We start from the raw sequence: 72089 nt of genomic DNA on the forward strand, positions 1-72089 counted from the left end.
CAAGCCAGTGTTCTTTCTGTAGTATTACAAAACATTTTATCCTGTCACCTGAAGCAATCATCTTAATAAATATAAAGATACCACCTACACAAAAAAAAAGACATTGTGTTTTAATTTTTGTAAAACACACAGTTCTATCATGTATGTAGATGCCTCCTTAAAGCAGAACATGTTCCCTCTGATTGCAACACACGTCATCCTTTTCTACTCAAAGAATTAGGAGTCTTATCTTGGACTTCAGCTCAAATTTTGCTCCTTCTTCTGACTCTTGACAATAGAACAGATTCATCTGTTATATTGTACACTGTACTGTGCAACAGCTATGTACAGATGGGCATGTCTTCCTACTAGAATGTGAGGTCTTTATTCATTGTAGAGATTTCTCTCTCCAGTTAGCAATACAAGCCAGTGCGTGGAATACAGTAAGCTCTGTACATTTATTACCTATTAATAATAATATCTTGGCTTAAAGCTCAACATTCAGAAAACTAAGATGATGGCATCTGGTCCCATCACTTCATGGGAAATAGATGGGGAAACAGTGGAAACAGTGTCAGACTTTATTTTTGGGGGCTCCAAAATCACTGCAGATGTTGATTGCAGCCATGAAATTAAAAGACGCTTACTCCTTGGAAGGAAAGTTATGACCAACCTAGATAGCATATTAAAAAGCAGAGACATTACTTTGCCAACAAAGGTCTGTCTAGTCAAGGCTATGGTTTTTCCAGTGGTCATGTATGGATGTGAGAGTTGGACTGTGAGGAAAGCTGAGCACCGAAAAATTGATGCTTTTGAACTGTGGTGTTGGAGAAGACTCTTGAGAGTCCCTTGGACTGCAAGGAGATCCAACCAGTCCATCCTAAAGGACATCAGTCCTGGGTGTTCATTGGAAGGCGTGATGCTGAAGCTGAAACTCCAATACTTTGGCCACCTCCGGTGAAGAGTTGACTCGTTGGAAAAGACCCTGATGCTGGGAGGGATTGGGGGCAGGAGGAGAAGGGGACGACAGAGGATGAGATGGCTGGATGGCATCACCGACTCAATGGACATGAGTTTGAGTAAACTCTGGGAGTTGGTGATGGACAGGGAGGCCTGGTGTGCTGCGATTCATGGGGTCGCAAAGAGCCGGACACGACTGAGCGACTGAACTGAACTGAATAATAATATGATATACTTACTATATGTTAGGAACTATTCTAAACAAATATAAACACATAGTAAGTTACCTCTAATCTTCATTATGGGAACTTTATCAACATCACCATTTTATAAGCATGAAAGCTGACACAAAGATTACAGAGCTAGTAAGAGGCAGAGCTGATTTTAAGCCCAAAAGATACTGCTGTAATACAGTTTCAATGCATACTTTTTAGTGTATCACATGCTACCCAGTTTGAGATAATGAAATTTAATGTACACAGTACAGATAATGAATTCATTGCCAAAAGAAGTTGATCTGTGTAGGGAACCACCTGCACTTTCTCTGAGAATTTTGAATGTTCAGTTAGCATGTGTTTATTCATATTAATTGACCAGTCACTGTTTGTCAGTTGATGGATTCATGGATAAACAAAGGAAACCCACAAAAGCTATATAAGTTGAAAGAGAATGCTAAAAAGTCATTTAAAATCACTCCAGAAAAATAATTGTTACATTATCAGAATTTCAAAATTCCTCGCTTTTATACTTGCTGTGCATTATTTGTATAGCAAAATGAGATCACAAAGTATCAGGCTACAAAATTGTAAATCCCAAGGATAATTCTTTGCATCATGAGGTTAGAAAAGTACCTTATTTCCTTGCACTTTAAATATTTAATCTTCTCCTTAAAAATATCCCATTGGTCTAGCACAAATTCATGTTGAGATGGTACACTAAAACATATGTCAACATGGTATTAAGTGTTCATGTCATTTCTTTAGATATCAACAAACTTCTTCTAGACATAATTTTCTGATTAAAGTGAAGCTGATTAAATAAAACTAAAAGTAAACATGCAGAGACTGCTTTCTGTTATGGTCTTGATTCAGAGGTAGAAATGGGAATGCCTTATTTTGTCAACCTGATGCTTTCCAAGATTTCTGGTGGAACCTTGATAATTAGATGCAGTAATTGGGAGTTTTTGGTTCATTGAATCGCAGACAGGAGGACCACTAGTGGTTATTTCAATGAGATAACATTTTGTAACACCCAGATGTGGACTTTTCACAGTTGTGACCAAACAGCTGACATCTTCATGTCTGCAAGTTTCTAGGTAGACATGCTACTCAATGATTTCAGGAACCGACGTAAAGTTTCTGGTTATAACTGGAGTTAAAGCAAGGATTTTATTTTAAAGTCATGGAAAAAACTTTAAAGTTTTATATACAGTCTTGCCCTTGGATACACACAGACGCACTCTCACAGACATTATAATTTAAAACTCTGTATGTACTTCTATGACAATGATGACCAGATCACTGTCAATATTACAAAGACTGCAACACCAGGAACAATATATCCAATGTCAAAAATAATTGTTCTTTGGATGGTCACTGGGAGTTAGAAACTTGCCTGCTATAGCAAGTTACATTTATCTCTGAAGTATGACTGGGAATACTTCCCAGATACTGGGAAGGTCAATTTGACACAATAAAACAAGTTGTTTCTAGAAGTGTACAAATATATCAAATTATGGCAAATCAGCTTGAATGCATACACCTCAAATCATTTTTCCCCAGAGGCTGATTTATTTTCCAAAGTAATTTCTTTCTACTCATTCACTGACACAAATGTAGCATGTATTTTTCATGGTTCTTGTTATTGTCGTGGATGTTTCATCCCAAGTGATGTATCTTAACATTAGAATTTTTAAAAAACAATGGAAGTTACTGGCAGAATTTAAAATCATAAGGAACTTCATTGATTATGAAGTTCAACCTCTATACTCCTGTTTGGTTTTGCAAAGTCTCTGTAATCACCAAACTTTAAAAAACATGAGTGAGCATGTTCTTTGGAGGTTAAAGTACTGTGTCAAGAATTCATAAGCCTCCCCCTTCTTCTCTGAAGTTAAATAATATTCAGCATTAAGATGGACTGGATGAATGCCCTCTCAGCAGAGCAATTAGGATGACAAATACCCTCCTCTTTCCTGACGACAATGATGGCCTCAAGTTTCAACAGTTCCTGTGTCCTAATTGCTGCCAAGAAAAGGTCAATATCCACTCTGCCAAGATTAATACTGCGGTATGGGGCAGACACTCTCCACAACCTGAGCAGGCATTCTTAGTTGCCTCATCTGGCCTGTCAATCAATGCAGTCATAGGCGGACCCCAGTCTGCTATGCAACTTAGAGAAAAAAGGATGTGTTCATATATTAGTGACACTTAGTGACTGTGCATGTTAATGTTTAACAATGAGCTCTCCAGAAAGAAGTGGGCTGGTGAAGTGGAAAACCTGGGAAGGAGAAAAGATTTTGTAGTGTTCACCATTTCTATGTTCTATATATACTTCCACCAACCTATTGCAAGCTACCAACATGACATCAACGGGTTTGCAGAACAAGTGGCTCTTGTGAGCCAATGTGAGCTGAATATACATCAAGTAATTCCATCAATAAATGAAATTTGGCCAACGTAGTAAGTGCTACAAATAAAATTGTTAGAATGTTAGTTCAAGGAACTATATAATAAAAAATATTTTTCTTTGACAGGGGAGTCAGTGGAGCAGTGGCAGATGCTACTATTCTTTCCCACCTCTTCCCAACCCCCCAACACACATCCCATCACATGGGCATTCACCACTTCATTATATGCTAACAGCATGCCACTGCAAACACCTGCGACTTTCCATCTAAAGGATTTCTCTCAGCCTGCATGTGGGGGCACACATGAAGTGCCAGGGACTTAATGCTCTTGACAGCAGACTTCAGACCATGACAGTTGTGAGCAGGAGGGTAAACAGTCCACCTTCATCATCCTCAGATGGGACCACTGTGAGATGAGTTCCACACCATCTCCCAGGAGGGCCCACAGGCTTAAGCCGCAGGTGCCCTTGCAAGTAACCTGCTCATGAATGCACCTTCCCTTCATGAGGTGCCTTGCACCCACTCCTAATATTTCTTCCTAGAATAACCTTCCAATTGAACTACTTGCACTCCAAAATTTGTCTCCAAGTCTGCCCTATGGACAATGAGCCAAAGACTGTAATCTCTTCTGAACAAATAGAGTTCAACCTGAAGAAAGAGTAGGAGTCAAGTAATAGAAAGGGGGAGAAGCATTTTCCAGGCACAGGGAAGGACACCCACACATGTACTCCTGTAACATGCTGTACGCATTCCTGAAACTCACCACGCTGTGCAGAAGGCACAACAAACACTGTGGGGTGTGTGTGCGTGTGTGAGTCACTTAGTTATGACTGACTCTTTGCGACCCCACGGACTGTAGCCTACCAGGCTCCTCTGGCTGTGGGATTCTCCAGGCAAGAATATGGGATTGGGTTGCCATGACCTTCTACAGGGGATCTTCCTGGCCTAGGAATCAAACCCGGGTCTCCTGCATTGTGAGCAGATTCTTAACCTTTTGTGCCACCAGAGAAATTATGCAAAAAAAATGATTCAGGACAAAACCCTCAAAACCTTCACGAAAGCCACACAAACATTATAGGAACCTCATAAACGTGGTAGCAGGGTTCTAGACATGTTAAATGGTTAAAATAGATAAACTATTTGTGAACATAGCCATGATAAAGATTATAGTTGGTGACTTATTCCAAGCAGTGGAGGTTTATCAAAAGCTGCAATCTTTAGCAGATTTAAATTCTGGAGCATGTGATGTGGCTTTATTTTATTTTTGTTTTTTTGTTTTGTTTTGTTTTTTGTGGGTTTTTTCTCTTATGTGCCTTTAAAATATATGTTCTTGGAGAGAGAGTTGGGGGGGGTAGGCAGGCAAAACAGGTGAAGGGAATTAAGAACTAAAAATTTCCATCTATAAAATAAATCATGGAGATGTGGTGTACAAAATAGGGAACATACTCAATAACATTTTAATAATTCTATATAATGACAGATGGTAACTAGACTTATCATGGTGATCATTTAATAATGTATAAAAATATCAAGTTACTATGTTGTATACCCAGAACTAATATCACATTGTATGTCAATTATAATCTAAAGAAAGAAGATATACGTCTTTTGAGGCATGCATTTGTGATAGATATCTATTTCTTCAAAATCAGTAATTCAATCCAATGAATACCTTCTTCAATTAAGCTGAGTAAACTCTTCTGGGGCCCTTCTCACCTATGAGTATAGCTTCACCTAACAGCTGAAGGCTTTGAAAGTTGTTGTGATGTTTGAAGCCACCAAACCAGCCACTTCGAGGACTAAAAGGAGCCACGTCTTCAGGATTAGATGACTTCATTTCTGCTCTTCACATGTAGACAGTGCTTTCTCTTTGATGCTGAGAAAGGCTGTTTCTGATTTTTTTTGTTCTGTCTTTGGTCTGAAATCCATATGCTTAACAGTCTGTCCATTTCTTTTATCCCTTTAGGCCGTGTTCTTATTGACTTCACAGGACTTGAAGTCATACACCTTTCTTTTATTTTCATGGCATTATCTCTGATAGTCCTCAACGTGGATTCCTTTATGCCTGTTGCTCAGAAATTTTCACAAGTTCTCTCACTTCTTTCAATACTTAAAGCATCCCTGTTGCACACAATGCTTAGTGGTTTTGACCCAGGACACTAAAACAACTTTGGGATGTTGGATGAGTGTTATAGTTTTAATGTAGAAAAGTTTCACAAATATAAAAGAAGAGCAAAATACATAGCAGGCTGTCATAGGCAGTAAACCAAGATAGACAGTAGATGTTTGAGGTGTGCCTGCATGTGTGAGCATGTTTTTTTTGTACCAAGATAGACAGTAGATGTTTGAGGTGTGCATGCATGTGTGAGCATGTTTTTTGTGCCAAGATAGACAGTAGATGTTTGAGGTGTGCCTGCATGTGTGAGCACGTTTTTTTGTACCAAGATAGACAGTAGATGTTTGAGGTGTGCATGCATGTGTGAGCATGTTTTTTGTGCCAAGATAGACAGTAGATGTTTGAGGTGTGCATGCATGTGTGAGCACGTTTTTTGTGCCAAGATAGACAGTAGATGTTTGAGGTGTGCGTGCATGTGTGAGCACGTTTTTTGTGCCAAAATAGACAGTAGATGTTTGAGGTGTGCATGCATGTGTGAGCACGTTTTTTGTGCCAAGATAGACAGTAAATGTTTGAGGTGTGCATGCATGTGTGAGCGTTTTTTGTACCCTTGCACAGCTCAGGTCAAGTCAGTGTACTTTTCTGCATTCACCTAGTGTTTCTCACAGATGTAATAGCACATAAGTAAATGCAAAATTCACATCATGCTCAAACTATTCCCTAATATATCAATCATGTTGGAACAAATTCACATTTTCAAAACAGGCATTTAAGCAGAACTAACTGACTCTGTATGTATGTTTGTGTGTGTGTGAGTGTGTGCGTAATATAAAATAAAATGCTATTAACAGATGTGAGTCAACAACATAAAGAAAACAATATGCCACCTGAATTCTCTGCTGAAATGCTCTGACCTCTTTCAATTTGTTATATTAGGGAAATGTGTCTTGTTTCAAATGATGACAAAAACAAATATACCTATCATTTGCAATACTTTGAAACTGTAAAGAAAGATTAAAGATTATATACAAATGGAAATCAGAGTATCAATATCTCTGGTAAAGCTGAACACTGCTCAATTTGTACAATATAAGGACCAATGTTTGAATAGCATCTTAGTGCAAATTCCTTGCAAGCAGAACATGAGGTAGGGATTTATGTTCAAGAGATTTATTAAGGGAGTCTTCTCAAGGAGAGACACGTAAGGAAGGGAAGGTAGCATAAAGGGAGTAGCGAAGAAACTACGTAAAGACCTGATGCTGGGAAAGATAGAAGGCAGGAGAAGGGGACAGCAGAGAATGAAATGGTTGGATGGCATCACCAACTCAAAAGACATGAGTTTGAGCAAGCTCCGGGAGACACTGAAGGAAGGGGAAGCCTGGTGTGCTATAGTCCATGGGGTTGCAAAGAGTCAGACATGGACATGAATGAGCTACTGAACTAATCCCTCCGAAAGTTCTAGAGTACACACTGCAGCGTCTGTCCCATGTGTAGCAGTCGCCACTGGCCTTGTGAGAGGGGACATAACGCCAAGAAACTACTAGGAAAACTGTGTAATGACCAAAGTTCAGTTCAGTTCAGTCGCTCAGTCGGGTGCGACTCTGTGTCACCCCATGGACTGCAGCACGCCAGGCTTCCCTGTCCATCACCAACTCCTGAAGCTTGCTCAAACTCATGTCCAGCAAATCGGTGATGCCATCCAACCATCACATCCTCTATTTTCCCCTTCTTCTCCTGCTTTCAACCTTTCCCAGCATCAGGGCCTTTTCCAATGAGTCAGTTCTTCACATCAAGTGGCCAAAGTTTAGAGCTTCAGCTTCAGCATCAGTCCTTCCAATGAGTATTCAGGACTGATTTCCTTTAGGATGGACTGGTTGGATCTCCTTGCAGTTCAAGGGACACTCAAGAGTCTTCTCCAACACCACAGTTCAAAAGCATCAATTCTTCAGTGCTCGGCTTTCTTTATAGCCTAACTCTCACATCCATACATGACAACTGGAAAAACCATAGCTTTGACTAGATGGGCTTTTGTTGGCAAAGTAACATCTCTGCTTTTTAATACACTGTCTAGATTGGTCATAGCTTTTCTTCCAAGGAGCATCTTTTAATTTTATGGCTGCATTCACCATCTGCAGTAATTTTGGAGCCCAAGAAAATAAAGCCTGTCACTACTTCCATTTTTACCCCATCTTTTTGCCATGAAGTGTTGAGACCAGATGCTATGATGTTAGTTTATTGAATGTTGAGTTTTAAGCCATAATTTCAGTCTCTGCTTTCACTTTCATCAAGAGTTTCTTTAGTTCCCTTTTGCTTTCTGCCATAAGGGTGGTATGTTCTGCATATCTGATGTTACTGATATTTCTCCTGGCAATCTTGATTCCAACTTGTGCTTCATCCAGTCCAGCATTTCTCATGATGTACTCTGCATATAAATTAAATAAGCAGGGTGACAGTACATAGCCTTGATGTACTCCTTTCCCAATTTTGAACCAGTCAATTGTTCCATGTCCAGTTATAGCTGTTGCTTCTTGTCCAGTTATAACTGTTGCTTCTTGGCATGAATACAGATTTCTCAGGAGGCAGGTCAAGTGGTCTGGTATTCCCATGTCTTGAAGAATTTTCCACAGTTTGTTGTGATCCACAAACTCAAAGGCTTCAGTGTAGTCGGTGAAGCAAAAGTAGATGTTTTTCTGGAATTCTACATTTTCTATAATCCAACAGATGTTGGCAATTTGATCTCTGGTTCCTCTGCCTTTCCTAAATCCAGCTAGAATATCTGGAAATTCTCAGTTCATGTACTGTTGAAGCCTAGCTTGGAGAATGCTGAACATTACTTTGCTAGCGTGAGATGAGTGCAATTGTGTGGTAGTTTGAACATTCTTTGGCATTGCCTCTCTTTGGGATTGGAATGAAAACTGACCTTTTCCAGTCCTGAGAAAAGTCCCCTGCTGAGTTTTCCAAATTTGCTGGCATATTGAGTCCAGCATTTCACAGCATACTCTTTTAGGATTTGAAATAGCTCTACTGGAATCCCATCACCTCCACTAGCTCTGTTCACAGTGAAGCTTCCTAAGGCCGACTTGATTTCACCTTCCAGGATGTCTGGCTCTAGGTGAATGATCACACCATTGTGGTTATCTGAATCGTCAAGATCTTTTTTATATAGTTCTTCAGTGTATTCTTGCAACCTCTTCTTAATATCTTCTGCTTATGTTAGGTCCATACCACTTCTGTCCTTTATTGTGCCCATCATTGCATGAAATATTCCCTTGGTATCTCTAGTTTTCCTGAAGAGATCTCTAGTCTTTCCATTCTATTGTCTTCCTCTATTTCTTTGCATTGATCATGAAGGAAGGCTTTCTTATCTCTCCTCTCTATTCTCTGCATTCAGTTGGATACATCTTCCCTTTTCTCTTTTGCCTTTAGCTTCTCTTCTTTTCTCAGCTATTTGTAAGGCCTCCTCAGACAACCATTTTGCCTGTTGCATTTCTTCTTCTTGGGATAGTTTTGATCACTGCCTTCTGTATAATGTTATCAAATTCCATCCATAGTTCTTCAGGCATTCTATCAGATCTAATCTTTTGAATCTATTTGTCACTTCCACTGTATAATTGTAAGGGATTTGATTTAGGTCATACCTGAATGGTCTAGTGGTTTTCCCTATGCTCTTCAATTTAAGTCTGAATTTGGCAATTAAGGAGTTCATGTTCTGAGCCACAGTCAGCTCCCAGTCTTGCTTTTGCTGACTGTATAGAGTTTCTCCATCTTCGGCTGCAAAGAGTATCATCAACCTGATTTTGGTATTGATCATCTGGTGCTGTTCATATGTAGAGTCATCTCTTGTTTTTTTGGAAGAGGGTGCTTGCTATGACCAGTGTGTTCTCTTGGCGAAACTCTACTAGCCTTTGCCTTGCTTCATTCTGTACTCCAAGGCCAAACTTGCCTCCACTCCAGGTATCTCTTGACTTCCTACTTTTGCATTCCAGTCCCCTATAATGAAAAGGACATATTTTGTTGGTGTTACTTCTAGAAGTTCTTGTAGGTCATCACAGAACTGTTCAACTTGAGCTTCTTCAGCATTAGTGGTTGGGGCATAGACTTGGATTACTGTGATATTGAATGGTCTGCCTTGGAAATGAACAGAGATCATTCTATCATTTTTGAGATTGCACCCAAGTACTGAAATTTGGACTCTTTTGTTGACTATAGGGGCTACTCCATTTCTTTTCATGGATTCATTGCCCACAATGACCCAAGTGCAGTCCTCCAAAGAAGGTTGTGGTGATGAGCCATTATTACTAGCACCTACAGCAGCTTGCATCAAATAGATAAAAGGGATCCCAGAATATCTGAGCAGGATACCAACAGTATCTCCTATATACATCTGCTATATACTTACCCTATATAGAAGGGAAGAACTATTGTTGAGGGCTATATGAATCAAGATCTGACATATTATCTTATTCAAGCTTCTCAATTATCTTGTATGATAGGTATTATTTTCACCATTGTACAAATAAATTTGAGAGTACTGGTGTCTAAGCAATTTATTCCCTGCCACACATAAGTTAATGTGAGAGTCTATTACATGATCTTTTTAACCTATGACTCATTTTTCTTTCTCTGTTGTAATGCTATATTAGATATTTGTTTTGTTTTGAGATTTTATTTGCGAGGTTAGTTTGGTGTTAACCACAAAAATCTTCCTTTAAATGAAAGCTTATTTTAAAACCTATGCAGATGTGAAATGGAAGCTATTTTTCTTGGATCTCCATCCCACCCTGCCCACGGTGGCACAACTAAGGTGCTATCACAACCTCACCATATTATACCTTGTTGAGGGACAAATCTCCACGGGTTTCTTGTGTTTCTTCCATCTTCTGAGCAAAGGCACTGAAATCTTTTATTCTGGACTATATTTGCAAAGATATTCGTAGAGCATACAGCATGGAAAATAAAGATAGTGTCTCTCTGGGGGCAGAGGACAGCTTTCTTTTCTGAGCAGACAGATTCTGGTGGCAAATGTTCTTTATAAGACAGGATATTTTCCAAGACTAGGATTTCCTGGTTGAGAAACAGACCCACTGTGTATATAGCATGTGTGCTAAGTTGCTCTAGTCATATCCCACTCTTTGCGACCCTGTGGACTGTAGCCCAGCAGGCTCCTCTGTCCACGGGATTCTCCAGACAATAATACTGAAGTGGGTTGTCATGCCTTCTTCCAGCGGATCCGGGGATTGAAACTGCATCTCTTATGCCTCCTGCACTGGCAGGCGGGTTCTCTAATGCCACCTGGGAAGCCCCATGTATAACATACAGTTCTGCATTGCCCCATACCTTCTGGGGACAGGCGAAACCAGAAGGAACATGAAGCTCATGTTGTCTTCCATGCTGTGACCAAGTCTACTGTCTCTGACCCACAAGTCTTGTGTTTTCTGCCAACCTCTGTGAAACTGTGACAGATGAGCTTGTTGGCTTACTGGAAGGGTAAAATCTCATACCCTTCCCAGTTCCTGGCACTTTCTGTTCAAATAGGTCCCACTGAAATAATACTCATAAGCAGCCTTGCCTAATGAAGAAGCTTCTGAATTTGAACATATAATCCAGTTAGAAATTGGTTCTCATTATCCCCTAGGATATTGTGAACCAAGTTGGCAGCTGAGGAAGGACCCATGCCTTTGACAGTCAGATTCACTTCAGGCATGCCAGCAGCACACTGATGTGCCATGGATGTTTCCAAATGAAACAATTTGGAACAAAGCTGGCAGACAGAATGGCCCTCTCGAAAGCTGTGACGGGCGTTTGGCCATTTAGGCTACTTGTTGGAAGCAATGAGAGTTTGGGTTTTAACTGGACTGCCTGGTGTTTCTTCTCTGTGTGAGTTCCCTTTATAAAATCACTGCACAGTGTGCATTTGAGAATTAGGAGAAACGCAGATACTCCAGGGTCTGTTACAAGTATCAAGATGGGAGTAGAAAGTACAATATTCATGAAAGCTAGGAAAAGTTGCAGTGACTGCATATATAGAACATATACTATATCAATATTTACTATATTCAATATTTAAAGCATTGAATCCAATGTTGTATATTAATACCTATAACAATAGCTCTGCACAAAAGCTGCTATTGCTTATGAGACTTTTTGAGACAACAGTATTTTTCATATACTTTCATATATGAAATTAGACAAAATGTCATATACCATATATATAATATCTTACTTAATCTTCACAATAACCTTGTAAAAACTGCTATTTATTTAGAGTTTTTATTAGTGAACTAGTTGAAACTACAGATTTTGTACTCACCCCATGAAAAATAGTTGATAGTCTGCCAAAATGAAATTCCCTAGGGACTAAAATAAGAATTTTCTTTTCTTTTCTCTTTTTTTTGAAGTATAGTTGATTTACAACATTGTGTTACTTTTAGGTCTACAGCAAAGAGATTCAGTTATATATATGTTCTTTTCCATTATAGGTTTTATATTTCCTGTGCTATACAGTAATTCCTTGCTGTTTATTTTATATTATTATAATATATTATATTATCTTATATTATATATATATTATATTATTATCTATTTTATATATAGTAACATGTGTCTGTTTATCCCAAACTCCAAATTTACCCCCTCCTCCTCTCTTTACCTTTGGAAAAGAGAAGCTTGTTTTCTATCTCTATGAATCTGTTTCTGTTTTGTAAATAAGTGCATTTGTAGTGTTTTTTAGGTTCCACATATAAGTGATATAATATGTCTTTCTCTGTCCGACTTACTTCACTTGGTATAATGATCTCGAGGTCCACCCATATTGCTGCAAATGGCATTATTTTGTCCTTTTGTGACTGAGTAGTATTCCATTGTATATATGTGCCACACCTTCTTTAACCATTCATCTGCTGATGGACACTTAGGTAGTTTTCATGTCTTGGCTACTATAAATAGTCATGTTATGGACACTCAGCTGCAGGTATCTTTTCAAATTAGTTTTCATCTTTTCCAGATATAGACCCAGGAGTGGAATTGCTGGATCTTATGGTAACTCTATTTTTAGTTTTTTGAGGGACATCCATACTGTTTCCATAGGGGCTGCACCAATTTACAATCTAATAGTGTAGGAGGATTTCCTTTCCCCAAACCCTCTCCGACATTTATTATTTATAGACTTTTTGACGATGGCCATTCTGACCCATCGAGAAGGGCAAGACAACCCACTCCAGTACTCTCACCTAGGGAATCCCGTGGACAGGGAACTTGGTGGGCTCCAGTCCATAGGGTCACAAACAGTTGGACGTGACTGAAGTGACTTAGCACACAAGCACATCCTGACTCGCATGAGGTGATTCTTCACTGTAGTTTTGATCTGCATTTCCCTAATAATTAGCAATGCTGAGCATCTTTTCATGTGCCTGTTGGTCATCTGAATGTCTTCTTTGGAGAAGTGTCTATGTAGGTCTTCTGCCCATTTTATGATTGGTCATTTGCTTATGAGAATTTTAGATTAAGTATATGATTGTCATCCTTTTCAGTAGCATGTAGCAAATAAAATTTATATTCATATAAACATAAATATTGGAATAAGTATATAATATTGAATATTTATACAAAGATAAAAACAAGTTGATATAAGTTGATATGAAATAATATTAAGTTAATATAAAATATTAAATAATACATAAATATAATAATAATTCACTACAGTTGATATAATTAATAATATTTTGGATCATTTATCATATGCCTGGTGTCTTGCTAAATTTATTATCTACATCTTCTACTTAATTGTCAGCACAACCAGTGAGAAAGCTACTAATATTTCAAAGTTTCCAAATAAAGAAGCTGCATTTGAGAGAGGTAAATTACATAATCTAAGGTCACATATCTATAATAAGTGGTATACTTGGTATTCAAATTTGGTTCTCTTCAATTCCAGAATATAAGATTTTAAGCACTTCTTCACAGGATTTGGTACAAGAGCACAAGCTTAGCAGTAGCTAACATAATCAGTGATATAAATATTAATAATGCAAGCATAGAAACACATATAGGATGAAACTTGCGTAGGCTACTTCTCTCTTGACTTCAGTTGCCCCATCTGAAGACATAGGAATGGATTTTTTTCTTCTTTTATTATTTCTTTTAACCAGAAATGTATTTTATCACCTTTAAAGGTCATTTCTGGCTTTAATTCTCTGAGATTCTGTGCCATTTGTTTCTCCTCTTGTGTTGATCTGAGCTTGTCGGTCCTCACTTCATCAGAACCTCAGTGCTTATTCACTGCCTCCCTCAGACGGTCTTCATCAAATTCAGCCAAATCCCCTTCCCTCATTGGCAGTCGTCTGCTTCCATGCCCTTCATCTGCTCAAGCCCCACAAGATGAAAATAAAGTGCTCTTTTATAATTTTTTCCAAAGGAGCTTTCTTTTTTCCCTTATGCTTTGAAAGGAGAACTTCTTTTTGGAGCTGCTTTGGTGGATGGTGTGGAATTTTTCTGAACAGATGCTCATTGTCTTCAAGGAGAGGATTGGCTTTGTTTATTTGGAGACCACTGTGACCCTGATCACAAGGGGTTCCTGCTAAGTATACCATGGATGTTATTTCTACCCAGGGAGAGTCAGCATGGTGACCCAGAAACATGAGGGAACCCCAGGGGAGGGGCTGTGAACAACCTTCTCTTTTGTGATTTTCATTTTTCATTATGTCTGACATTTTTGAAGCTGAGCTTTTTAAGAAATACCAGTTTTAGAAAAACAGACTGCAGATATATTTCAAGGCAATGTAGAACAGTCACAAGACAAAACAAGAACAGTAGAAAACGTGCCCATTTGAGATGAGAAATGGTATATGTGCACGGCCTTTTGTCTTCTGTTAGCCAAATGAAATGTCCATGCATTTTTCTCAGAACTTTGAAAAATAAACAAATCATCAAATCATATCCACCTTTTGTTTGTGTTCAAATGTCTGTGATGTTAGCTGTCAGCCTGGTGTTTGATGTTTCCAACTGCAGAATATATCTGTACACAGTTGAGAGATTTCAAAGTACCTCTCACTTTCAGTATTAAGATAGAATCTATGCTCGCTGTATTAGTGGAGGGAAAAAAATATTGGTCTGACAATTTAGTTGTGGTAATGCTTCCCTGGGCCCTACAGCAAATTCCCACTGGCTATCTATTTTACATGGACTTCCCAAGTAGCACAGTTGGTAAAGAATCCACCTACAATGCAGGAGACACAAGAGACACAGGTTCGATCCCTAGGTTAGGAAGATCCCCAGGAGAAGGGCATGGCAAGCAACTCCAGTATTCTTGCCTGGACTTTTCCATGGACAGAGGAGCCTGGAAGGCTACAGTCCATGGGATCACAAAGAGTCAGACATGACTGAGTACACATACACACACACACACACACACACACACACACACACACACACACACAAAACTTCCATTTTTCCCTGGTTATGGATGTTCTAAAACTTAACAAATAGGAAGATGGTTATTTATTTTAAAAATTAATTTCAATTATAACCACTTCCTTTTATTGGGAGACTTTTTTAAATAATGAAAGGTTAAAACTATCATAGCATGTAAAACCTATCAATGACAATACCTACTCTTTTATAAATTTATTTAATGTCCAGTTATTGAGCACTAAGTTCCACCACATTCCTGGCAATACAGTAGCATAGGAGCTGGAGAAAAGAATCAGATAGAGAAACCATAATCTCTACACTTAAGGTAGAGTTTCCCAGCTAATGTGCAGCCAATGGGTTAATGCATGTCATGAGGTATTGATCGGCCATCTCAGCCTTCACAGACACAGGAATGGCCAGAAGTTGCTAGGCTTTCTCCTGGGTCACCTTTCTCAGTAAGCAAATTTTCTAGGGACTTTAGGCTGGGAGGCCAGCCTTAATTCAGGGATATCTGACTGTTCTCTTCCTCCAGTTCATTAAGTTGGAAGATCCGGTCTGTATCATCTGGCACTGTCCAACATGGAGGGCTGAATGTGGCCAAGGAGTTCCTCTACCACCTGGGTAATCATGTCAACAGTCAGGGACATGTGTGTACTGGGCATCTAGAAACTGTCTGTGAAGAACTGCTGAATGAGATATGGTCCAAGGTATCCAAAGAGTGTGGCTTCCCTGTATGTTCAGCAGCAAGGAATCCACCTGTCAATGCAGGAGACATGGGTTCAATCACTGGGTCAAGAATATCTCCTAGGGCTCGTTGGCGCTGAACAGAGGGACGGCCGTGCAGGACGCGCCTCCCACACGCAGCCCTGTGTCCCCAAGATGGCGGCCATGCTCCCGACAGCCAGACCCAAGGTGCCAGTATCGTTTGAGGATCTTGCCGTGTACTTCACCAAGGCAGAATGGAATCTTCTGGATCATAGACAAAAGAAGCTGTACAAGCAAGTGATGCTAGAGAATTACGACAATTTGGAGTCACTGGGATTGTCGTTCTCCAAGCCTCAGCTGGTCATCCAGCTAGAGCAAGGAGAGGAACCATGGGTAGCAGATGTCAACAGGATCACCACAGGGATGCAGGCAGGTGACAGGATGAATAGCAAGCTGACAATTTCAAAGGAGAATAATTGTCCAAAAGAACTCCTAGGGGCCAATCTTCAGGTTGGCAACATGGGCCAGGTAGCCGGGCAGTCAGAGGAAACACTTGAGCACAGGCAGAAAAGTGCCTGTTGTCCACAGACAGGTTCCAGCAGGGGTGACCCTCCTGGGGAGAAAGACCAAGGCAGCTCCCCAGGTGAGGGAAGAGAGATGCAGGGAAGAAGCTGCGGAGGTAGGCAGGATTTGGTTGTAAGGGAGCCGAGTTTCAAAGACATGGAAGAGGCAGTTCGTGTGTCAGCAGTGTGGGAAATCCTTTGCCCGGAAATCCAACCTCGTCAAACACCGAGTCATCCATAATGACGAGAAGTGCTTTAAGTGTGGTGAGTGTGGGAAACTCTTTCGACGCAACTTCTCACTCCTGGAGCACCAGTGCATCCACAGTGGTGAGAAGCCCTATGTATGTGGCGAGTGTGGAAAGGCTTTCACACGTGGCTCCAACCTCATCAAGCACCAGATTAGCCACACTGGCGAGAAGCCCTATAGGTGTGATGAGTGTGGGAAACGCTTTGGGCGCAACTTCACACTCATAGAGCACCAGCGCATCCACAGTGGCGAGCGGCCCTACTCCTGTGATGTGTGCGGCAAGGCCTTCAGCAGGAGCTGCAACCTCACTGAGCACCAAGGCACGCACAGCAGTGAGAAGCCCTTCATATTCAGCCAGTGCACAAAAGCCTTCAAGGGCATGTCCCAGCTCATTCACCACCAGCGTGTCCACAAGGGAGAGAAGCCATTCATGTGCAAGGAGTGTGGAAAGGCCTTCCAGGGGCGCTCAGGCCTCAGCCAGCACCATGGGGTGCACACCGGTGAGAAGCCCTATGAGTGCAGTGATTGTGGGAAGACCTTCAGCCGGCGAGCCAACCTCTTCAAGCACCAGATAGTGCACACTGAGGAGAGACCCTACAGGTGTCAAGAGTGCGGGAAGGCGTTCCGCCACTGCTCTGCCTTCCTGAAGCACTGGCGCACCCACATCCGCCCACGGCCCTGTGCCTGCGGCCACTGTGATGACTGCAACCAGGCCTCCAAGGAGAAACCACAGCCTGACCAGCAGCCGAGAATTCACCAGAACCTCTTGGAGGGGAACAGCTCAGAGATGGAACCGGCCTGCCTGGGCCTCCAAAGAGCCACTGCGGAGTCCCACCCAGAGAATGAGAATCACCTTCAAGACTCCAGCTGTGCCACTGCCCCCAGCACCGCCATCTGACTGGGTGCTCTGCAGGAGGGCTGGCTCTAAGATGAGCCTTCCTAGTCCCCCTCCCTTCCCTCATTGATGATGCAATTGCAGCCCAGAGACTGCACCTCAGACTGGCCCCTTTGCACATTTGTATTCCTCACTGGAGCAGATGAAAGTGCTCTTGCCCCTTGTGCCTGGGGCCTGCGTGCTGTGGGTGGGAGGGAGCGAGTGCCTTGAGTTAAGTAGTAACCCATATCATCTCATGGGGGCCTTCACTTCATCCCAAGTCTTGGTAGTGTTTTCAGGTAAGAAGACACGAAGAGCACTTTAATCCTTTAAAAGCTTAGTAGTGGGAGGGACTTGACAGCATTCAAAATTGTGGGCTCCACATCAAGGCTGTGGCTGGACTGTGACATCACCTAAAATTCATCAGAAATGGTCTGAGAAAGGACTCAGGGACTGCAACAGTGAATTGCTCGTGTCCACTTTGTGTGCCCACTCATCAGCCCATGGAGAGAGTGGCATCTCCTTGGGGGGTAAAGCACAGGACACCCTGCTTTTGTGCTGAGCAGTAGCCCATACTTTTTCCAGGCCATTTGACTTTGTGCCTGAAAGTCACAGCCTCCCACGGGCACCGCCAGCTGCTTCCAGGAGAAGCAGCACCCAGGACCCATCTTTTCGGAGCTCAGGGGATTTGGGGGGATGGCTTCCCTGGGCCCTTCGAAGAGGATGAGGCCTGGGGACTCTCGGCTTCCCCTCCCAGAGAGAAGAGCCCTTGGGCTCAGGTCCCTCCCAGCTGCCACCAGCTGCCCTGCTGCCTTTCGTCTTCTACCTGCACCCCGGCTCACCCCACCCACTGCCTTCAGATTCAGCCTGCAAGGGCCAGGCTGGCCTGTCTGCTCCTCCTCCCCACTCTCAGTGCCTAAAGCACCTAGCCTGAGTTGCTTCTCCCCCTGAAACAGCAGCCCCTCATGCCTGGTGCTGATCAGGAGGAAAGCAGGCTGGGTTAGGAATTTGCTCAGAGCAAGCCTAGTAATGGCTCTCGCTTTCACATGATGTTTGTTACAATATTAGAGGTTCAGTTGCTTTCAATGTTCCTGCATTCAGGTGTAATGTAAGTCATAGTAGAAACTTTTGCTATAGGGGAGTGTCAGGGAATCGCCCCTTAAGTAAGAATCCTTCCAACCCTCTCAGAAGACCTCAGGAAGGAGAAAGGGGCCTACCTCAGGCCTGACGGCCAGTTAGCTTGCTGGCAAGCCTGGCCCGTCTTCTCACTCCCTCCCCTATCCCTGCAGAGACAGGGTGAAGCCTTCAAATGGCACTTTACTACAGGCCACCCCCTGCCCACCTTACCCACAGAGACTCTGCAGGGAAGAGTTCATGCTTCCTGGGGGGAAGCTGCTGGCAGGTCTGGATTGTTCTGCCCACACTGTCCCCAGAGCTTGGACGAGGAGTTCTGCCCCCTTGCCCTTCTCAGCCCTGCATCCTGGTTGGCTCACCACCTGCCAGCCCCTTCAGCACCCACCAGGGTCTTCGGCTCAGTCACACAGACTGCCAGAGGTCAGGCAGGTGGTGGGTGTGCTGGAGATTTCCCCCACTGGGGCTCTGAGAAGCACACACTTCCCCTGCCAGAAACTGGGCTTGGAAGTGCAGGGCTCCTGCACATGCTGCTTGGAGCGCCCACTGCTTGGACGACTCTGGAAGTGAGAGTGAGAAGGAGATAGAGATCAAGTCGTTTCATACAGTTATATGACCATCACTTGTGCACATTTGTGACTTAGGAAAAGTTCTTTAGTTGTTGTAACTTGCTTTTATTTCAGCCTCCTTTTGCTCTGTGTGTCACGTTGTCTTTGAGCCCAGCATTTAGTAAATATTTGTGAAATGAATCTTGTCCCCTTAGCACATTGACCTCAGGTTTTAGACCACAGTTGGCTCAAACCTTACCTTTTGGCAGTGGAAAGTATTTGCAGCTTTGGGTTTTCCACTAGAAAAAGACGTTTTAAAGGAGTGTTGTCTTTGAACTCTGTGGTGAGGTCACTGGGAAGCGTGTTGTTTGTCTGAGGTTCCAGACAGTCTGTCTTAAGGCAGCAAGGCTTCAGGAAGCCCACCCCCACAAAGGGCAGGGGACAGCGGCCTGAGGCCATTTGCTCGGGCTCTGGTACCTTTTTTGTTCAGCTGAGGCAACCCAGGATTGGGGCAACAATTGCTGCATGACAGGCCCAGAAGGAGCATAAATCCATGCACAATGCTATCCATTTCCATCGCTCTAGAAAGTGAATGACTTTACTCCTATGGGTCAGTAACCAACTTTTAATAAAGAAAAGGTGTATCTCCCCAGTACAGCATCATCCTATTGGTTCCATTGGATAAGCTGACTAGATTTTGAATGTGAGCACCTTTTTATACCTTGGGACCCACCCAGAGATGACTAGATACTGGGGGTACAGGCGGTGATGCCTGATTTTTCAACAAAAAGTGGACTTGCCTGGAGAGATGCAAGCAGAGATGCCAGGCAAATGTGCTCTGGTCTCAGTGCCCTGAAAGGCTCCAGGATTTCTTAAGTGCTTACCCAGATATGTGACATGTATAAGTGATGCATCTTTGGTTTGGCATTTCTCTACCTCGTCTCACTCCTTCATTAGATTTTCACCCTTCATTAGCACATGTGGTGGTAATCAATCAGGTGTGCATCAGGAACTAAACTGGTATCACATGGAATCATCCAGAGAGTGTCCGGAGAGGATGCTTGCGATTTGCCTTCTACTGTGCCTTGAAATCGGGCTCCCCCTGGCTAGGTGGGGAACTGTGATTGTGGCCCGCACTTGCTTTCTAATGACGACTGGAGTGTAAAAGCTGAGACTGTTGGGGATGTCTTGCCTGCTTTTCACCACCTGCCCCCCAACAAAATTCACACTCCACACTTCTGGACTGGGCTTCGGCTCCAGAGACGACCCTGTCAGACGCTGGATCATGTAGCACATGATTTGATCTTTCAAACTTGGGACACTTTTCAAGAGCTGTTTAAGTGCTGCAGCAGTATCTTCTCATAACTGTTAAACTGTCCCAACTGAATTCTTTGACTTTGGGTGTAAACAAATAAAGAAGGTCTGGGTGTTGATTTGAAGTTAAAAAAAAAAAAAAATCTCCTAGATGGCAACCCACTCCAGTAGTCTTGCCTTAGAAATCCCATGGACAGAGGAGCCTGGAGGCTACAGTCCATGGTGTCACAAAGAGTCGGACACAACTTAGTGACTAAACAACACATATCCCAGGAATTACAGCCTTGACACTGTTTTTAAGTATCCAACATGAAAGAGTTTAATTAAATTCTAAACTCACTCTTATTATCATAACTTGTTTCAGCATTACATTTAGCTATGAAAGATAAGGAAAAGCAGTCCAATTCCTTAAATATAATGTCAATGACTGTAAATCTTTGAATGATTGCAAAAAAATATTAATGTGTCATCACTTATGGGAATAAAGTTTCTCTCATAATGACAGCTCCCAAGAGTTTGAAGAGGTCAAGTGGCCATTTGAAGACCAAATGCGATGGGAGAAAACAGAGTCAGGACTTTCACTTTTGAGAAGATGGGGTAGAGGTTTTTTTTTTCCCTCCTCCTTCCCTGACACCACACTAATTATAAATAAATCCCCTGGACAATGCATATAATGTAAACTCCAAAAGACTCTGAAAGGTGGTGAGAAGTCAGACTGACTAGGGACATGAGACTTAAAGAACGACATAGTAGTGAGTTCACTGGGGGGATTTTTTAGTTCATGTATTCCAGGTTTGTATCTGAAAAAAGTCAGCAATCCATAGGTGCCAAGAGGTACAGATGTGAAAAACCTCTACAAAAACCACTTTCTCTAGCCAAAGGAGTGAGAAAGGGGTAGTGCAGCAAGCCAGAAACTTTTAGACAATAATCACTCCACTCCAACCAAACACTTGTCAAAACAAAAACTGCATGTGACAGAGTTAAACAGTTTTTCACAACTATTGCAGTAGGAGAGAGAGATTAAACTGAACTCCACTTAAACAAAAAGCAGGAGGTTTTTAAGCACTGGGAATGAGCTAGTGGACAAGAACTGGAGGATGAAATTGATGAATGGGATGTGTTCAGCACATTATTATTGCTGACTCTGCAAATGTTCTTATCTATAATTAGGTCATCTGGGTTTGGTAATTGGCAACTGACCACTAAAGTTAGATTCCTACTCTGTCAACAGATTCAAAGATAGAGATACTATCTCCTTCCATATTTACATTTCCAAAAGATGGTTCCAAGGTCCTTGAGAAAGACATTAATGGGTTGTTTAAGTAGCTAGATGCTTTCAAAAAGATTTGTATCTCAGAGGCAGAGAAAGGAATTACGTTTTCTAAAGTAAATGCTATATGAAAAAGAAAGTCACAGACCTATGGGCAGAAAGAGGGGTATATATAGTTTGGACAAGCTGAGGAATTCTTAAAGCTGTCTCAGTCATACCACAGTAGGAGGGTGGGGGGCCAGGAGTGGGGGAGACTGTCTTCTGTCCACAGTCTCACTTATGCAAGCAAAGGGCAAATGAGAAGCCAAGACTTCCACCCTATCAAGGTTGTAAAATGTCACCCAACACCTTTATCTAGGTGGTGTCCACAAAGATCAAGCAAGAAACCAGGACTTCCATTCCCACCTCATAATAACAAGACACTCCTCTTCATCCTCCCCACTGGAGTACTGTCAGAGATGCTTGGTGGAAGACAAAGGCTTCCACAAGCACCCCAGCGGTAAGAGGCCACCACTACTGTGAATCCAGTAGCGACTGCAAAGAGCTGGATTCCCACTCCTCCCCATCTGTGAAAGAGCGCCACACTTCCACCCTGGGTTTCAATGAAGGACAAGGGTAGAACCCAAATTTCAGCCTTCTCCTGGCTGTGATATAAGGCAGCATCCTTCCACTTTTACTGCTCCAGGGGCATCACAGCCAGCCAACTAAAACAGAGATTTAAATAAGCTCCAGTCTCAAAAAGGAATACAAGAAAGGAAAAATCACTCATCATATTAGGAGCAAAGAAGATCTCAGACTAAAAGGGAAAGACAACCAGTAGTGCCAACACTAAAATGACAGAGATGTGGAGCCAAGACGGCAGAGGAACAGGACGGGGAGACCACTTTCCCCCCTACAAATTCATCGAAAGGACATGTGAACGCTGAGCAAACTTCACAAAACAACTTCTGATCGCTAGCAGAGGACATCAGGCGCCCAGAAAAGCAGCCCATTGTCTTCGAAGGGAGGTAGGACAAAATATAAAAGATAAAAAGGGAGTCAAAAGAGCTATGGACGGAGACCCGTCCCGGGAAGGGAGTCTTAATAGAGGAAGTTTCCAATCACCAGGAAACCCTCCCACTGGCGGGACTGGGGGAAGTTTTCAGCAATCTAACTGGGAGGAAAAATCAAACAAGGCCCACAGATTATGTCCCTAAAAGCAACTCCCAGCAGAAAAGTACCCCAGACGCCCGTACCCGCCAGCAACAAGTCGAGGCGGAACGCAGAGGAGCGGGCGGCATTGCTTAGGGTAAGGACCGGCCCGAAGACCCTGAGAGCAATCGGAGGGAGCTTTTTTAAACTGTGAGATAGCAAGGGTCAAAATTAACCGGCCGAACACACTGCCGGCGGTTCGCAAAACAAAGGGACTGAGAAACTCCAGAGAAGAGCCGGCCCATCCCCGCTGGAGGTAGGAGGCAGGGGGAAGGGGAAAAGGGCAAACTCAGCCCCTGAGAAGCCACCCCCTCCCACACTGCAAACAGGCCCCCGGTTCCTATCTAAAGACTTCCTGAGACCCGACTGGCGGCGCACGCTGGAGCCGCGGAGGGAAAAAGCGCGCCGTACCCGGGGAGAGTGCACCCAAGCCTCTGGCTGCCTGAGCCGCTCGCCGCGGAGGGAAAAGGCGCGCCACATCCAGGGAGAGTGCGCCCAAGCCTCTAGCTGCCTGGGCCACTCTACGCGGAGGGAAAAGGTGCGCTGCACCGGGGAGAGTACGCCTGAGCCCCTGGCTGCCTGAACCGCTCAGGCCGGGGAAGGCACAAAACGCAGGCACAACTGAATCCGCGCTTTTGTGGAGTACCCGAAAACTGGAACTGCACTCAACGCAGGGCCCGCTCCATATAGAGCAGCCAGGAGCCTGAGCAGTGTAGACGGCGAAAGCACTGACACCCGTGAGCGGGGCAAACCCAGTGTGGCCGGAACACGGTGAGTGTCATCCACACAGAGCGGTATCTGTCTGCAGCGCCCCGCCCTCCCCGTAGCAGGACTGAACTGAACTAGAGAACCTAAATAAGAGATCACCTCCGCCCGCCTGTGTCAGGGCAGAAATTAGACACCAAAGAGACGGCAAACAGAAGCCAAATAAACAAAGGGAACCACTTCAGAAAGGACCGGTGCAACAGATTAAAATCCCTGAAGGTAACACCAACTACACCGGAAGGGGCCTACAGATATCGAGAAGTGTAAGCTGGAAAGAGGAGCTATCTGAAACTGAACTGACACTACACTGACCGCAACAACTCCAGAGAAATTGCTAGATATATATGTATATTTTTTTTAATTAAAAAAAATTTTTTTGTTTCCTTTTTTTTATTTTTTATTTTTTCTCTTTTATTTTCTTTTAAAATTCCCTATCACTCCCCCATTACTCCTGAACTTTCATTTTCATATATTTTTACGATTTTTTTAATTAGGGGAAAAAATTTTTTCTTTTTTTTTCTTTTTCTTCTTTTTCTCTCCTATTTCCTTTAAAAGTCCTCTAATACTCCTCTATTATTCCTTAATTTTCATTTTCATTTCACTATAAACTTGCCAAAAAAAAAAAGACAGAGAAACACTATTTTTAAACGGAACTTCATATACATTTCTAAATTTTTTTGTGTGTTTTTGTTTTTAAATATTGTATTTCAAAGAGTCTAACCTCTACACTAGATTTTTAATCTTTGTTTTTCAGTATGTGATATAAATTTTGGGCATTTAAGAATCCAATATTCAGTTCCCATTTCTATTAAGGAGTGTGGTGATTACTCTCCCACTTTTGACTCTCTGTTTTCTACCTCAGAACACCTCTATTTCCTCCTTTCCCCTTCTATTCCCATTCCAACTCTGTGAATCTTTGTGGGTGTCTGGGCTACGGAGAACACTTTGGGAACAGATAACTGCATAGATCTGTCTCTCTCCTCTTGAGTCCCCTTTTTCTCCTCCTGCTCACCTCTATCTCCTTCCTCCCTCTCCTATTCTTCATGTAACTCTGTGAACCTCTCTGGTTGTCTCTCACGGTGGAGAATCTTTTCACCATTAACCTAGAAGTTTTATTATCAGTTCTCTATAGTTGGAGAAGTCTTGAGACTATTGGAAGAATAAAACTGAAATCCAGAGGCAGGAGACTAAAGCCCAAAACCTGAGAAAACCAGAAAACTCCTGACTACACGGAACATTAAGGAATAAGAGACCATCCAAAAGCCTCCATACCTACACCAAAACCAACCACCACCCAAGAACCAATAAGCTCCAGTACAAGACATACCATGCAAATTCTTTAGCAACGCAGGAACATAGACCTGAGTGTCAACATACAGGCTGTCCAAAGTCACACCTAACACATAGACCCATCGCAAAACTCATTACTGGACATTCCATTGCACTCCAGAGAGAAGAAATCCAATTCCACGCACCAGAACGCTGACACAAGCTTCCTTAACCAGGAAACCTTGACAAACCAATCGTCCAACCCCACCCACTGGGTGAAACCTCCACAATAAAAAGGAACCACAGACCACAAGAATACAGAAAGCCCACTCCAGACACAGCAATCTAAACAAAATGAAAGGCAGAGAAATACCCAACAGCTAAAGGAACATGAAAAAAGCCCACCAAGTCAAACAAAAGAGGAGGAAATAGGGAATCTACCTGAAAAAGAATTTAGAATAATGATAATAAAAATGATCCAAAATCTTGAAAACAAAATGGAGTTACAAATAAATAGCCTGGAGACAAAGATTGAGAAGATGCAAGAAATGTTTAACAAGGACCTAGAAGAAATTTTTAAAAGTCAATTAAAAATTAATAATGAAATAAATGAGATCAAAAACACTCTGGAGGGAACCATGAGTAGAATAACAGAGACAGAAGATAGGATAAGTGAGTTAGAAGATAAAATGGTGGAAATAAAGGAAGCAGAGAGGAAAAAAGAAAAAAGAATCAAAAGAAATGAGGACAACCTCAGGGACCTCCGGGACAATGTGAAACACCCCAACATTCGAATCATAGGAGTCCCAGAAGAAGAAGACAAAAAGAAAGGCCATGAAAAGTTACTCGAGGAGATAATAGCTGAAAACTTCCCTAAAATGGGGAAGGAAATAGCCACCCAAGTCCAAGAAACCCAGAGAGTCCCAAACAGGATAAACCCAAGGTGAAACACCCCAAGACACATATTAATCAAATTAACAAAGATCAAACACAAAGAACAAATATTAAAAGCAGCAAGGGAGAAACAACAAATAACACACAAAGGGATTCCCATAAGGATAACAGCTGATCTATCAATAGAAACCCTTCAGGCCAGAAGGGAACGGCAGGACATACTTAAAGTAGTGAAAGAGAATAACCTACAACCTAGATTACTCTACCCAGCAAGGATCTCATTCAGATATGAAGGAGAACTCAAAAGCTTTACAGACAAGCAAAAGCTGAGAGAATTCAGCACCACCAAACCAGCTCTTCAACAAATACTAAAGGATCTTCTCTAGACCGGAAACACAGAAAGGTGGTATAAACGTGAACCCCAAACAACAAAATAAATGGCAACGGGACCATACCTATCAATAATTAACCTTAAATGTAAATGGGTTGAATGCCCCAACCAAAAGACAAAGGCTGGCTGAATGGATACAAAAGCAAGACCCCTATATATGCTGTCTACAAGAGACCCACCTCAAAACAAGGGACACATACAGACTAAAAGTGAAGGGCTGGAAAAAAATATTCCACGCAAACAGAGACCAAAAGAAAGCAGGAGTCGCAATACTCATATCAGATAAAATAGACTTTCAAATAAAGGCTGTGAAAAGAGACAAAGATGGACACTACATAATGATCAAAGGATCAATCCAAGAAGAAGATATAACAATTATAAATATATATTCACCCAACATAGGAGCACCACAATATGTAAGGCAAACACTAAAGAGTATGAAAGAGGAAATTAATAGCAACACAATAATAGTAGGAGACTTTAATACCCCACTCACAACTATGGATAGATCAACTAAACAGAAAATGAACAAGGAAACACAAACTTTAAAGGACACAATGGACCAGCTAGACCTAATTGACATCTATAGGACGTTTCACCCCAAAACAATCAACTTCACCTTTTTCTCAAGTGCACACAGAACCTTCTCCAGAATAGATCACATCCTGGGCCATAAATCTAGTCTTGGTAAATTCAAAAAGATTGAAATCATTCCAGTCATCTTTTCTGACCACAGTGCAGTAAGATTAGATCTCAATTACAGGAAAAAAATTATTAAAAATTCAAACGTATGGAGGCTAAACAACATGCTTCTGAATAACCAACAAATCATAAAAGAAATAAAAAAAGAAATCAAAATATGCATAGAAATGAATGAAAATAAAAACACAACACCCCAAAACCTATGGGACACTGTAAAAGCAGTGCTAAGGGGAAGATTCATAGCATTACAGGCCTACCTCAAGAAACAAGAAAAAAGTCAAATAAATAACCTAACTCTACACCTAAAGCAACCAGAGGAGGAAGAAATGAAGAACCCCAGGGTTAGTAGAAGGAAAGAAATCTTAAAAATTAGGGCAGAAATAAATGCAAAAGAAACTAAAGAGATCATAGCAAAAATTAACAAAGCTAAAAGCTGGTTTTTTGAAAAAATAAACAAAATTGACAAACCATTAGCAAGACTCATTAAGAAACAAAGGGAGAAGAACCAAATTAACAAAATTAGAAATGAAAATGGAGAGATCACAACAGACAACACTGAAATACAAAGGATCATAAGAGACTACTACCAGCAGCTCTATGCCAATAAAATGGACAACTTGGAAGAAATGGACAAGTTTTTAGAGAAGTATAACTTCCCAAAACTGAACCAGGAAGAAATAGAAGATCTTAACAAACCCATCACAAGCAAGGAAATCGAAACTGTAATCAGAAATCTTCCAGCAAACAAAAGCCCAGGACCAGATGGCTTCACAGCTGAATTCTACCAAAAATTTAGAGAAGAGCTAACACCTATCTTACTCAAACTCTTCCAGAAAATTGCAGAAGAAGGTAAACTTCCAAACTCATTCTATGAGGCCACCATCACCCTAATTCCAAAACCAGATAAAGATGCCACAAAAAAAGAGACTTACAGGCCAATATCACTGATGAACATAGATGCAAAAATCCTTAACAAAATTCTAGCAAACAGAATCCAACAACATATCACAAAAATCATACACCATGACCAAGTGGGCTTTATCCCAGGAATGCAAGGATTCTTTAATATCCGCAAATCAATCAATGTAATACACCACATTAACAAATTGAAAGACAAAAACCATATGATTATCTCAATAGATGCAGAAAAAGCCTTTGACAAAATTCAACATCCATTTATGATTAAAACTCTCCAGAAAGCAGGAATAGAAGGAACATACCTCAACATAATAAAAGCTATATATGACAAACCCACAGCAAGCATCACCCTCAATGGTGAAAAATTGAAAGCATTTCCCCTGAAATCAGGAACAAGACAAGGGTGCCCACTCTCACCAATACTATTCAACATAGTTTTGGAAGTGTTGGCCACAGCAATCAGGGCAGAAAAAGAAGTAAAAGGAATCCAGATAGGAAAAGAAGAAGTGAAACTCTCTCTGTTTGCAGATGACATGATCCTCTACATACAAAACCCTAAAGACTCTACCAGAAAATTACTAGAGCTAATCAACGAATACAGTAAAGTTGCAGGATATAAAATTAACACACAGAAATCTCTTGCATTCCTATACACTAACAATGAGAAAACAGAAAGAGAAATTAAGGAAACAATACCATTCACCATTGCAACAAAAAAAATAAAATACTTAGGAGTATATCTATCTAAAGAAACAAAAGACCTATACATAGAAAACTATAAAACACTGATGAAAGAAATCAAAGAGCACACAAACAGATGGAGAAATATACCGTGTTCATGGATTGGAAGAATCAATATTGTCAAAATGGCTATACTACCCAAAGCAATCTATAGATTCAATGCAATCCCTATCAAACTACCAACGGTATTTTTCACAGAACTAGAACAAATAATTTCACAATTTGCATGGAAATACAAAAAACCTCGAATAGCCAAAGTAACCTTGAGAAAGAAGAATGGAACTGGAAGGAATCAACCTCCCTGACTTCAGACTCTACTACAAAGCCACAGTCATCAAGACAGTATGGTACTGACACAAAGACAGAAATATAGATCAATGGAACAGAATAGAAAGCCCAGAGATAAATACACGAACCTATGGTCACCTTATCTTGGACAAAGGAGGCAAGGATATACAATGGAAAAAAGACAACCTCTTTAACAAGTGGTGCTGGGAAAACTGGTCAACCACCTGTAAAAGAATGAAACTAGAACACTTTCTAACACCATACACAAAAATAAACTCAAAATGGATTAAAGATCTAAATGTAAGACCAGAAACTATAAAACTCTTGGAGGAGAACATAGGCAAAACACTCTCCGACATAAATCACAGCAGGATCCTCTATGACCCACATCCCAGAATTTTAGAAACAAAAGCAAAAATAAACAAATGGGACCTAATGAAACGTAAAAGCTTTGCACAATAAAGGAAACTATAAGCAAGGTGAAAAGACAGCCCTCAGATTGGGAGAAAATAATAGCAAACGAAGCAACAGACAAAGGATTAATCTCAAAAATATACAAGCAACTCCTCCAGCTCAACTCCAGAAAAATAAATGACCCAATCAAAAAATGGGCCAAAGAACTAAACAGACATCTCTCCAAGGAAGACATACAGATGGCAAAAAAACACATGAAAAGATGCTCAACGTCACTCATTATCAGAGAAATGCAAATCAAAACCACAATGAGGTACCATTATATGCCAGTCAGGATGGCTGCTATCCAAAAGTCTACAAGCAATAAATGCTGGAGAGGGTGTGGAGAGAAGGGAACCCTCTTAACACTGTTGGTGGGAATGCAAATTAGTACAGCCACTATGGAAAACAGTGTGGAGATTTCTTAAACAGCTGGAAATAGAACTGCCATATGACCCTGCAATCCCACTTCTGGGCATACACACTGAGGAAACCAGATCTGAAAGAGACACCTGCACCCCAGTGTTCATTGCAGCACTGTTTATAATAGCCAGGACATGGAAGCAACCTAGATGCCCATCAGCAGATGAATGGATGAGGAAGCTGTGGTACAAATACACCATGGAATATTACTCAGCCATTAAAAAGAATACATTTGAATCAGTTCTAATGAGATGGATTAAACTGGAGCCCATTATACAGAGTGAAGTAAGCCAGAAAGATGAAGACCATTAGAGTATACTAACACATATATATGGTCTTTAGAAAGATGGTAACGATAACCCTATATGCAAAACAGAAAAAGAGACTCAGATGTACAGAACAGACTTGTGGACTCTGGGAGAAGGCGAGGGTGGGATGTTTCAAGAGAACAGCATCGAAACATGTATATTATCTAGGGTGAAACGGATCACCAGCCCAGGTTGGATGCATGAGACAAGTGCTCGGGCCTGGTGCACTGGGAAGACCCAGAGGGATCGGGTGGAGAGGGAGGTGGGAGGGGGGACCAGGATGGGGAATACATGTAAATCCATGGCTAATTCATTTCAGTGTATGACAAAAACCACTGCAATGATGTAAAGTAATTAGCCTCCAACTATTAAAAATAAATGGAAAAAAAAAATGACAGAGATGTGAGAATTATCTGACAAAAAATTTTAAAATCATGAGAAACGCTTCAATGAGCAATTACAACCTAGTGTAGTGTTAGTCGCTCAGTCATGTCTGACTCTTTGCAACCCCATGGACTGTAACACACCAGGCTTCTCTATCCACAGAATTCTCCAGGCAAGCATACTGGAGTGAGTTACTATTTCCTACTCTGGAATTTTATCCTTAAACATTTTTAAAAATACAGACTTTGTAAAGATATTAAAAGTTTCAGCAGAGAAATACAAGCCATAAAGTAGATCCAATTGCAACTTTTAGAGATAAAAAATATAATAATGAAAGTAAAAAGTTCAGGGACTGGGCTCAACAGCAGAATGAAGGAGGAAGAGGAGGGGAAAGCCGATGAACTGGAAGACAGAACAAAAGAAATTATCCCAATCTGAAGAAGGAAAAGTGGATGAAAAAAATAAACAGAGTCTCAGGGGCCTATGAGACTATAAGAAAATATCTAATATTTGTGTCATTAGAATCCAAGAAGGAGTGATAAAAGAGGGTAGGGCTGAAAAAATACTCAACGAAACAATGGCTGACCATAGCCCTAAAGGGATTTGTGAAGCTCTGTGTGTGTGTGTGTGTGTGTGTGTGTGTGTGTGAGTGAGAGAGAGAGAGAGAGACAGAGAGAGAGAGAGAGAGAATCCTCAGTCCTGTTCAATTCTTTGAGACCCCATGGACTGTAGCCCTTCCAGCTCCTCTATCCATTGGATTCTCCAGGCAAGCATATTGGAGTGGGTTGTGCTCCTCCACGGGACCTTCCCAACCCAGGGGTAGAACTTGTGTCTCCTGCATTGCAAGTGGATCTTTTACCATCTGAGCAACAATGGAAGCCCCATCTGTGAAGCTAAATAAACCCCAAACAAGATAAACCCAAACCAATCCATTCCAAGACACGACATAAGTAGCTTCTGAAACTTGGAGTCAAAGAAAAAAATCTTGAAAGCAGCCAGAAAGGGATGATACAGCAATTTAAATGACTGTAGATTTCCTGTCAGAAACCAAAGACACTAGACAGAAATGGCAAAATATTTTCAAGACCTAAGAGAAAAAAAAAAACTGTCAACCAAGAATTCTAAACCCAGCAAAAAATATCCTTCAGGAATAAAGGAGAAATAAAAACAATGTGTGATGAAGGAAAACTAACAGAAATTGTCACCAATAGGCCTACCATTTAAAAAAAAAAAAAAAAGGCTGAGTAAACCACTACCAATATTGTAAAATAATTAGCCTCCAACTAATAAAAATAAATGAAAAAAAAATAATAATAATACAAAAAAAACTTTTAAAAGGCTAAAGAACATTCTTAAAACAGAAAGAAATATGTAAAAGAAAGAACCTTTACAAGGGTGCAAAATCAGTTTAATGGAGGAAAGATAGCCTTTTCAACAAACAGATGATGGAGCAATTGATATCTATGGCCAAAAAATAAAAGGAATTTTGGCTAAAACCTCATACAAAAATTAAATCCTTAATGTAACTATATGGAAAGCTATAAAACTTTTAGCTTTAGATTTTAAAAACTAGGAGAAAATCTTCAAAGTCTAAGGATAGGTGAAGAGTTCTTAGGCTTGACACCAAAATTACAATCCATAAAAAAAAATTAATAAATTGGACTTTGTGAAAACTTTAAAAACTGTTGCTACAAAAGACTCTGTTAAAAGGGTGAATAGACAAGTTACAAAATTGGAGAAATAATTTGCAAACTATATAATACAACAAAGGACTAGTATCTAAAATATTTGAAGGTCTTTCAAAATGCAATAATAAAAAAAGAAATAATCCAAAAAGAAAACGGACAAAAGACAGGAAAGTACATTTCACTGAGGAAGATATAAAGATGGCAAATAGTCTCATGAAAAGGTGTTCAACATCATAAGCCACTAAGAAAATGCAAGCTAAAATAACAATAAGGTATCACTACTCTGACTAAATGACTAAAATAAAAAATAATGACAACAATAATTGCTGGCAAGGAGATGAAGAAACAAAATATCATACACTGCTGGTGGGAATGCAAAATGGTACAGTCACTCTGAAAAACAGTTTGGCAGTCTCTTCAAAAACCACACAGTTATACACAATCCAGTATTTATGATCCTAGGCATTTATCGCACAGAAATGAAGTTTATGTTGACACAAAAATCTGTTGAGAGATGTTTATAGGTGCTTAGTTCATAATACCAAAAACTGGAAACAATTCAATGTCCTTTAATAGGTGAATGGATAAACAAACTACAGTACATCCAAACCATGGAATAATACTCAGGAATACAAAGTAATGAAATATTGATAAACACAACTTTCTGTGCTGTGCTTAGTCTCTCAGTTATGCCCGACTCTGCAACCCCATCGACTATAGCCCGCCAGATACCTCTGTCCATGAGATGTTCCAGGCAAGATACTGGAGTGCGTTGCCATGCCTGCCTTCACGGGATCTTCCCAACCCAGGGGTCGAACCCAGGTCTTCCGCCTTGCGGGCGGAGTCTTTACCATCTGAGCCACCAGGGAAGCCCAAGAATACTGGGGTGCATAGCCTACCCCTTCTCCAGGGGAGCTTCCTGACCCAGGAATCAAACCAGAGTCTCCTGCACTGCAGGTGGCTTCTTTATCAGCTGAGCTACCCGGGAAGCCCCACAGATACCTGAGTGAACTTCAAAGAACTATGCCCAGTGAAAAAAGCCATTCCCAAAAGGTTACCTATTATATTTACATAGCATTTTTTAAATGATAAAATTATAGAAATGGAGAACAATTTAGTGGTTTCTGGTGATTAAATAAGGGATAGGGTGGGAGGGAAGGGGGTTTGGCTGTAAAAGTGAAACATGATGACTTCTTGTGATGACAGAAATGTTCTGTATCTTGATTGTATCAGCATCCTGGGTTGAGATATTGTACTGTATCTTTGCAAGATGTTATTATTGAGAAAAACTGGATAAAGCATCCACAGAATCTCTCTATATCATTGCTTACATTGCATGTGAACCTACAGTTTTTATCAGATTTCTTTCTGTTTTGAGAATGTTCCTGCACCATTTTTTAAATGGTAGGCCTACTGGTGACAATTTCTGTTAAGTTTTCCTTTATCACAAATTGTTCTTATATCTTCTTTACTCCTGAAGGCCTAGGATACGAGGTACTAATTAAATGTTTGTTGAATAACCTCTATGCTGTGTTCAGGGTCCATATGTTCCACAGTGTTTGTGTCAATTACTAATATTAAGTGCAGGGGCTGTTGATCCAGTGTGAGTCATAGCAACAGAGATGATGTTTAATGGTGCTGTAGAATACCAGGGCATGCATATTTCAGGGCTGCATGATAATCAGGTGTTTGCTTATTCCCATCAGGGTGTCTCTCTTCCTATAAAACATCTACCACCACCACTTAAGGCAGAAGGCTAATGGCACAGAATGGAAGACAATTGCCCAGGACACTCAGAATACATATATTAGAGAGTGGTAAAAAGCTATTCTGAGTGTCCTGGGCAATTGTCATTGTCCTTCTTTTCTGTGACATCAAGTCATTATTTTTAACTTGCACTGTGAATTGTCCCTGTTTTCCTAGAGCACTCATCAGAAAAGGCTCACTTGGAAAGGTATGAGCAGATGCTGAGATTAAGAAACCTGAAATAATGAATGACTTCCAGACGTAGGCAGGGGTGCTTCCAGTTTCCAGGTAGTGTACATGCCCCACTGGGGCTGGGGGAAAGCGTCAAGGCTTAAACAAATTTGCAAAGGCTAGGTAAAAGATTTCAGGAACTGAAACTAAACTGAATACAAATAAACAAGGCCTTAAAGTTCTAATTTTGTTTAAATTTACAATATTGTGTTTAATTTCTGTTTAGCAGCAAAGTGATTCAGCTACACACACACATATAGATATATTTTAATATTCTTTTCCATTATGGTTTATCATAGGATATTATATACAGTTCTATGCTATACAGAAGGACCTTATTGCTTCTAATTTCTTTTTAACTCAAAGAAAAAGGATTATACTAAGAGGCTGATGTGTCTGGACACACAAAGGTCATGAAGATCATTTCAGTAAAAGGCCTTGACCCTACATCCCCCCTTCATTGGCCATATACCTCACCATAGATAACTGCAATCAATCCATTTGATTCCAGCCATCTTGTTTTTTGCTGTTTTTATTTGACAGCTTTGTTCATTTACATGTTTCTCCTCCTCTTAATCCTTTTTACTCCATCAAATTTTTATTGAATATTTGTCCTCTGTAAGAGTGAGGATATGGCAGGGAAATAAGAAAGTATATGAGAAACTTTTCTAGGTCTTTCAAACAGAGGAACTGCATTTGAGGAAACTGGTGATCTAAATACTGGAAGAAATAAAGAGCCAAAGATGATGGGGAGGTGACCTGGAGTTGAGTGAGAACAGGAAGCTGCTAATGACAGGAGGAACTGGTGACTTGGAGCCTTTGAAGCCAGGTGCATCCTGGGAATAAGAACTGTAGTAAAGTTCTACATGGAAGGGCTTTCCTGGGGAAGGTGCACCCAGAAAAGAGACTCAGTCGCTGCTGGAGATGACATCAGAAACACAGAAAGGATAGATGCCCCGTTTGTCCCCTCCCGGTGCCCTCCAGTATTCTGCCAGTGTTCACCATTGTGCAAACCTCTACCTGTGCAAAGGCCAGAAGGCAAAGAAAACACACTTGCCTGTGACAAAAACAGAGCAAAGGAAAGTCAGGCAATGAATCTGAGCACAAAGCAGAAGCTAACCTTTAACCTTTCATTGGCTTATCTTCCACCTGATCACAAACTATTGACAAATTCATTTGCTAATATTTTAACTGTGTGAATCCCTTATATCTCAGATCCCAAAGGTGTGTTTATCTATCCCAAGAGTAAGATAATGGTAATTCTCATCATCTCCTTTTATTTTCTTGTGTCTATGCTGTCATATGTCAAAAAGCTACTACATTGTTTCAAATAACTCTGGGACTGAACAAATTCCATGGAACTGCTGCAAACACCTTAAGACTTGTTCAGAAGAAGTCTAACCTGCTAATTGTTCTGGAACCTTGGTACTCTCCAGAACTTCCTAACTAGGGCTATTGATGTTCCTCTTTAGGCTAAAAGATAATCATCATCAAGAATAGGAAACCCATTAGCCTGTTGCAAACTTTGTTACCTACATCTCTGAGACCCCGCCAAACACTGCTCAGGTCACAGTCAGCTAGGCAGCAAAATACTTAAAAATACTGAAAGTTAGTCATTTTCCAAGACCCCTCATATCACCATAATCCTTCGTCATCAAACAGGGCCAAACACTGCACAGGTCACAGTCAGCTAGGCAGCAAAATACTTTAAAATACTGAAAGTTAGTCATTTTCCAAGACCCCTCGTATCACCATAATCCTTCGTCATCAAACAGGGCCATCTTTTCCATAAATTCTGCTTTTCCGATCCACTCCTTAGTAACTCACTCTCACATTCTAAATTTCTTCTCATCCTCAGATTTCACAAATTGCTTTCTCTCTCTCCTGTCTCAATAGAAGTGCAGTCCTCAAACAAGTCTTCTCTTGTGTAGACCAACCACATTCCCACAAACCGTTGGTTGGGATAGAATACACTGCTGTCTTCCAACTAGTGGATCATCATTCTTCTTCCCTGACTGACACTCATCCTAACATCTCTTAGCAACTGCTCCTCATTCCTTAACCATTTGCTTAAGGCCGTTGCCTTAGGAGCCAAATCAACACCTGTAAACTACCTCTTCTTACATTCCTAAGGGATTTCAATATCTGTGAGTATGATCTATTTCAAATCTGGTCTCATTAATAGTATTTTAATAATATTCAAATGACCTCTCTTCTTCCTTCCCCTTATAGACACGCTCCTCCATCACGTGCATTTACCATGTTGTTTGACACTTACTTTTCTGTGTATCATGCATCTGCTATTACACCTTTAGCTCCCCAAGAAAAAAGATTTGTCTTATTCATTTCTGCATCCCAACACCTCGTAGCTCTCCCAGCACATGGTAGTGACGCTATAATGAAGCGGACTGCAATCTCTCATTATGTAAACAAACAAGTCAAATAAGCAGACATAATAGCTCCTTAATGAGATAAAATTTGCTCTTTCTATGTAACATATCAAGTTACACTGAGGGAAAAATAAAAGTTTTATATTTTTTTCTTTGTAAAATAGCAGATAAATTCTCCCTTTTGGTCACAGAGGAATTGATATGACAGTTGGTAACAAAAAGAGAATATTTCAGAAACAAGAAAAAAGAAGTATTGGATTTTCTTGGTATGAACTTTCAATAAGGTCTTCTCCAGCCATCTTATTATTTTTAAAAAAACTATAATGGAAAATAATAGCAACTTCATGTGACTTGTTAGGTGTCTACATTTTTCCCTTTTAATTATTGTAAATGTCTCAGGTCACTTTTGTAAATGGTGTGTGGGTAGGCCTGACTCACAGGACAGTGTTTGGCTCTAAAGCATCTGTTGAAAACAATGCAAGCTGATGAGTTACCATGGACCCCTGCTGAACATGCTGTGCTTGCTGGAGTTTCGACTAATGGTGCTTGTCAAGGGTCACTCATGTTTTGGCAAGAATGTTGACAATAACACCTCTTCTGAATTGAAGTGTAGAGAAAAAAATAAAAGGTGGCAGTTCTAGGAATTGGAAAAGGTGATGATTTGTTAATGTGCCTTTTGATGGGATGGGAAAGGATGATGTTGTCTGACATACATTGTCTTTTATTTTCATTTCTGTTCTCAATAAATGAGATATAAAGTCACATCTAAGAAGACCTAGCAGCTTCAACTTGTTAAAGCATTAACATGCATTGTCTCATTCAAGCCTAACCAGCTATCCTGTGAAATAGGTACGATTATTATCTTACTGTCATTTTATGAAGATGCAGAAGTTAAGTATCTTGTCTGGGGTCATCCAGTTAAAAAGTGACAGAATCAGGATTTGACATCAGGTAGCCTACCTTCTCTTAATAATGAAGCTACACTGCCTCATAGAAAAGGCATCTATACCATATGCTGACAGCAACATTAGAAATTGGCTCTTCAATTCAGTCATCCAGCCCTGCACCATTCTATGGAGATGTGTGTTAAAAATTGCACTGTTGGGAAACAATTATATTTTCAGACCCTGCAGCAATGCAGGCCAGAATCTACATATGCTACACTTAGTATTCCTGACATCAAATGTGTTCTGTTGGGCGTTTCATTCAGGTAATATATTCAAACTCTCATTTCTGGTTGTCTAACCTCCCCCAGTGTGCAGTTAGACACACTCAGCTTTCCGTAGCTGGGTGCCCAGTAATGTTTCCCCACCAACCTGACTATATTCCCTGTGCCTAAGACACCCAGGCACATAATACTCACTCAGTGCATATCTACTGAATGAACAAATAAATAAATCCTCTCATCCCCAGATTAAAGAAAGAAGATTCTCAGGCCAAGTCCTAACAATATATTAATTATGCTCATATATATATTAATACTATGCTTATGGTCTACTGAGATAATTTCTAACCTCTTTCACTTGTAGGAGATCAATGGCAATTAGATATGAAAAATAGTGTTCATTGTTTTTAACTTGAGCTATCTTGAATTAAACATTATATTCACTCCTAATTCATTTAAACAAGATTATCAAATATTTTTTATTTATCCCCAAATCAATCCTAATACCTGAGCTGCAAAATAGGCCTTTCAACTTGTTTACTTTTAGTTAGAACCCTCGAGGAATCAACATACTTCCAGTGTGCTTTATCTTATATCAGTAATATTCAAAGTCCCTTTCAAATATGAGATCCTATAATCAACAATACTAACTTTCTCCTTTGAAAACGCAGAGTATGAGAATTCTAAACACACAGAATTTTTTAAATCAGTTTTCACTATTTGGGAATGGGACTCCATTAACCATTGTAGTTGAATACCTATTATACTCTCTAGACATGGTGACAGGCATTTTCAAAGCAACATCTTATTTAATCCTCATAAATATTCTACCGTCCAGATATTTACGTTGTCAGAGCCTTTACTAACTTCCTTTCTGCCTACAAATTCTCATAAAGGCTTAAATAAAACATTGTTCTCAGTTCCCACAACTGCCTGCAGCCATCTTTCTAAGATCCATCTCATGAAATAATATATTCCTGATAGGCTTTTCAGTTCTTTTGTTCTGGATCAAGATTTTACTTTTGCCTTATTACTTTAGCTTAATGTTTTATCTGACTTTACATACTCAAAAACTCCCTAATCATTCATTCATTCGCATAATATTTGATTTCATACTCTGCATCAGGCACTCTGCTAGTTTACTTGATATGCAATGGTACATAAAACACACATAGGCACTTCCATCTTGGAATTCACGGTCTACTGAGAGAGAGGTATACTAATATAAATTATCATAAAAATAAATTTAAAATTGCTAGTCTGATTAATACTAAAAAAGGTAAGTTTGTGGTGAAGTGAGATACAGAAGAATATCTGAAATTTCAAACTCCAGTAATGGTGGACTAAACTGTAGCATATAGAACTCACTGAATATCTTCTTGAAGGCATGAGAACTATCAAGGCACCAAGGCTTGAAGGGGCTAGATACTACAGAGAAGAAAAATTCAATGAGGTGAGCTGAAATTCTTATTTTCCACCCTTGAGGTTTCCACTTATTTGTATGTGCACAGGTCAAGAAAAGTTTAGCAGAAATCGGAAGCCAGGAGGTGGATGAGTTGAGAGCAACTGTGATTGAGATATATAAAGCTGGCATACAGGTTTCAACAAAAGAGAAAGGGCCTGACAAATACCTCAGGAATTCAGTTAAAAGACTATACCTCAGAAGAAAGGGTGAATTCTAAAATGACTAGGCCCTCCAGAGGCTGAAATGCAGCCTGGCAACAGCTCTACCTTGTTGAGCTATGGTAATCTGCTTATGTTCTCACCAGTAGCTAACTGCAGAGATTGTTCAATTTTTCATGGCCAACAGCCAGCATTCAATGAAAAGTTAATAGAAATTCCAAGAGACAGGACTAAGAGAGAAGGAAAAAAAGCACAGTAGGAGACTGACAAGTGATCAGGTATCACCGTTATCAATACAATTGGTATCTTCAAAGAGATAATAAAATGAAGAATATCATAAAAGCACTGGAATCCATAAAAGAATAAAATGGAAGTTCTAGACATGAACATACAATTATTGATCTTGAGAACTCAATAGAGTGGGTTTAACAGCAGATTAGGATTGTAGATTTTGAAGATGTCAGTAACATGATTCTGTCTGAATCACAAAGTGAAAAATGAAATACATATCTAAAATATAGTAAAGAAACATGAAAAGGACCAATACCTGTGTAATTAAAGAACCAAAAGGAGAGAAAATGTGAAGATTTTAAAGAAATAATTAATTTTCCAAAGCTGATGAATGATATCAAGGAACAAATATCAAGCACTATAAATATCAAGCAAATACCAAAAAAAATTACAAAATTAATACATCTTAGTAAAATTTATAGAAACAGAAAATAAATTCTTAAAAGCAATAAGAAAAAAACCCTCCCGCCAGAGTAAAACAAAGACAAACAGCTTTATTTCTCCACAGTAGTGTGTTTGTAATGTGCTGAGAGAAAACAAAACTGTTTATAATAACACAATTTGCAAGCAACTCAAATATCTGTCAACAATAAATAAATAAGCCAATTATGGCATTTTCCTACATGTGGCATACACCAATTAGAATAAATGAACTGATACTATAGATGAATTTCATGAACAAAATGTTGAGACAAAAAGAAAGATCAGACATAAATGAGTACATACCTCATGATTTCATTTATATAAAATCCAAAATAGACAAAACTAATCTCTGGTATTAGAGATGATGGAAGTTTCCAATCAGGGGAAGAAGCTAGTGACTAAGGTGCCATGAAGAATGTTTATGGAGTACTGGTAATGTTTTCTTTCCTGATCTGGATGAAATTGCCTTCAGCTATAAAATTATAATTTATGTCTTTTTTAATTCATGTTAGAATTCAGTCATTTAATTCACATAGAAAAACAAGCAATAGGGTAAAAGCTCATCTCATCTTAAAAACTATTCTGAAAAACGGGAGGTAATCACTCAGTCAAGATAGAGTTTAAACTAATTTCCTTACACTACTACCCACTGCCCAAAAGACAGAGCCTCTAAGAAAACCTGAAAAGCCTCCATACCACATTCTAATATAAATTGTGCAAAAATACCTGTAAAAAGGTTTAAAAGTCTAATACCAACATCAGGTTTTCACATTCCTCCTCTTACTCTTCCAAATGCTTCCAGTCTGACAATGGCAGAATATAATGGAGAATTACAAATTAAACTCTTAGGTTCTGAAGCAAAGATTATGAAAGTTTATCTCTGGAGGAAGTATACTTCTCAAATTCAAAGGCAAAGTTTCTCTTTGTTAAGTTACAATGGATTGAATACTGGGGAAATTACGTGCTATCTATATTATCTTAGAACCTATAAAAAAAGAGAGAAAAAGAAATATAAGGAACTTTATTCTTTAGTCAGAAAGAATGTATTTTAATTAAATAGAAAGTTTCCCATTACTATACTTTGAAGTTAGCTCTTGGTTAAGAATGTTGGAGGATTTCTTGCATAAATATGAAATATGCCACAGTCTAAAACTGGAATGCTAACTGCTACCAAACTGTGTGATCTCAGTTATATTTAAAATATAGGTATGTATCTGTAACATCTATCCATGAGACAATCTTGAAAGCTAAAAAAAAACCTAAATGGACATCTTAAATCATACAATCACTGAAGTGTTGGAAAAAAGGCAGACCCTACGGCAAAGTATGTCTGTGAAGTGTTTGTAGAGCTCTTTGTCCATGGAATTGGAGCCCTATAAACCAGGACATGACCCTGAATCCCATACTGAAAGCTGAATATCTCCTCAGAGCCAAAAATAAGGAACAAGGACTTGGGCTGACACCAAGACCCTACACCTTGGCTAAACTGAAACTGTGTCTTTTAGCATCTCTTGGCCGTGTTTTAATTCTAACCAAAAATTAACTTCTCTATATGCAATCCTTTCCTAGTTGTTGGAGGAACGATTACTGAACATGCTCTAATTCATCCCTGGACAAGAACAGGCCTTGAGTCTGCTGGATGTATAAAACAGGACACACAAAGAGAAACTCAGAAGTCACCCAGATTGTGACATGCAGTCAACAAAAAGCCGATCACTTCTGAGTCTTTTCTCCAGCTGCATTTCTGTGGATACGGTCCCAACTGCGGATGCCTGAGTAGCAGAGGCAGATAAGGAACACACTGGGAGGCAAGGACAGCCAGGCGGGAGCACCTTGATTACACCTAACTTACGTTGTCCCTGCTCCAACAGTGCCCTTTCAGCTAAATGCAATAAATCTCCACCTCCTTAAGGGACAGGGAGTTGGAATTGCTACTTTTGCTTTAAGCAATGAGAAACAGGGAGAAATCAACCTACCCAAAATAAGGAGCTGTTGTTCAGTTGCCCAATCATGTCCGACTCTTTGTGATCCCATGGACTGCAGCACACCAGGCCTCCCTGTCCCTCATCATCTCCTGGAGTTTGCCCAAGTTCATGTTCATTGCATCGGTGATGCTGTCCGGCCATCTCATTCTCTGATGCCCTCTTCTCCTGCCCTTGATCTCTCCCAGCATCAAAGACTTTTCCAATGAGTCATCTGTTTGCATCAGATGACCAAAATACTGGAGCTTCAGCTTTAGCATCAGTCCTTCCGGTGAATATTCAGGGTTGATCTCACTTAAGATTGACTGTTTGATCTCCTTGCTGTCCGAGGGACTTTCAGGAGTCTTCTATAGCACCGCAGTCCAAAGGCATCAATTCTTTGTTGCCCTGCCTTCTTTACTGTCCGGCTCTCACAATCATACATGACCACTGAGAAGACAACAACCTTGACAAACAAACCTTTGTTAAAGCAATTTGCTAAAAATCCCTCTCAAATAGCCACCTACAGAGTCAGCTATAACCCCTAATTTTAACACTGATTTCTATGTGTTGATCTTTGAATTAACATAATATCATTAAGATGATCTTATGCATTAACATATTTACCAAATTCCCTGCAGTTTACAATACTCTTTCTAGAAAAGAGGAAAACAACAACAAAGTTTAAACTTTTAGCAGCTAACCCTTAAAAATATCTTAAATGATTTTTATCCTTGAAATATTGCCTGAATTCTCTCTGCAAGATACTCTTCTTTCCTCAGCAGATTTGGGAGAGCCAGAAATTTAGTAGAACATACATCAAATAGGTGACACCTGAAGATCAAAACTGAGTCTGGCTTCACCCAGATAAAGCCTGCCTCTAACCCAGACTATTTCTCAGAGTTTCTCATGGAACCTAGGAGACAGATTTGCACCACATTCCTCATAACTTAATAGTATTATTTGCTCAGTTTGAACAGGTGTTCAGTAAAGATAACTAACATTTAAAAAAAAAAAGATAACTAACATTTGTTAATAATTCCAAACTTGGGCCAAAATGTGTGTTTTTTTAATATCTCCAAATAATGTTTATAGTTCCCATTTTATAGATGAAGAAACTGAGAATTTCAGAAGTAATCACACAGCAGCTAAAACACATTGCAACTCAAGAATTTTATCTCATGTCTACATGCCTTGAGATTTTCATTCTTCTTCAGTTAATCATGACCATTCCCGCAGAGTAATCTCACTAGTATTGTTTTTGCAAATCAACGAGATCAGTCTCCCTGGTTAAAAGTATAATACTAATAGTAGACTGTCTAAATTCAGACACTATAGGTCCCAATTTACATCTTTTCTCCCCTCTGTCCTAAGAGAAAGTTTTTCAGTCTTGGTACTACTGATATCTTGGACTAGAAAACCCCTTTGGGTGGTCTTGTACATTGAAAGATGCTCAGCTGCATCTCTTGGGTTCTACCTACAAGATGCCAGTGGCACGAAGACCCCAAATCATGGCATTCAAAAACATCTCCAGACTTTCCCCTGGAGGACAAAATATCCTCCACTGACAACTACTGGCCTAAGATATCCAACAAGCTCTTGAAACTTTAAGACAAGAGTCTGCATCCTCTTCTCTTTAATTGAAGTCATTCCACAAGCTCTAAAACGATCTTTTTGAATCCCATTAAAAAGCTCAGATTCTTTAGCATGACAAACTGTGCCTTGATAATACTGTTCTCCTCTTTGTTGTCGTTGTTTAGTTGTCATTGTTAAGTCATGTCTGACTCTTCTACGACCCCATGGGCTGTAGCCTGCCAGGCTCCTGTGTCCATGGGATTTCCCAGACAAGAATACTGGAGCAGGTTGCCAATGGATTGAACCCAGGTCTCCTGCTTTGGCAGGCGGATTCCTTATCACTGAGCCACCTGGGAAACCCCATTTTCCTCTTTAGGAAATTTAATAAACCTCACACTGCCCATTTGTAGTTGCATTTGTTAGGAGTTACTGACAGATTTCATAAGAGTTTCTCTCCCCACGTACAGATATCCTGGACATCAACCTTAAAAAAGAGAACTGGATGTTAATCCCATCTCTAACATTCACTAGTTGTGCAATCATGAATGAGTTAAGTTCTTTGAAGTTTTCTTATGGACAAAATAAGGATTTTGAGACTCAAAAAGCAAGGCAGTGCTATAAAGGGTAAATATACCTACAGCATAATGACCTTGAGCTGGTAGCTTAATTTCAATAATTTAGCATCTTCATCCATTGAAAACTATGAGTTTGAAAGTTACTGCAGATCCTACGACAGTAAGGGGAGATGAATAATCATGGTCTATTATTTTCACTCTTAATCTTTCCACTACAGTACATTAGCCATCTTCTGCTCACTCAGCACCTGTGAACTGGCTACTCCTTCTGCTCATAATAATATTCCTCCTTAAGTTCACATAGTTCATTCCTTAATCTAGTTCAAGTCACCTTCTTCATGAAATTAACCCAAAATTACCTAGATAAAACATCCCTCCCCAGGCTAGCACTGGTGAGATGACCTTGCTTTGTTTTTTCACTTCTTGTAATAATACTATGTTACTAATACCATCTTTATAATATACCGCATTTATTATGCTTCTTGTCTGTTTCCTCCCACTGGAATTCAATCTCCTCAAAAGCAAGAGTCACTTATTTTATTTAACCCAGTTCCTAGAAAAGTGCCTGGCACACATTGGAAATATGTTGAATGACTTAATTTATGGGAAGGCAACCATTCCATCTCTTGCTTTGACAGAAAGGGCCTGTTTTTTGCTATTTTATATACCAGGGACCCATGGATGAATTTGTATGGGAGCTTCTACAGGCTCTTTCTCTGTTTCAGAAAACTAGTCTTGGAACCGCTTATTTCTTTTTTATCTTGCATTTAGCTTGATTTACTATCTCAACACATGGCACATTCATCTCTCAATACCCCAATTCTAACATTATTTTGTTTCACTGATTTTCACTTTGGTTTTAAGTAGCAAGAAATTTTTTTAAATAAAACATTTTATGGTAAACATATTTTGGGAATACATGTAAATCCATGGCTAATTCATTTCAATGTATGACAAAAACCACTGCAATGTGGTAAAGTAATTAGCCTCCAACTGATAAAAATAAATGGAAAAAAAGTTATATTTCATCAGTGCACATTTATTTTATAAGTTTAAAACTATAGTCTTACAAAGTCAATCCATGAAAACAATGAGATCATTTTGTTGAATAAAATCACTTGAAATCAGGAATTAAGTGTGAGAATGATCACCCTCAGCTAATTTGTTTCCACATTTTTTTTTTTACAATATTCAGCAGACCTTGAATCACCTAAATAAGTATTTGCAAATGGTGATATCTATTAAGAACTCATTTGCTGATCTCAGAATACTTGTATAAATATCTCAAGAGCAAAATAGCAGAATAGCAGAAAATGTTTATGTTGAAAAGCTATAAATCTTTTCAAACTGATTGCATTATTGCATTCCTAATGACAAATAAGATATGACCCCCACAGGAGACTGAAATAAAAAAATAATGAAGCAAGTCTCCATATAATGAAAAGGACAGTAAACTAATAAGAGATTCCCAGTGGGGAGAAGAGTTATTGACTGGAGATAGAGATGGGGAGAGCTCAAGGCAGGGTGTGGCAACAGAAATGGAGAAGAGGGTGCTTTAAATCCCAACTCAACTGACATTAGTATCTTTTATTTTATATTGGCACATAGTTGACTAACTGTGATGAGTTAGTTTCAGGTGTATAGCAAAGTGATTCAGTTAAACATATACGTGGATCTGCTCTTTCTCAAATTCTCTTCCCATTCAGGTTGTTACAGGATATGGAGCAGTGTTCCCTGTGCTATACAGTAGGTTCTTGTTGGTTATCTATTTTAAGTACACCCGTGGCTGATTCATGTTGATGTATTACTTCGCAATATTGTAAAGTAATTATCCTCCAATTAAAATAAATTAATACGGTAGACTGTACTTGTCATTTCCAAACTCTCCATCTATCCTTTCCGTCATCCCCACCCTTCCTCCATGGTAATCATAAGTTCTGTTTTCTAAGACTGAGAGTCTGATTCTATTTGGTAAATAAATTCATTTGTATCATTTGCTTTCTAGATTTGGCATTAGCATTTTGAATAGACCATGCTCAGTTACAAGGTCCCTTTGTTTGGTAGAGTGATCCAGGGAAAATAAGGCAGATGCTAATGTCTAAGCTCTCTTGTTTTTTAGGCTACTTGAGTAAGTAAGACTAAATTAACAGAGCTTGAAAAATGTGTATGTGTCTGTGTATATGTACACGTGTGAATGTATATAGCAAACACATGTGGTGTGTGTATAAATGTGTATTTATTGATAGAAACACATACATTACAACCAGATATCTCTGAAACCCTATTCTAGTGGCACCTGAAACACCCCACATTCCTCTCTAGACAAATATCCATCCTCTCTATTATAGGAAGGGGGTATATTTAATTATTCAAATAAACTTGTGCAAGAGTATTTCTCTGCTTCCACATTTCATAGCTTGTTTTCACTTTATTTGTTGTGCATATTGAACATAATTCTGAAGATTATATTATGCCTAGGACATAATTTTTCAGTTATTCCCTTACTTTGTGTCTCTTGCAGAATGAATTGGGATTTAGTGTTATAAGCAATTATGAGTTTCACACCTTATGCTTATAAAATAATGGAATATATATTTCTTATACTATTTTACATGCTGATCAATGAATGGAGAGCATATAATTTTATCAGTTAGACTATGGCAGCTGGTGAGTACACTTCATTTTCATGCATCCTCCAGGTGATAAAAAATAATGAATATATCACTGTACTTTACTGTCTTATGTAAATTTTTCATGCAGTTGAAGAGTTATAAAGTCAAAATAAAATTTTAATGGCAGAGAAAGAAACGGCATGATCTTAGAAGGGGGTGTTATCTTTTGCTGGTCTGTTATGAATAAGGTATAAAAAGCTTCTCTTCTGGTCTAACTGTACTGATGCTTTCTTTAACTAGTCTAGGAAACCTACAGCCTTTAACTAGTCAGCAAACTACAACCCAGGGGCCAAACCTGGCCCATGACCTGTTCTTTCAAATAAAGTTTTATTGGAACACAGTCATGCTCATCTTCTTATGTATTTTCTGACTGCTTTTGTGCTACAATGGCAGAGTTGAACAGTTGTAAGAGAGATGGTAAGGCCTGCCAAATCTACAATATTTACTATCTGACCCCTTACAGAAAAGGTTCACAGACCCCTGGACTAATCCATTCCCTGCCTCCTAAAGGGTGTAGAGCAAATTTTCTTAGGCAACTGAGTGGTCCTAAAATGGCCCCAGCACCATCACCATTAAAGGGTATGTTTAGTCACAGTCAACACTCCCATATATCTGGGTCAACTCTCCTTCAAGCAGACAGATAAGCACATTCCCCAGCATATAGTACAGCTATCTGCCTCTAAAACCCTTACTTCCCTCACAAAAGTACACGTCCAGCTGTTCATGCCTGCTGAGGCTTCACCATAGCTTTTGATGTTACTAAGGCAACTGACGCCTGGACTAGGTTGCTGATACTGGAGGCCAAGGTCATTAATGTCTGTGTCCGTAGTGCTGACATGTGATGCTGAGAACATGGTAGATGACTACAGTAGTGATGCTTCTGCTGTTGCTGCCAGAATTTCTGTTCCTGCTCATGTCATGATGAATGCTGCCATTAGGATGCGACATGTACCACTTCCTTACCCTGGCGTCCCAGGCAAGTTCTGGTTTAGTGTTCACCTTTCTTTAATAGCCAGTTCATGGAGGATTTATAGAGTCCAAGACTCTATAAATAAAGACTCTGTAAAAATAGACTTCCCTGGTGGCTCAGATGGTAAAGTGTCTGTCTACAATGTGGGAGACCCGGGTTCGATCCCTGGGTGGGGAAGATCTCCTGGAGAAGGAAATGGCAACCGACTCCAGTATTCTTGCCTGGAAAATCCCATGGATGGAGGAGCCTGATAGGCCACAGTCCATAGGGTTGCAAAGAGTCAAGACACAACTGAGCGACTTCACTTACTTACAGAGTTCCGGAGGAAAGGGATGGAGCAAATCCCTCCTCCTTCTGCTGAATGATGTTTTGTCATGGGACCAAATTTCCATCTTATTCTCTTCCTCAATGCAGATCCACTCCCATGAAGCACCCAAGACCATCACATAAATTAATATCAGGAGGTTCTACCATCTTCTGGCTCCCAAGTCCTCCAAACTTACCCAGGTTTAGCAGTTTCTCAGAACTGGGATGGGGTAATTTGGAACCTGCTTTTTTGTGGGTTTTTTTTGGTAAATTTTTATTGTAGTATAGTTGCTTTACAAAGTTGCATTGGTTTCTGTTGTAGAGCAAAGTGACTCAGCTCTATGTATACATATATGCCCTCTTTTTTTATTTCCTTCCATTCAGGTTACCACAGGGCATTGAGTAGGGTTCTCTGTACTAAACAGTAGGTTGTCATTAGTTATCTACTTCATGTGTGCATGTGTATTAAGTTGCTTCAGTCGTGTCCAACCCTATAGACTGTAGCCCGCCAGGCTCCTCTGTCCATGGGATTCTCCAGACAAGAATACTGGAGTAGACTGCCATGCCTTCTCCCAAGGATCTTCCCAACCCAGGGATCAAACCCACATCTCTTACATCTCCTGTGTTGGCAGGCAGGTTCTTTACCACTAGCACCACCTGGGAAGCTCTTACCTGCTTTATACATAGTATCAATAGTTCATATAGGTCAATCCCAAACTCAATTCATCCCACCACCCCCCACACTCCCCCCTTAGTATCTCTATGTTTGTTCTCTATATCTGTCTCTATTTTTGCTTTGTAAATAAGATCGCCTGCACCAATTTCTTCAGATTCCACATATATGCATTAATATATGATATTTGTTCTCTCTTTCTGACTTACTTCACTCTGCATGACAGCCTCTAGAACCTGTGCTCTAGCCTATGGCGTTTAAAAATCTCCTGGGATTCTATCAGCCGCAGTTTTCTGCTCGATGCTTTGGATGACCTTCTAAGGAAGACAGTCTGTCGACAATTGCTTTCTAGTAGGCAGGGGGCAGAGGTGGGAGTGGGGAGGTTTTCATCTTCTATGCAGGGAGGATTATTAAATTCAGCAACCATCCCCTGGCAGGGGCTGTGTCTTCATGAGCTCATGGGCATGTGTGGTGAGATACAGTAAGGCCCCCATCAGATATCTGAGGCTACAGATGTGCAGAGTTACTGTTACAGGACAAGGACGCTGAGCGCCTGTGGAGACTGGACTGTTATTAGACAAAGGTCCTAAACATCCTGGATACTATTTATAAATGTGTCCATGCACTCATTTGACCAAAGCCAGCCAGAGCTAAGGGTAACTCCCAATACTGCTTTTAGGTATTCAGGAAAGCTGTAACTCATTCCTGGCAAGATAAGAGAAACCACTCTCTTAAGGAGATCCCCAGTTTTTCCAGAATTCTGGATTCTTTTCAATCTGCTTGCATCTTTCCCTGTCACACATTGCAGAACATTTTGAAACTGTGACAATGTGCTGTGCCTTTAGTATCCTGCCTTTTGCATCTTCACACACAACCTACAGGTTTCCTTATTGGTCATGAGGACTAGCTCAGCACCTGTGCAGGTGCCCTGGTTGGTCCTTTGCGGGTCCACGGACTTATAAACTGCAGGCAATCAGGTTGAGATGAACCATGACAAGTGAAAGTGAAAGTTTTAGTCTCTGGGTCATGTCTGACTCTGAGACTCCAGGGACTTTAGCCCACCAGGCTCCTATAACCATGGAACTCTTCAGGCAAAATACTGGAGTTGGGTGCCATTCCCTTCTCCAGGGGATCTTCCTGACCCAGGAATCGAACCCGGATCTCCTGTATGCAGGCAGATTCTTTACCATCTGAGCCGCCATGGAAGCCCTAGAGATGGACCACAGTCACCTTATATACTTCGGCTTGCTACACGGATGCTTCCCCTGTGTCAGGATTCTGCTTTCCTGTTATCTCCCCAGAAGAGTTACTGCCAAGGGACTGAGAATAACCCAGCTGACATACGATGGGGAAAACTTTGGAAATGGGAGATGAGATTCCATGGTTATATTCTTTTTCCTTTCTCCCCAAGACTGACTATTTAAACAGAAAAAAAAAAAAGTTCATACAGACATTTGGAAGACATATGAAAATAAGTGATCAGTCCCACTTTCAAAAAGCTGTGACCAAGGGAGGTGATAGATGCATATGTATGGGTGATTCATTTTGCTGTGCTATAGAAACTAACGCAACATTGTTAAGCAACTATTTTTGTTGTCAGTTGCTCAGTCGTATTGGACTCTTCGCGACCACATGAACATCAGCATGCCACACTTCCCTGTCCTTCACTATCTCCTGGAGTTTGCTCAAACACATATCCATTGAGTTGGTGATGCCATCCAACTATCTCATCCTCTGTCACCTAAGCAACTATACTCCAATGGAAAAAAAAACTAAAAATAATATTGATATAAATATCTTTATGATCATATAATTTGGAGAGATTGATAAAATCAGGTATACTAAGACAAAAAAAAAGAAAAGAGAGAAAAGCAGTGACCAGATAGGTAATAGATCCCTTTGTATCTGCTTTTTCTCCTTTCCCACTTAATTTCCTTTTTCTTCTCATTCCTGCTTCCTAAAAATTGTTCCCCTCTATAAAATATTAGCACATAGCTTGTGCCCCAGGCTCTGCTTTCTAGGGAATCTATTCTGAGACAATCCCCAGAGTTTTATCTTGGTAGAAAAAGAATGTGTAGTTCAAATGAGTTAGCACCTGAACCCTCAAGGTTTGAAATAGGATATATATATTGGAGAGGGTAGGGAGGTGATAGAATAGGAGAGAAAAACAAGAAAAACTGACTACTGTTCTGCCCTCTCCAGTATAGAAGCTTAAGGCTAAGCACTGAACTTTTCTGAATCTCAGTTTCCCTGACCCTAAAAGTGAAGTGAAGTCCCTCAGTCGTGCCCGACTCTTTGCGACCCCATGGACTGTAGCCTGCCAGGCTCCTCCATCCATTGGATTTTCCAGGCAAGAATACTGGAGTGGGCTGCCATTTCCTTCTCCAGGGGATCTTCCCGACCCAGCGATTGAACTGGGGTCTCCTGCACTACAGGCAGACTCCTTAAAGTCTTAGCCACCAAGGAAGACTCTAAAAGAGGGAAATTAAAAGCTTCTGGGCAGTAAGAATGAAATGAGATAATGGATAGGAAGTAAGATAGATTATGTCAAAACTAATCTATAGATCATGGAGTCAGACAAACGTTGGTTGGAATCCCAGATCCACCTTTTACAGGGGATGTCAATTTTGGCAAGTTAGTACTCAACTTCAACATAGCACTTAGTTCATAGAATCACTGAATTACAAACAAAAGAACGCATGCAAAGTGCTTACTTAGCACAGTGTCTAGAACAGGGCTGCCACTAGATGCTACCTACTCTTGTCTTTTAAATTATTTGTGATGCTTAAAGTATTATACACACAGTAGCTATTACTAACCCATTATAATTTTGATAATTTCCTTTTTCATAAAGTGCATTTCTGTCTTTGATGCTAAATGGAAACTATGTCTTCTCCAAATGAAATGATTCTGATGACAGGCATAAGTGACCAGATTACAGATTTTTCTATTTAATGCTTGCACTTGTGTCACAATGAGAAGCTGTATAATGGAATTTTTGGAATTGAGGTAAACATTATGTGGAAATGAATCCAAAGTTCCAAAAAGCTTCTTTATGTGTCAGGAACCAGTCACTAAGAAAACATTTTTCTTCCAGGAGCTTGCACTTCAGGAAGAAAGACAAGGGAAGCAATTTACTTGACTTTGATTGAACAAATACAAAGTATTATATCCGACAGAGACATCTAACATAGTTTTGAGCAGCACTGACCAACCGGGACTCATACAAACAACGTTTTAATAATAAAAGCTGACAAAGGAAACAGACACATTTCCCATATTATTTTGAAGAAAAGAAATGTTTAAAGAAAGAAATGGTCGGATGGACACCAAGGTGGGAAGGGGGTGGGATGAACAGGGAGATTGGGATTGACGTACATACACTATTGAAACTATGCATAAAATAGATAACTAGTGAGAACCGGCTGAATGGCACAGGGACCCCTACTGACTGTTCTGTGGCAACCTAAATGGGAAGGAAATCCAAAAAAGAGCAGATACGTGTATACATATAGCTGATTCACTACTGTACAGGAGAAATGAACACAATATTATAAAACAAATCAACTCCAATACAGATTTTTTTTTTAAATGGCAGAGGACCAAAGTAAAATAAAGTTTTAAAAAAGGAAAAGAAACAGTTTGGTAAACAAAGATGAGAGAGTCTATCTTTAACTCTATCAAGGACCGATCGGAACTTGTTACCTTCCACCAGGAAAAAGCTTAGAAGGCTGAAAATCTGGAGAGGAACAGAGTGTTAGAAACAGTCTTTCCACAATAATGACATACATTTCTGAGCCCCACATATTTCCAGAATCTTCTTTACCTGAAGAACTGGTTAGGAAATCTGTCTAAACTCCTCTTGTAGTCTCCTGTGACTCAGGATAAAACCTCTATGTTTAGGATAAGCTGAGAAGAGGGTCTCAGTCCACAATACCCACAAGAATTTCCCACAAGAATCACAAAGTGATCAGACAAACAGAAAGTCAATGACGGCCTACATCTCTAAATTCAAGGACAAGTGGATGTTCAACAAATAATAACATTTGCCAGCGGCGGGAATGGAAGCCATCTCTTTCATGCTGCAGAAACAGCAGTAAAATATAAAAAGATTAACAGGTGTTCGATACAAACTACTCCCCTGAATTTGCCTGGTTTCCTTTCCTCTGCCTGGGGGATGACAGAACTAAGTAAAAGCACTCACTGAGGATTCTTAGAACATTACTGTGAGGTGGAAAACAGAAAACAATAGATATTTATTTTGGTAAAATACAGACTCTATAGAGTGTATGAGCTTTTTGGGTGGAAAAAAACTTTTTCATCTCAATTCTATTCCAAGAAAGAATCTCAATATTTCAAGAAAGAATTTCCTTTATAGTATACAAATCTCTAGCTCACCCTGCAGGGCAAAATATATTGTCATTTCTATTATGATTAGTAGTAGTAACTAATTTTTATTGGGAGCTTAGTACATGCCAACACTATGCTCACTCTTCTACATAGCTTAGTTTAATTGCTCAGATGGTAAAGAATTCACCTGCAATGCAGGAGATGTGTGTCCGATCCCTGGGTCAGGGAGATCCTCTGAAGAAGGAAACGGCAGTTATTCTTGCCTGGGAATTAGCACGGACAGAGTGGGCTATCGTCCATGGGGTTGCAAGGAGTCACACACAACTAAGCAACTAACAGTTCACTAGAAGTAGGATCAGGGGCAGGGGAAGGGAAAGGAGAAGATTTGGGGGAGGGAATGGTCAATCCTTAGAAGCAGAGTCAGTGAATGAGTGAGTGGATGAGAGGAATGAGATCTTCTATGTAGGTCACTGATTTTGGCAACAAGGTCTTGACCCTGCCAAGACATCTAGGAAGCATGAAAATTACTTCTCGAATTGTTCTTCTGAACAACAGGAGACTGAGGCATTTACCACTGTCTTCCAACTACCAATGGTTCAAGGCTATCTCCTCTGTGTTTCTGGGCTGCCTCTGCATGTGAGCTGAAGAGACAACCAAGGTTTGGAGAAGGCCTTCAGGAAAAAAAAAAAAAAAAAAACTAGGGAGATAAGCAATGCTTGAGGTGGGATGTGGTCAGTATGAATTAAAAGCCTTCATCAAAGAGTGGGCTAAAATCAGAGGTGAGTCAAAAAGAGGTTGAAAAGGCAACAAGACAGTCTGTGATAAGACTTATTTTCTTAATCCTCATAACATCCTGTTATCCTGTTATCATCCCCATTTACTTATGAGGATATTAAGACACAGAGACATCCTATAATTTACCCCGCTTCACACGGCCAGTAAATGGTAGACCAGGACTTCGAACTCAAGCAGACGATCCTAAAATATGAAGTCTTAATCACCTCATTATCTGCCACGAGTAATCTGATTTCCACAAGTTCTCATCCAAGAGATTTATTTTTACTATGCTAAGAAATGTGGCTTCCCAGGGTAGCTCAAATGGTAAAGAATCTGCCTGCAATATGAGAGACCTAGGTTCAATCCCTGGGTCGGGAAGATCCCCTGGAGAAAGGCATGGCAACCCACTCCAGTATTCTTGCCTGGAGAATCCCATGGACAGAGGAGGCTGGTGGGCTACAGTTCATGGGGTCACAAAGAGTTGGACATGACTGAGCAACTAGTACTCACTTCACTTTCAAGATATACAAAGAAGAACTTCCCTGGTGGGCCAATGGTTAACATTCCAAGCTTCCAATCCAGGGGATGCAGGTTCGACTCCTGCTCAGGGAGCTAAGATATCACATGCTGCAGGGCACAGGCTAAAAAGTAAAATTAGAAAAGAAACATGGTAATGATAACCCTATATGCAAAACAGAAAAAGAGACTCAGATGTATAGAAAGACTTGTAGACTCTGGGAGAAGGCGAGGGTGGGATGTTTCAAGAGAACAGCATTGAAACATGTATATTATCTAGGGTGAAACAGATCACCAGCCCAGGTTGGGTGCATGAGACAAGTGCTCGGGCCTGGTGCACTGGGAAGACCCAGAGGGATCGGGTGGAGAGGGAGGTGGGAGGGGGGACCGGGATGGGGAATACATGTAAATCCATGGCTAATTCATTTCAATGTATGACAAAAACTACTGTAATGATGTAAAGTAATTAGCCTCCAACTAATAAAAATAAATGGAAAAAATAAAAATAAAAAAAAAAAATAAAAGCATATCAGGGACTTCCCAGTGCCAGTGGTCAAGACTACAAGCTTCCAATGCAGGAGGCATGGGTTTGATCCCTGGTTGGGGAACAAAGATCCTGCGTGCCACTCCACAAGGCCAAAAAAAAAAAAAAGCAAATTCATGTCACAAGAGCTCTGTTAAAGACGGTTATAGTTTTCAGCAATAGATTGAATAACTTCATGTTTTAAAATATTTGTTAATTTGAATAGAATTGCAGTTATTAAAGTTTTTGTGCCTTTAAAAAAAAAAAAGAAACATTTTAAAAGACATGCCTCTTAGGAGAATAAAATAAACTTACTGACAGCTTCCAAATTGAAAGAAAGGAAGAAAAGAAATACACAGAAACATTTTCCAAGTAGGAAACTCATGGCTAACTAGACTTCCTTAACACATCTTTAAGAAGGAACATTTAGGATTGAGTTGAAATTGTGGTTACACTCAGGTAAGAGCTGAGTATGGCACTTCCGATGAAAGTTTCTAATAAAACTATCTACCTGGATTTCTGGACTGGCCTCCTGGGGTTATTTGTGCAGGAATTCCTATACACAAAGGTATGATTTTTCATAGTTATCATATTTATGTTAAAGCCCTAGGATAGGCTGTCTCCATTATAGAAATATGACCACTGTGTTAAGGGAATGAAGTAAGCTGGTTTTCCTATTCCACTGAGAAAAGAACATGACTTAAAACAGTCTCCTGAGCTTCTATGTTTTGAGATGATGCACAATTTTTAAACATGAGAAAGAAAGCCTACTTTATGAGATGGGTAAGTAAGGAAGGCTCTAAGTTATGAAAGAAAAAAAATCCCTGAATGACAGCCAACAAAAGAGCTCTGCAGGGTGTGTTACGTGTTGAAATGAATAGACTCATACATGAGGTGATTGCATGTATGTCCATGGGATCAGGGATAATCAGTAAAAATGATGCCATTGATAATTTCACCGAATTAGCAGGTGTAAACCTGGGCTAACCTGAGAAAATGAGAATGCACCCCATTCACAGAGCAAGAGGATAGACCTGTATTTCTCCCACTGTTACTGGGCTATGAGACTCATTCTGAGTGTTTGCAGATTCTTGAGCCCTATCCCTTACTTGCTATAGCAGAGTCTCAGATATCAGTTCAGTTCAGTCCTTTAGTCGTGTCCAATTCTTTGCGACCCCATGAAATGCAGCATGCCAGGCCTCCCTGTCCATCACCAACTCCCAGAGTCCACCCAAACCCATGTCCATCGAGTCGGTGATGCCATTCAACCATCTCATCCTCTGTCATCCCCTTCTCCTCCTGCCCTCAATCTTTCCCAGTATCAGGGTCTTTTCAAATGACTCAGCTCTTCGCATCAGGTGGCCAAAGTATTGGAGTTTCAGCTTCAGCATTAGTCCTTCCAATGAATATTCAGGACTGATCTCCTTAGGATGGACTGGTTGGATCTCCTTGCACTCCAAGGGACTCTCAAGAGTCTCCTCCAACACCACAGTTCAAAAGTATCAATTCTTCAGTGCTCAGGTTTCTTTATAGCCCAACTCTCACATCCATACATGACTACTGGAAAAACCATAGCCTTGACCAGACAGACATTTGTTGACAAAGTAATGTCTCTTCAATATGCTGTCTAGGTCAGTCATAACTTTCCTTCCAAGGAGTAAGCATTTTTTTAACTTCATGGCTGCAATCACCATCTGCAGTGATTTTGGAGCCCAGAAAAATAAAGTCAGTCACTGTTTCCACTGTATCCCCATCTACTTGCCATGAAGTGATGGGACCAGATGCCATGATCTTAGGTTTCTGAATGTTGAGCCTTAAGCCAAATTTTTCACTCTCCTCTTTCACTTTCATCAAGAGGCTCTTTAGTGCTTCTTCACTTTCTGCCATAAGGGTGGTATGGGGCTCAAAAATTTGAATCTTAACCATTCTTCCAGATGAGTCTTCAACGTACTGAAGTTCATGCACCAGTGACTAAGAAAATCAAGTTCATTGTTTCCGTATATATGTGCATATAATTAACATAGAAATATAAACACTAAAATAAGTCGGTGTCATGATTTGTAGTTCAGTTGCTTAGTCGTGTCCAACTCTTTGAGATCCCATGAACTGCAGCATGCCAGGCTTCCCTGTCCTTCACCATCTCCCATAATTTACTCAAACTCATGTCCATTGAGTCAATGATGCCATCCAACCATCTGGTCCTCTGTCATCTCCTTCTCTTCCTGCCCGCAGTCTTTCCCAGCATCAGTATTATGATTAAGACCATAAAAACTGGGAAGAAAACAACTTTATTGATCTCATGTATTCATTAATGTGTACAGTACATATTTATTGAATCCCCAGTAAATGTGAATTTGATAATAGGGAAAATAATGTAAAAAGATGAAAAATACTTAAAGATAATGTATTTCCTGCTTTCTCTGAATGTATAGTCTAGAATGGGAGACTATAGTGTAAATAACAACAATAAAACAAACAACAATTACAATTCATACATCAAAGATGATGAGGAAATTAAGACATAATATTAAGGACTTCCTTGGTGGTCTAGTGGTTAAGACTCTGCACTCCCAATGCAGGGAACCTGGGTTCAATCCCTGGTCAGGGAACTAGATTTTATGTGCCACAGCAAAGATCCCATGTGCAGCAACTAACACCCAGAGCAGCCAAATAAATAAATTAAAATAAATGAATGTTTTCTAAAAAGAGATAATACTAGATTATAAACTTCCTGAGGACAATGAACTCTATCTAACATATGCCAGAATACACTGCAGAGTGACCAACCATTCTGTTTTGCCCAGAGCTGAGGGGTTTCCAGGACACAGAACTGTCAGTGCTGAAACCAGGAAAGCCTAGGCAAATCAGGACAAGCTGATCACCCTGTTAGTGAAAAAAGGCAATCAAAAGAGGGTCTAGTAAAATTTAATATGTAAATGAATAAGGTTAGCAGAAGGTATTCCCTTCTATTGAGGTCTATCACTTTTCAAGTTCTCTACATGAAGAAGAGGAAACTGAGGCTCAGAGAGGTTAATTACTTTGCTCCAGATCCCACAGCTGGAAACGGCTGAGCTGGACCTGGGACAGGCGTGCAGGGCTATTTGAATCCAAAGGCCCCAGAGTAGGAAAGAGGAGGCTCTAAGTTCTTTGCTCAAAACCTCCAAAGAGGCAAAAATGTGAAACTACGATTGAATTCTTCATCCTGGGGAAACCAGCCATGTCTTATTCAGGGAAGGCCATTTTGTTTTTATTAACACACACACACACACAGACAAACAAGATAGTCTGCTTGCCTCCCTCCCTCCAGCATTTGCTTTGAAGCTGAACAGAGGCTCCAGAGGGAGCAGGGATGTTTCCAGCAGCTGTTTCTCAAACACCTAACTTCATTTCAGATCAGAGCTGGGGTTTGAAGCTCTTAAAACCTCTGTTGCTTCAATCACATGAGAGCAGAAGCATCCAACACAATCAGGGCCCCCCAGCTGCCTATCCGATGCTCCTCCGGTACCGGCTGCCTCCAGCACAGTGTGATGTGGGGCTGTTCGTTAAATCCACTGTCAGTGTCTCTCCAACCCATTCCCTCCAAGAAAGGCAAACTGAGAGAGGAGGCAGGACCTCTCTCAGACCTCCTCTTCCTCTTGCTCTGTCTCTCTCCCCCCACTTTCCTTTCCCATTCTATGATTAAGTAGTGTTTAAATTCCAAAGAGAATGAGAAAAATGACATGTGCTCTTCCTAAAAATGTGAAATCAGCATTTTGTCTGATTTGATGAGATCCTTTTTTGTAGGAAGTCAAATTTTATAGCGTGGAAACTCTTCACCCCTGCCCAAATGTATTTCCCTCTTTTGCCCCCCATCAACATCATTAGAAAGTTGATGTGATTGGTTCCATTTGGGTTCACACATTTTTATTAATACACATATGTCCATAAGGGGTTCCCAGTGGCTCAGTGGTAAAGAATCTGCCTGCCAATGCAGGAGACACGGGATCAGTCCCCGGTTCAGGAAGACCCCCTGGAGAAGGAAATGGCAACCCACTCCAATATTCTTGCCTGGGAAATCCCATGGACAGAGGAGCCTGGTGGGCTACAGTCCATGGGGTCACCAAGAGCCAGACACAGCTTACCAACTAAACAGTAACAACATATGTCCATAATCAATAGGAACTATCGTTGGGTGAGTTATTCTCTCACTCTTCATTAATAATATCCTATATACCACTACTTAGATCTTACATTTTTATTGAATCTTGTTGTTTTTATAGGGGCAGTCATGTGAACACATGACAAATTAGCACAGTGATTCTGTTGCTTTATGGTATTCTGTCACATGAATATTGCAGTTTCTTTTTTTTAACCCCCAGTGCTAAATGCTTAAATTATCATTTTTCACTCCCTCTCGCATTTTTCTACTTCTACAATAAACCTATGAGGTAGATTTTACTTAATGATCTCCAATGTCCAGAAAAGAAAATCGAGGTTGAGACCAATCAAAGACTTCAAATCTATACCACTAATTCGTGAACCACTGGAATCAAGAAATGGGTTGGAGGAACTGTTTGTTTTCCATATCCAATAGACTCCACAAAAAGGGAGGAATGGAAAAACAGCAATTACATTACCACGTCAACACTGAATTCAAAGGTATTTGCCTTCCATGCTTCTGTCTACAGGATTTAGCAGGGTGCTAGCAAGTAAGGAGTGCTAAACAAATATATATTAAATCACTGAGCTGAAAAGACAAGAAGACCGAGTCTCAGGAGGTTCTAAGATAACCTGTCACATACACAGCCCTAGAGGCAAAGAGCCCTTGTTCTGCGCATACCTAATCAAACATGGAACCAGAGAACCAAAACATGTTGAGAGTGAAAAACAGCCGGGTCGGCAGAACACGGCAGTTTGAACACATCCCAACAATACAAGCCAGAGCCAAGGGCCTGGGATCTGACATGTCACTAGTGGACATGTTAGTGTTTGAGTCATTCACACTCAAAGGAGGTGTGAGAGGGCAAGCCCAGGAATTGTCACCGGGTCATGAAATAGTACCACATTTTAGAAAAAAGCAATCCTTCTCTTGCATAAACTTGCTTATTATAAACCATCAGTTTCTTCTACCATACGACCCTAAACATATGCATTTTAATCTTCTGTCTCGGTGCATAGGACCAGCCAATGAGTTATGAGTGTAACCGGCTGCCATTCACAAACACTTGGTCTATACACAAATGTAAGATTAAATGAGACCCAACACTTAAAACGCTGGGTACAGCACCTGGCACATAAAAAGCATTGAATTGAGATTTATTTCAGGAGTATTATAAAGAGGGAAGGATGCTCCTTTTATATTCAAAGACTAGAAAAACAATTTCTTCCCTTAACAAACATTACCAACAAAGGACAGTGAAGTTTACTCTGTGTGTGTGTGTTGGGGAGACAACCTGAGATGCAAATTGTATTGTTATTGCTGATTATTTTCCTCAATTATCACCTGTGTTTATAATCAAGTAAACTCAGGCAAACCTCTAACCAGAACCTTTTTTCTTTTAAAGCTTCCTGAGAGGCTTAATAGACAGTAACAAGGAAATTCATATTTTCCTCAAACAGTGCTCAAGGCAAGCCCATTTTACTATTTTTCAAAGCCTAATGTCTCCATCCAGGGAAAACAAACTGAATTACTCTAGAGCACAAGACGGGCACTAGACTCATCCACACCTTGGGATGCTGCGTGCACTGCAGGAAATGGCAGAGACAGGATCCTGCTGCCTGCTGCTTCGTTGTTATTAGGATGTATTAAATCCTTCTTTCCCATCCAAGCAATTTGCTCTTCCAGATGTATTTCTAAAGTGTATTTTGGTTTTAATAAAGTACTAAGTATTTAAGCCACATTATAAGACAGACTGTCAGTCACTCAGAACTGTGGATTTGACACTGGTATCTCCCAGTGATAGAGTGACATCAGCCAACCACCCAGAAGTCAGAGCTCTGTGTGTGTGAGGTGGGGGTGTGAGTATTTGTTCAGTCACAGCCAGAAACTGGAGAAAAGTCGGGCCCAACCCACATATCCCAGATCTGTGGAAGTTTCAGCGGGAAATGAAACAAAGATACCATCAGTCTCATCTCCCACTTGGCAAAAAAATGAAACTAAGGCTACTTATCCTCGACCCACAATTAAAAAATATTCCTCATATTTTCCTGTGTAGGTTGAGACCTGGACACAGAGACAGACTGAAGCTCAGTTGGACTGGCAGTTTGAGAGGGAAAAGTGAAAAAGTGAAAGTGTTAGTCATTCGGTTGTGTCCGACTCTTTGCAATCCCACAGACTGTAGCCCATCAGCCTCCTCTGTCCATGGGATTCTCCAGGCGAGAACCCTGGAGTGGATTACCATTTCCTTCTCCAGGGGATCTTCCCAACCCAGGGACTGAACCCGGGTCTCCTGCACTGCAGGTGGATTCTTCACCATCTGAGCCGCCAGGAAAGTCAGAAACAAGTAGGGTCTTCTCAATGTGGCAGTTGAGAGAGGGGTGAGGTCAGCAATTCTCAAATTTGGCTGCTCACTAGAATCACCTGGGAAATTTTTAAAACTGCCTGATGCTCAGAAGCAAGCACAGACTATGAAAGAGCTTCAGGGGTGGCTAAGCATTGGTATTTTCGAAAAGTTTCCCGAGTGATTATAATATGCAACAAGGTGACATAAGTAAATCTGGACACAATCATTTTCCTGCCCAAGAGTAAACATACACTGCACCCACAATGAGTGAAAATACATCGGCCTTTTTACCATCTCGAACAAATTTAATCTATACTTATTTATTGCTGTAATCAAAGGCCTGGCACACATCAGGAATTCATTCATAATTAATGAATAAATGAATGACTGATTACTAGCTCGCAAAAATATTACACTAAAATAAGCTTGCCCTTTACTCTGTGTAGCTAACTCACTGCTCAAAACCCCTAAAATTTGCATAATATTTGATGATTCACTCAACTTGTCATAAATTATCATAAAAAATTAAGAAAAAGTTACAAAGATATATGTACAAAGTGCTCATCACACAGCAGTACACAGATTCAATAAGTCAATTATGATATATTCATGCAATGGAATTCTTTGCAGACATTAAAATAACGATATAAGTTATTTTTTAATATAGAAATCTGTCCATGATATATTATTGATAGAGAAATAGCATATTAAAAACAGCATGGGTAAAAATAATAATTCTGATTTAATAAATACATAAATTGTGTGTTTATGTGTCTACATAGAAAAATGTGGTAGGTATAAACACTAATATGATTATATACAAAAGATAAAAATATAAAAATAAAGATAGTTTCACACTCTTTTTATATCTTTTCTTTATTTTCCTCAACTCATGTTATTTTAACAACTGCAATTTCTTGATATTTAATCCTTTATCCAAATTTGGGAGCAGCTTCCTGGGGCTTCCCTGGTGGCTCAGACGGTAAATAATCTGCCTGCAATGTGGGAGGACCCAGGCTTGATCCCTGAGTCTAGAAGATCCCCTGGAGAAGGGAATGTCTACCCACTCCAGTATTCTTGCCTGGACAATCCCACAGACAGAGGAACCTGGTAGGCTAAAGCCCACGGGGTCGCAGAGTCAGACACAACTGAGCAACTAAAACTTTCACTTCACTTTTCACACGCCATGCCCATTTCAGGTCCATCTTCATTTCAGAACCCTCACCACTCACAAATACAGTCAGACCAAGATACAACAGTGGGAGAGAAAAGTTGATTTCCAGTGCAGTGTTCATACTTGTGGGCCAGTCTCTACTATTTATGTTGGCCATCACCAACCTCAACTAAGTTCCCATCAGAAACTGATGACTTAGTTTAACCCAGAACATCCAGTTACATCCATAAAACCTGTATCTTGAGGACATCTGCTTCCATATGTAATGGGTCTAGGTAACCTGGTGTGATTTTTTCCTCAATGTAAATTAGTACAACACCTTATCAGTCATCACTCACAGAGATAGCTACTTAAATAAATAAATAGCCATAAATAAAAGCAGGCTTCCCCGGTGGCTCAGATGGTAAAGCCTCTGCCTGCAATGCAGGAGACCCGGGTTTGATCCCCTGGAAGATCCCCTGCATCTTCTCTGGAAGATCCCCTGGAGAAGGAAATGGCAACCTACTCCAGTACTCTTGCCTGGAAAATTCCATGGACGGAGGAACCTAGTAAGCTACAGTCCATGGGATCACAAAGAATCAGATATGACTGAGTAACTTCACATAAATAAAAGCATGAGATATGCCCCAGGTTATTAAGTGGAAGAAAAAAAAACAATGTTACCACTCTTCTACTGATTTGTATAAGTGCTATAACAGTCCTAGTTTGACCTCATAGGGTAGACGCTCTCCTTCTCAATATGAAGGAGGAGTTAGTGATATAAAGCCTGATGTCTACTTGAAGAAGGTAGTCTTGTCCCCCCACCACTTTCCTTTGATTTTAAAAAAGTAACCCACTTAACCTTTGGGGCAGAGCTCCCTCGCCTGCGGGCTTGCATCTCTCACAAGTGTCCTATAAATCTACTTCTTGTCTATCATTTGCCTCTGTCTGAATTCCTTCTGTACTGAGACACTAAGAACCTGAGCCTCTGGAAGTCCAGACACCCAGTGAGAGAGTCTAATTAAAAGACTGTGGGTTCAAGGCCCAATCTGAGCTGCACAGTTTCACAAAGACATATAAAACATAAGTGGCAGAGTTGGTAGCATATCATATGTGGTCTGGGTTCCATTTATGTTCTATGACTGACTTTGTCAGAGATGACAGAGTTTCTAGACCTAAAATCCATAGCTCAGTTTAATTCAGTCCTCAACACCGATTATGTTAGTTTCCCAGGTAGGGGATTGTTGTTCAGTTGCTAAGTCATGTCCATCTCTTTGTGACCCCATGACTGCAGCATGCCAGGCTTCCCTGTCCTCCACCATCTCCCAGAGTTTGCCCAAACTCATGTCCACTGAGTCAGTGATGCCATCCAACCATCTCATCCTCTGTTTCCCCCTTCTCCTCCTGCCTTCAATCTTTCCCAGCTTCAGGGTCTTTTCCAATGATTTGGCTCTTTGTATCAGGTGGCTAAAGTATTGGAACTTCAGCATCAGTCCTTCCAATGAACATTCAGGTTTGACTTTCTTTAGGATTGACTGTTTTGATCTCCTTGCTAATCAGGTGAATAAACCTGATTGGGGCCCTCTAGAGGGCTTATACTGATGTAGCAATTTATTTTAGCCATGGAAGACAGACTTGTGGCTTGTCAAAGTGTGGTCTCTGGACAAGTATCACCTGAATCTTATTAGAAATACAAATTCTCCAGCCCCACCCCAGACCCACTGGACCAGAGTCTCTGGGAATGGGTCCTGGATCTGTGTTTATTATTTTTTTTCCATTTATTTTTATTAGTTGGAGGCTAATTACTTTACAACATTGCAGTGGTTTTTGTCATACATTGAAATGAATTAGCCATAGATTTACATGTATTCCCCATCCCGGTCCCCCCTCCCACCTCCCTCTCCACCCGATCCCTCTGGGTCTTCCCAGTGCACCAGGCCCGAGCACTTGTCTCATGCACCCAACCTGGGCTGGTGATCTGTTTCACCCTAGATAATATACATGTTTCAATGCTGTTCTCTTGAAACTGTGTTTAACAAGGCTTCCCAGGTGAGAACCTCTGCTCGAGCTACCATATGGTGTGTGTCATAGGAGTTGCCTTGTTTAATCCTCCTAATATCAGATGAGGAAACTGAACCAGAGGGCCCTGAATTAATACTCCCCAAAAGGCATAGAGTGCCTCAGACAGCAAAGAGATCAAACTAGTTAATCCTAAAGGAAATCAACCCTGAATGTTCATTGGAAGGACTGATGCTGAAGCTCCAATACTTTGGCCACATGATGTGAAGAACTGACTCACTGGGAAAGCCCCTGAAGCTGGGAAAGATTGAAGGCAAAAGAAGAAGAGGGCAACAGAGGATGAGATGGTTGGATGGCATCACCAATTCAATGGATCCAAACTTGGGCAAGCTCTGGGAGATGGTGAGGAGGAACAGGGAGTCCGGGCACGCTGCAGTCCATGGGGTCACAAAGAGTCACACAGTTTTAGTGACTGAAAAGCAAGAACAAAGGAACAGTTGGTAAGCGAGAAGGCTGGAAATCTAACCCACTTGTGTAAGAGGCTCCTGCTAAGGTGCAGTGAATGGGACAGAGTGCATCTTTTGACTCTGCTACTACTTCAATGCAACCTTCTTGGTCTGCATGTGGCTGCACTGTTCAAAACACTCTAGAAAGGCATATCAAGGAATACAATTTAAGGAAACTAAGATACATGCAGGCACTTATCTCATAATAACATTCTACTTATGAAAGGATGCTATCGTGTAATTAGACTCTGGGAGGCCAGGGGGAGAAAAGTGCCTCTTATTTTAACTTCTTCACAATAATGGAGTGTTGCCAGAGAGTTATTCACACAACAGATGCTGTGAAGATATGTGCTGATTCTGTGGGTCGCTGCCTAACCGCACTGCAGCAGAGCCTCTAGCCCTCCTGCACAGGGACGGAAGTCAGAGCAATGTCTAACCCTTGCAGCGGGACAATAAATCTAAGCTAATGGGAGAAAATGCAACTCCTCCATTCAGACTTTCTGAAAATATTTGCCTGCGATGTTTTGTACCACAGAGATCGCACGCACACGCGGAAAGACAGTATTTACCCTGCGTTGGCTTCAACTGGAGAGTCAAATTAGGGAAGGTAATCAAGTACATTTCACTTTTACCTAGTAAATAAATTAAATGGTCCCTGTGGTTACTCATTAAAACTTTTATGGTATGTTCATCAATTACCAAACAGCTTGAACAAAGCAGAGGTAAATTAACTTTCTCAAATCCACATGGCTTGCCAAAAGGAGTATACTCAGAGCAATTCCATTGGTTTAAAGTTCATCCAAAACACTATTAGCTTGGAGTCCAATTTTGAACTGTCAAGGGGAATATATACAATGGTAATTTCAGATCATTATCATGGCATTCCAATGCAAATGACCACAATTTAATTCATTATCACTAACATTACATCTTTATTTTGCTACCAACTGGTGACTGACATTTCCAGGCCTACAAGAAGCAAATGCTAATTAGACCACGGTGTACTCTTACCCTTTCTTCTTCTGCTGCATTTTTCCATCTTTAGGGAGACAAGCTGGAGGCCACTTCTGACCAGCTGCTGGCCCTTGACACTCCTCCTCGCAGGCCCTGAGCCAGGCCACCATCCCTGGGATAAAATGAAGCTCCTGTGAATTTCCGGCTCTGTGCATCGTGCCTCTGAAATGGAGCCTGTGTAATGGAATGACCCCTTCCTTAAATCACCCGTCCAACCTAATTTAGGAAGGCTAAAGCACTCCAGGGTGACAGAGCATAGGCATTAACATGCAAACAAACTGCCATGAAAGTTCAAATTTGCATTTAGACTGGACAAAAGGGAGAGAAATGGCTTTCTATGCTGTGCCTTGCATTATCAGAGTTTCACAAATTACTAATCTCTGAAATGATGCCAGAAGGGAACTTCCTCTGCTCCTCTCATTCATGCTTAGGTGGACTCAATTCATCTCTGAAAAGCGTGCCTTTTCACTCTCAACATGAGATGAGAAAGGGTTGTGAAATCTCAAACAGCTCCAGTGACATATTTAATGTGTTCAAATAAAAGCAATTAGTAAGCACAAAATTGAAGCTCCTCAGATCTTTGGGCTGCAGACTCGGGGAAAAAGACATAAAACATGGATTTTCTTTCCATTTCCCTAATATGTCACAATAAGTCTGCCTTCGAGACAATGTCTGTCCCTAGAAGCTTTGTGAAAATGTTATTTATTCTCTCTTATTAAGCTGCAATAATAATAATGATGGCTTCCTGGTGGCACAGTGGTAAAGAACCCACCTGCCTGTCAGTGCAGGATACCTGAGTTCAGTTCCTTCATTGGGAAGATCCCCTGGAGAAGGAAACAGCAATCCACTCCAGTGTTCTTGCCTGGGAAATTCCATGGAGAGAGGAGCTTGGAGGGCTACAGTCCATGGAGTCACAAAGAGTTGGACATGAGTGTGCACAGCACACACACAATAATAACGATAGATGATCATTACAGGCAGGTCCCGGTAATTGGCTTTGCATAGTTTAATCTGCAAAACAACCCATGGAGGTATAGCTCAGTGGTAGAGCATCTGACTGCAAAACAACCCTGAGAGATATGAACTGGGTTATCAATGAGGAAGAGAAGTCTGGACAGTGCAAACAGTAACTCTAGTTAAGCAGGGTGATGAGTACCTTTCATTGTTTCTTCTACATCACTATGCGCTTCTCTATCTGTGTTTCCTTCACTTCCCGAGCCAGCTCTTTTCATTCGAATGCTTATTAGGGTCTGGTTTCCCAATTAAGACAACTGGAGGGACACCCCTAGTAGTCCAGTGGTTAAGAATCCACCATGCAATACGGAGGATGAAGGTTCAATCTTTGGTCAGGGAACTAAGATTCCACATGCCTCAGAGCAACCTAACCAGCAAGCCACAACCACTGAGCCTGTGTGCTCTAGAGCCCAGAGACAACTAGAAAGCCCACGTGCCGTAACTGCACGTTTGTTCCGTGTGCTGCAACAAAAGATTCTGCACAACACAACTATGACTCAGTGCCGCCAACTTAATTAATTCATTGTTTAAAAAAAAAATGAGAATAGAAGATGGTATGATCAAGGAATCACAAATTTACCTGCACCATGTGTTGAAAGTGGAATGAATAAGCCAACTATTGAAGCATGGCTAGAGCAAACAGTAGCTGGAATAATTGGCAACAACGGATTTTAAAATGAATAGATTTGAAATGCTTTGCTCTATATGGAAATCCAGCTGGGTTAGAAGAATTTCTCCTTTAACATGATTGATACATGTATAATTTAATTATAATTTAAGGTTTCAAGCACAGTTATAATTAGGTAGGTGTACCTGACTTGGAGTTATGCTTTCAGAAAGTTGGCACATGGAAAGCCACTGTTGTACTTAAAATGCCTGTCCATGAATGCAGCTCTCAGAAGCCTGAGCTGCTGCCCACCCCCCCCAACTCCAAGGAAGTTCTCAGTGTCAACTTTCCAAAGCTTGTTTTCCTCATCTATCATCTAACCATTAATAAATTTCACTGGAATAACTGTACATTGCAGACAGAGGGGAAAAAGAGGCTCCATGTGTTACCTGAGACATTGCTCCCCTACTTCTAAAAAATAAGTATCCTGCTGAAAAAAGCATGTGCCCTGGGACTTGAGACTAATAGAAATTTCAAGGCTTGTCTTATGCTTGCAGGTTAATCTTTCCTTGTCCCCAATCTCAGTCAGAAAATACAATATCATAATAACACAACTCATCTCGGTGTTTTTGAACTTGGCTTTGGATTGGGGATCATTGTGTCTTTGCCTTTAGATGTCTCTCTTTGATGCATTCTATTTCAAAAGGAGAGATAAAACCCAAAGTTCATTCTCACAATGGGACATCCTTTCAAGCCAAAGAGCAATGTTGGTCCTCTTTGTGGCACACAGCAGCCCGGATTCACTTTGAGATCCTCACTTGAAAGTCCCTGGGCAAGTGCAGAACGGCGTCAGTGATTTACTTTGCCACTGGGAGAACAGAATTGCTATAGCCATGTCCACTGCAGAAGTGGGCGGACAGAAGTGGTGGGGATGAAGCAGGGAGAAGACCTCGGGGAACAGCTTTCCTAATTGAGTCTTCCTAATTACTAGCCATGCAGCTAAGCTCTTCAGCACTAACGGCTCCACTGGGTATAAATAGCACATATATACACACATATATATCTGGAAGTCTAAATCTGGGCAAGAGGAAGGATCTGTTCAAACCCACATTCTTATCTCTCTTTTCCTCTCTCTGTCTCTTTGAACTCAACTCCCAATTACACCAAAGAAAAAGGAGTCTTTTGTATAGTTTACCATTCATAACACGTTTCATCTTCTAAAACTGTTTTCAGTTGATTCCTCAATTTGTCATTCTATTTGACTCTTAAGTTTCTCATAATTTTGAAGAAATCTCTTTCTAAATACATTTCCTCCACCTTCAACTTTTAATAGATCGCAATTTCCACAGGGATGCATAAATTCTTTTTTATCTTTACATCCTCAGTGCCTAAAACAAAGCCTAGAATACATTATTCAACCAATACATGTTTGATGAGTGAATAAGTAAAGAAATAACCAAATGACACTTTAATCATTTACTCTTCTTTAAATCCTCCTCCTTGCTCTAAGCATACTCATAACTGTGCTATCTTGAAAAAAAAACTTTTAATGTTTTTGCATGATGTATCCTCTGAAATAAATTCATCAATTTCAAAGCACAAGATGGCATATCTCTTTCCACCTCCTTCCCAAGTAAGAGCAATTTTGTAACTGAAGAAATGGATCAAATGACCGGTCTTTAAAAATTAAGGGGTGTTCTCTCAACCGAAGTGAAATACAGAGGCTATCACCCTCAACTCCATGCGTCTTCTTACCTCCCTCGGATGACATATCATGTCAGCACCTTGAGACTGCCATGGGCCCCACTGGTAGAATCTTAACTGAGATCTGAATGGCAGCAGTGGCATAACTGAGTGTATACTTGAGAAACTCAGCTCACTGGTAGGCTAATATTTTATTTGCAAAATCTTTTCTGAGTGCGTAAACTACAAGGACTACATAAGATGTTCTAAAGGATTTTTTTAAATATATAGCAATCCAAAACTCAATAAACTAAAACTCCAGGAAAAAAAAAATATGTGCTTAAATGTCTGTGTTTTATGTCTGAAAATTATTTATCTCATAAAAAGCTTCAAAATTAAGTACTATTGGGAGAGGGATTTCACTGGATGACAGAAAGCTTCAAACAGGAGATGGCATTTTAACAAAGCCTTGAAGGAATCAATTAATATGTGAACACTTTTTCAGTGGTAGGCTCTTAATCAAATAATAAATTAAAAGTCCTAATTTGTCACATTTGGAAATTTCCATGTTGGAAATACCCAAACCATGGGCTGTAACCAGTTCTCTAACTCCTAAAAAGTTTACAATTAGCTCTCATTTACAATTATGCTCCAGCTTAATTAATACTGTTTGATAAATTTCAACTTAGGCAACCCTTGTTATGAACCTAAATGCTATATATGAAACTGAAAAGATTCAACTGTCTCTACAACAAAGGAAAAGCAGTGAAGGAGAGAGGCCTAGACAGGTTTTGAAGGACTGTTAGCTGACTCTGATTCATGACTACATCCAGGAAGATTATCCCCATCTCTGAGGAGCTCTGAGCCTTGGCAATGTGAAGTATTGACAGGTTGACTTAATCAGAGTGTTTTGTTAAAAATTTGATCATATGTCTTCATCTCCCAAATCTAGGAGTTCTATCTATGATAATATAGATTTAGGTAAACAAAATCTATACAACTCCTCCTATAAATATTTTTCTTAATTTGTACAGTCATGAAGTGAAGAATTAAAAAATCTTTATAGTCATGAAAGGAAGAATGAAGTTAAAACAGGAGAGGTCTGAGTATTTCTCTGTGAAACCCAACTTGGCGTGAAGTCAGGGTTTCTTTGAGCAATTGCCTGATGATGGGAGAGAATTTGGCAAAGGTAACCCAGAATTCTGGATGTGCTTGTGTTTTTGTTTACTGAGCCCAGGGGTTTATTTCTCAAATGAATTCCTTTTTTATTGTGATGGTAGTAATCATGAAAATCCTCCTGGTAATAAGCTCTGTGAAGGTTCCTTGGCAAAACAGGCTATAAATATTGGCCAGACGCCACATTTCAATATTTTGGTTTGAAACACAGTAGCCAAAAGCTAGGGAAACATTTTCAGAAAAGACCCATTGTCCTGGCCTTCAGCTGGAATCCTCAAAAACAGGCTCCATCTGCTGTCTTGCTGCCATTATTCTGGGCATGAGCAGAAGACACTTCCCTAGTCACACTGCTCAGTGTCCAGCTTCCAAAATGAGCAGGAAACTATAAAAAGTGCTTCGTTATTAAGTGAGACGGTAGACTATTTGAGCACCAAGATCCCGCATCAATCTTTAATGTTATGAATCTAAGAGCCATTCAGTTCTGAGAAAGCTAAACTGTAAAGAGGGGAAAAGGTATGATGGTGGGAAAACTGGAAGCATGACCCCTAAGCATGAATTGGTCACTAAAGGGGTTGGATTACCCAACCCCTGCATTTCTTTCTAACTCTACAAATCTAGAAATCTATCAAAAGTGTTCTAAACTTATCCTTTAGCATTAGGCTCTATCTAAAAGACAGATAAACTATATTCACTCAGTATGATTTAAGGGCTTCCCAAGTGGCACTAGTGGTAAAGAAACCACCTGCTATGCAGGAGACTCAGGAGATACAAGTTCGATCCCTGGGTCGGGAAGATCCCCTGGAGTAGGAAATGGCAACCCACTCCAGTATTCCTGCCTGAGAAATTACATGGAGAGAGGAGTCCAGTGGGCTACAGTCCAGGAGGTCACAAAGAGTTGGACATGACTGAGCACACACGCAATGATTTAAGGACCACTGATTGTCTTCCATGTGGTACCTACTAAATTTGATGTGGAATCAAGAATTAAAGAGAAAGGACTTCTGCATGAAGTTGATCACAGTTGGATAGGGAAACTACAACTGAAAACACAACCAAAATATATTGTATTGGTACAGAGATCCCTCCACCATTCCCTCCAAGGAGATATGTTCTTCTAATGGACATCACTTCTACACTGAATCCAAAAAAATGGGATAAATGAACTTATTCATAAAACATAAATAGAGTTAAAGATGTAGAAAACAATCTTATGGCTACCAGTAGGGATAGGAGATGGGATAAACTAGGTGAGTGGGATTGATATATACACACTACAATGTATAAAATAGATAACTAACAAGGACCTACTGCATAACAGAGAATTCTACTCAATATTCAGTAATGACCTATATGGGGAAAGAATCTAAAAAAGAGTGGATTATGTGTATGTATAACTGATTCATTTTAGTGTACACCCGAAACTAACACAACATTGTAAATCAACTATACTCCAATGAAATTTTAAAAAACTCCCAATTGTCATTACAATTCTATAATACTTAGGACATTTAA

General features: G+C 40.3%; 1 protein-coding gene and 1 non-coding gene across 2 annotated transcripts; both read left to right on the plus strand.

Moving 5' to 3' along the window:
- The first annotated feature begins 15904 nt into the window (after positions 1 to 15904).
- LOC139029910 (zinc finger protein 92 homolog) lies at positions 15905 to 20529 on the plus strand. The gene is given in 2 exon segments (XM_070451207.1): positions 15905 to 16499; positions 16501 to 20529. Coding segments are annotated over 2 exon segments (1533 nt in total). The 5' UTR covers positions 15905 to 15968; the 3' UTR covers positions 17503 to 20529.
- A 36930-nt stretch (positions 20530 to 57459) lies between these two features.
- TRNAG-CCC (transfer RNA glycine (anticodon CCC)) lies at positions 57460 to 57532 on the plus strand. Its single transcript has one exon. It is a non-coding gene; the product is annotated as a tRNA-Gly (tRNA).
- Positions 57533 to 72089: the final 14557 nt, after the last annotated feature.

The sequence above is a fragment of the Odocoileus virginianus genome, chromosome 20 (genome assembly GCF_023699985.2).
Source record: "Odocoileus virginianus isolate 20LAN1187 ecotype Illinois chromosome 20, Ovbor_1.2, whole genome shotgun sequence".
In the NCBI taxonomy this organism is placed as follows: domain Eukaryota; kingdom Metazoa; phylum Chordata; class Mammalia; order Artiodactyla; family Cervidae; genus Odocoileus; species Odocoileus virginianus.